Raw genomic sequence first — 72,089 nt, forward strand, 5'->3', positions numbered from 1 at the left:
GTCTGGGTGAATAAAACTCTCAGTGCCGCCCGTGTCAAACAGGCAGCTAGTCCTGTGCCCCTCCACCAGGAAGTCCATCATTGACCTTGTGAGCTAGTATGGAGCGCTTTGGTCGAGGGTCACGGAAGCCAGAGTTGAATCGCCGTATTGGTGCCTGGTAAGCACCCATGGGTTGGAGGCGGAGCGAGGTGGCACCGACAAAGATGACCGCCCCCATGCCTTGCAAGCGGTGGGCAGGCAAGATGGCGGCGACCAAGAGACGACCCCCATGCCTCGCACGCAGCGCTGCTCGACCCCGCTTGTGGTTTGGACTTACAGGCCTTGGCGAAGTGGCCCTTCTTTCCGCAGCTGGAGCAGATAGTTTCTCGTGCCGGGCAGCATTTTCGGGGGTGCTTTTCGAGTCTGCAGAAGTAACACAGTGCGGACTTGCGACGGCCAAGAGCCATGGTCGACTCGCCGGCGGGTTGTGGGGACTTCACGGACTGGCGACTGGCAGCAGCCGAGATTGACTCGCCAGCGGGTTGCGGGGACTTCACGGACTGGCAACTGGCAGCAGCCGAGGTCGATTTGCCAGCGGGTTGCGGGGACTTCACGGACTGGCAACTGGCAGCAGCCGAGGTCGATTTGCCAGCGGGTTGCGGGGACTTCACGGACTGGCGACTGGCAGCAGCCAAGATTGACTCGCCAGCGGGTTGCGGGGACTTCACTGACTGGCGACTGACAGCAGCCAAGGTCGATTTGCCGGCGGGTTGCGGGGACTTCACTGACTGGCGACTGGCAGCAGCCGTGGTCGACTCACCGGCGGGTTGTGGGGACTTCACGAACTGGCGATTGGCAGCAGCCAAGATTGACTCGCCAGCGGGTTGCAGGGACTGCAGCGTCCATGGGGCCGGCGGGAGATTGCATGCCTGGACAGCATCAACATCATGCAGAGCGGCCTCCAGTATGTTGGCCAACTCAATCGCTGAATGTAAGGTAAGATCGGCGTGTTCCAACAGCCGCTGGCACACGTACACTGACCTGATCCCCGTAACGAAGGCGTCTCGTACTAGCAGCTCCGCATGCTATTCCGCCTTCAGCCCCCTGCAGTCGCAGGCCCGCACAAGTGTCTGTAGGGCCCGAACAAACTCTGGCCCGCTGCTGCCGTGTTGTTAAGCGATGTCCTGCGTAGATGGTGTTCACCGGCCGCCGATATTGTCTTTTGAGGGCATCCATCGTATCCCGTTAGTCCGTTTGGTCTCTGATCATGGAGTAGACCCTTGCAGTGACTCTAGAGAGGAGAACCCTGCGCATCATGGCAGGGTCGGTCACATGAATCTCCTCCAGGTACGATTCGCAGCATGCTAGCCAGAGTTCGAAAGTGCCACCGGCTTCCTGGGATTGAGGGTGGAGATCCAACCTGTCGGGTCGTAAAATGCTCTCCATATTTTAAAATTGCTGCTAATAAAATCGATGCACCATCAATAACTCTCAGAGACTGGAAGTGAACGATAGGCTTTTATTAGCAGAAAAAATAGAGCACGACATCTCAGAGACTAAGGGAGGAGCAGTGCCCCCATCGCCTTTATACAGGTGTCTGTGGGAGGAGCCACAGGAGCAGTCAGCAGAGGGGTGTGTACAGACAGGTATATGTAGTTCACCACATTAACAAACTGCACTCTCCTTCTCGCTTTCTCCCTTCTTCGGTTTTGCAGCTGCTCCACACTCCTGAGCTTATCCAGCTGTTCCCATAGTTTGCTGGTTAGATCTTTGAGACCTCCTGTTTCATCAGGTGAACTATTTTTGAGTTGTTTGTTCAGGGTCTTTATCTCGCTTCTCAGGTGATGAATCTCCCTTTCCCTTCTGTTTGGTTGCCGTGATGGTTTCAGATCCACTTTCTTCTCCATTGCACTGAATCGCTCTTCAGCAAAGTTAAACACAACGGTTGTGAGAGAATTGATTTATCTGTAGATAGGTCCTACCAGTGTAGCTTCCAAGATGCAATCCAGGTTGTCATCAAACTGCTGTCAAGATACATTGCTTGATGATCCAGGCCATCTTTTCCACTCTTTCCTTCATGACTGGATTAGGGTGTCAGAGGGGTCACTCACTTGGTCTCTTCTTTGGCACTGGGGCAGTTCAGGTGTGTATTCAAAGTGGATTTGACTGGCTTGGTGTGAATTGTACTGCTACCTTGACTCATGAAGCTAGGTTCGTTTCGCTTCTTTGCCTCCTTGCACACAAACCTAGTGAAATACTTAAAGGGAGGAAATAGACAACCATTCTCTTCCTTATTTTCTAAGCCAACAGACATCCACCTCTCCTGCAGCCCAAATGGAAGTTTGTCCATGATTGGTCTAATTCCGTATGAAGTATCTAAATATGACAGGCCAGTTAAAAAGCCATCTTCTTTAGCGCCTTCAATCTCCATGTGTAGATCTTCGAGCTCTCTTAGCTTAGTGTGGTCCTTGGCTGACACCCTAGGAAAATTTTCCAGCCTTCGAAATAGTGCCATAGAGACTCCCGAAGTCTCTCCCATGCTTTGTGTAAGGCTAGCTTGGGGTTGTTCATTTACACTGAACGTATTCTCACCTGTTCGCATGATTCTGTTCCCAGCCATTTTGTCAAAAGATCCAACTCTTGGGTTGCTCCGAGCTGGACTCTGCCGGTAGCGTTGGCGAATGAGGAGTACCATGCACTGTAATTTTCAGGTTTATCGTCAAACTGGTATAGTCCTGAAGTGACGAGATCTCGTCGTGCTAAATATTGTGCCATGGGTTCAACTGTAAGTGGCACACTGGCTGGGGGAATATGTCGGCGGGCATATGACTGAGGGTGTACATTCGTTATGGGATTTGCTGTTCTGAATTCAGCCATTGCCTCTTCTCTCACCAAATCTGGTAAGTTTGGCATTGAGAATTATTTGTCTTCAGCCCTTTCATTCTCGATTTCATCGCAAAGTTGCAAGCGTGAATTGTCTTCCTCAGATGGATGCGATGCAATTGGACTTCTCTTTGACTCCTCATGAAATGGGACATTAGCAAATAAGTATGGAGAGGAAGAATGAATCTTTTAGTCCATTTCAGATCGGACATATTCGCTAGTGCGTTCCAATCTGGTCCTTTCTGAAGTAGATTTTACTTCATCTAGAATGTGCATTTCTTCAGCGCTTTCTAATATTTCTGCTTCCACCCTGGCAGCTTCGGCTTCTCGGCGTAGCTTCAGCACTTCTAACTCTGCTTCTATCCTTACCCTTTCCAACTGGTTTTTGGCTTCTCTGGCAGCCTCTTCCCTTTCCCTGGCAGCCGCTTCCCTTTGGTTTTCGGCTTCTCTGGCAGCCTTTTCCATTTTCAATTTTGCATCCTGTTCAGCGTACGACACTCGCACCTTGGCGGTTTTCTGCTTTAGCTCTTGTGTGGGCAGCCTTATTTGCTGATGCCCTACTGCTCCTGGTGCTGGATGGCAATGACTTGACACTTGATTGCGTGGCCATCGTACCACTTGTCGAAACACCTGGTAATGTCGCCTTTTCACTGTAGTGTTCTCATACAGGTGTAGGAACTTTGAACTAAACACCGAGATAAACTGTAGTCAATGAGGGCACGATCACAGTAAGATTAACAGTTTACTGTTCACCCTTCCACAGTAACGTATGGTGAAAAGGCTTTGCTTCTATGATGTTTCTTAGTGCGTAGAATGAAAACTTTCCTCGCGCTGATCCTGCGCACACAAGCCCCCTCCTTCCCGTTTCTCCAAACCGGTATTTTCCCACAAGATGCGGCGAAACCGGGTGTGACGTCATTGCATGCCACGATACATCACAGACAACAAATTTACTTTCAACAACCTTAACTTTAACTAGAAAATAATTACAAATGAATTACTAAAGCGAAAATGTAATAAAGCTAAACGAATGCCTTAAGGCAACACAAGCATTACATTAGCCATATAGCAACAGTACCGTGTCCACCGTCCTAGCAAAGTATTATAGATAACCTCAATTAGAAGCAAGATTCCTCTAATTCTTTTTGCCCCTTCATTTTATTGAAAAGATTTTTCATTTTCATTTAGATTTACCTCATAACTAATATTTCTCAAGTCTTATGTACGCTTATATCGCTAATATCTCAGTAATTCAAGCACATGAAAACCTGTTTTTTTATCAATGAGTAATAAAGTAGATAATCTTGCAAGAATAGTTGAATTACATAAAAAAGACTAAGTACTTTATGACTACATGGACGTCCACTTCCGAACCTCTCCTAACAACTTACACTAAGTATAATTCATATTGCAATGTGGAAAATGCAGCAGATCATTTAAGTACAGCAGGTTTCATGCCAACACATGCAGATTCCTTCCACAATCCATCCAGCTAATAGGAGTCACCTGCCAATCATTTCTAACTCATCACCTGCAGCCTATTTAAACCCAGCTCTCATTTATAGTCCTTAGCCTGCCTCATCCAGTCACTTCCAGCCTTCTGTTAACTTTTGCCTGTGAGTTTAAGGTCTGTTCTCTCTTGTTTTGGGCCCCTGGTGGCTTTTTTTAAATTTTGCAGTTGATTATTAAAGTAATTGTTCATTGTTGAATTGTCTTCAGTACTCTGCTTTTGGGGTTTGAGCCTCCTCTACATTTTCTGACAATATGAGTGAACTACTGATTGACTCAGCAAAGTATTCTTGCCTGAAGGAAGTTGTCTGTCGACATGAACAACGACCCAGAAGCAGCAGGGAATCACTGACCATGTGCTCGCCACTTCCTTCCAACTCTTGTCTCAATACAGCTCCAATGTGTCAGTCAAACTCCTCCTCCTGAGTCCTGGATACGAGATCCCCAAAATGATGCTGCAGGTTCCTATCCCATTGCATCGCACACTTACAGCTCAAGCTATCTCTGTATTCTACAGATAGAACCAAGATTGCCTTTGTCATGTCCCTCTTGACTGGGTGAGCTCTGACCTGGACCAACATTAACTGGGACAACAAAACCACCATTTGCAAGAAATAGGAGGAATTCAGTGCTGAGACATACCAGGTTTTTGACCATTTGGGAAGTAGTAGTGAGGCAGTAGACTGGGTACTTTGCCAGAGCTGAGTCTCATGCTTGGTGCTGGATTAAACTGTAGAGTTCCCTAGCGGGAGAGCACATTTGAAATGCAGAAGTGTTGCTTGCCCATTACCATCACAACCTCACAGAGTGCTTGAAAGACAAGCTTTCTACCTGGGAGAACCTCTAAAGCCTCATTACTCTGTCCCTCCGAATTGACAAGCATCCTATCGAATAACCCTCCGGATTCCCAGCCAGAAACCCAGTTCTGTTCCCAGAACCACTTCGGACCGCTGGATCCTCATTACCAATGCCTCCAGAATCTATGTAGCTAGGGAGAGCTCCCTTAATGCTGCAAGAGTACGAGCATCAGTGGTGAAACAACTTGTGTACTTACTATCGATCATCAAACGCTCACTCTTCCGGAAAAGGGCACCACCAGGTAGGGTCGAGCGGCCATCCACCTGGTAAACTCCCCCGGCCCCTCATTCCAGCTCCATAGCCCGAGCCATACTCTCTGTCCTCCTCCATACCCTGATGGCTGTATGCACACAAAAGTCTCTGGTGGATTAAAGGGCTGTAGGCAACTTTCTGGACTGGACAGTGTGTGTTCAGTTTGGTCTCCCTGCCAAGCCTACCTCTGAACCCCTCTCTTTTGTCCTGTCCACATTGAGACTCAGATTGTTGTTCTCCCACTATTTGACAAGACTCCCTATGCCAACCCATCACTGTTGCTGATGAGGCCAATCACTGTTTTACCATCAGCGAACTTGATGATGGGGTTTGAACTGAATCTGGCAGGGCAGCCGTGAGTCAACTCTGTGAGCAGCAGCAGGCTGAACACCTAATCCTGGGGGCCACCAGTGCTCAGCGTGATGGAGCTTGAGATGTTGCTGCCAGCTCGGAATAACTGAGGTCTTTCCATCAAGACCACCAAGATCCAGTTATAGAGAGCGTGTTGAGTCCCAGCAAGGACCACAATACTGTTATGTACCCCTAGGGTTCATGTTTTCTGTGGACTGTCACTTTAAAATGCTGGGAGAATGAGACTGACTTTTAGACACTGTTTGGGGGGGGAGAGGGAGGATGGGGTAAGAGAGGGGGGGAGAGGGGAGAGAGACAGAGATGGAGTTATTTGATGGACAATCGAATGTTATGGTTTCTCTGCAGCTCATCTGCTGGACGATGCTGAGGATGTTCTATGAGTCTGTGGTGGCCAGTGCTATCATGTTTGCTGTTGTGTGCTGGGGCAGCAGGCTGAGGGTAGCAGACACCAACATAATCAACAAACTCATTTGTCAGGCCAGTGATGTTGTGGGGCTGGAACAGGACTCTCTGATGGTGGTGTCGGTAAAGAGGATGCTGTCCAAGTTGCATGCCATCTTGGACAATGTCTCCCATCCACTCCCTAATGTACTGGTTAAGCACAGGAGTACATTCAGCCAGAGACTCATTCCACCGAGATGCAACACTGAGCGTCATAGGAAGTCATTCCTGCCTGTGGCCATCAAACTTTACAACTCCCCCCTCGGAGTGTCAGACACCCTGAGCCAATAGGCTGGTTCTGGACTTGGCTTAACTTACTTATCATTATTTAATTATTTATGGTTTTATATTGCTATATTTCTCCACCATCCTTGGTTGGTGCGACTGTAACAAAACCCAATTTCCCTCAGGATCAATAAAGTATGTCTGTCTGTTGATTTGAATATACAATGACACAGTTAGAGTCAAGACGGTTTTGGTCAACGAAAGACACCAGTGAGTCAGTCGCTGGTTTAAACTTTCAGTAGCCCAAAAGGGGTGAGCTGAGATTGATCCAGAGTATTGATAAATTACTCTGTCTAAGTAGCCTGTGAGGTTGAGTTTGTTTCCATTCGACTACTAAAGTGATTGTGCCACTTAGTTAATCCATAGGAGTGGTTCTCTGGTGAGGGGAAACCATTGTGAATACCACATGTGTATTTACCCTTTGTCTGGGTGTGGTAATTCACTGAAGAAAGGCACCCCTGTGGCAAATCACTGTTGGAGTTATTTCGTATGTCGTGGAACTGGATAAGCGGCTATCACGTTGTGTGATTGGGGTAACCTTGTGGAATCTACAGGTGTGTTGACCCTTGCCTGGGTGGTGGTTCCCTTGAAGATGCTCCCCTTTGTGATAAGCTGCTGTTGGTGATAATCCATACGTGGATTCTGTTTGAGAATCCTGTGGCCACCACTTTGAGATGTCCCGTAGCTGAATTTGGGTGTGGTACCACTTGTGTTGAAAGGATATTCGTTGAAGATCACTGTCGGTGATACTTCGTGTGTGGAGTGGAACAACTTCAGAGATAAAACCTACTGCTATTGTTATTTTGTATTGCTGTCATGGAATCTGTGGAATATCAACGTAATTGTCCTCTCACAACATTCGCCTTTGGATTACAAACATTTCTCAATAATTAACCTGAGCATTGAACTGAACTATCTTACATTCTATCATAAGACTGTTTCCAATTACCTCCTAAGCTTGAAGAAGCTTGGCTTTTATATATTTCCGCACTTATATATGCATGAACTTTGCTGACCTGTTTGATATATCTGAATTTATATTACTGTATTGCGTAGTTACTAATAAACGAGCTTTAGTAAATAGCAATACCAGACTCCAAAGTGTTCTCCATTTCTGCTGGTTCGTTAACCTGTTACGGGGTCTGTAACAGTATTCACCAGCTGCTGATGGATCATCATTTTATATGCTGAGCTGAAGTTGATGAATAATATAAGACCATAGACATGGGTGCAGAATTAGGCCACCTGGCCCATTGAGTCCGCTCTGCCAGTCAATCATGGCTGATCCTTTTTTTTCTCCTCCTCAATCCCAGTTCCCGGATTTCTCCCTGTAACCTTTGATGCCATGTCCAATCAAGAACCTATCAATCTCTGCCTTAAATACACCCAAAAACCTGGCCTCCACAGCTGCATGTGGCAACAAATTCCATAAATTCACCAACCTTTGGCTAAAGGAATACCTCCGCATCTCTGTTTTGAAAGGACACTCCTCTATTCTGAGGCTGTGCCCTCTTGTCCTAGACCAGGGGTCAGCAACCTTTACCACTGAAAGAGCCACTTGGACCCGTTTCCCACAGAAAAGAAAACACTGGGAGCCGCAAAACCCGTTTGACATTTAAAATGAAATAACACTGCATACAACGTTTTTTTTGCCTTTATGCTATGTATAAACAAACTATAATGTGTTGCATTTATGAAATTGATGAACTCCTGCAGAGAAAACGAAATTACATTTCTGCATGCAACAAAAACATTTTGAACTCCGAAAAAAAGACGTTGGGTTGAAAGTTACTTTTAAGTAAAATATTCAATGTCTATTTGAGTCCTTCTTGTATTTATGAAAAACGCCGAACTTAAATTTTCCGCCAGCAGCAAACCAAAAATAACGTCAGCCAGCTGTCATCCTGAAAAATGAAAGGACTATTTCACTGAACAATGAAAAAATATGAATATGAGTAAAATAATAGGCAATTAAAATATTTATCATACTTGGTTAATGGGATTTCTGCTCCTGGACCTCAGCGCACAGCGTCTGCACATCAGGGCTGTATGATGTCACCTTCATCTTTACACAGGATCGCAAGCTGTCATCTGTGAGGTTTTCAATATCACTCCATTTGTGTTTCTGAGCAAGAACGGCCTTCTGACGGGCAACATCTTCAAGGTCTGCTGTCAAGCGTCTAAACTTGGACACCCATATGTCTTTGTCGGCTATGTCGGCCAGTTCCATCTCAAGATCAGGTTGACTCACACCTGCCAATGCAGTCGTATTCAGTAGGGAAGGATCGATGCTTAAGGGAGTGACCGGGAAGGATAATGTGTTTTTTTCCTCTCTGAACTCACAGAAGCGTTTCCCAAACGATGTTTGCATTGCGATGATTGCAGAATGTAAATACTCCGAAATTATCATGTCGTGACCTTGTTTGAACTCTCTCAAATTGGGGAAGTGAGACAAAGTGCCTTTCTGTAAATCTCTGGCAAGCACTGTCAACTTGCGCTCGAATGCCAAAACATCCTCCAACATGTGCAGGGCTGTACGTCCTTTCCCCTGAAGAGCTGTGTTCAGCGTGTTCAGGTGCGCTGTCATGTCTACCATGAAGTGTAGCTTTTCCAGCCACTCTGGCTGTTCCAGCTCAGGAAAGGTGAGCCCTTTGCTGCCCAGGAAAGTTTTCACTTCTTCCAGACACGCGACAAAGCGTTTCAGCACCTTCCGTCTGGACAGCCAGCGATAAAAACACGTTGTAGCGGTGTCAGTAAACTGCAGTCAAAGATAGCTTTATTCGAACTAAACAGCCTTGCTTTTAAGCCTCCCTCAACCCAGCCCCCATGGACGCAGATGCTGCAAAAGACGCGTACTCACAAACCCCCGTAGGCTATCTCCCTTAGCCGGAATGCTGGCTAATTGTGAGCCGTTTCGGATGTGGCAGGAAATGTGTCGCTACACTTAGGTTGTACAAGATCACCATAATTACATTTCAAAAGCTAACAAACTAACATAAAATACATTTTAATTAAATACTGACCAATTATTTCCCAAAGCCACAGGGAGCCGCAGCACAGAGGTGAAAGAGCCACAAATGGCTCGGGAGCCGCAGGTTGCCGACCCCCGTCCTAGACTCTCCCACCATGGGAAACATCCTTTCCACATCTACTCTGTGTAGGCCTTTCAACATTCGAAAGATTTCAATGAGATTCTGCCCCCCCCCCCCACCAATCCTTCAGAATTCCATCGAGTACAGACCCAGAGCCATCATACGTTCCTCGTATGATAACCCTTTCATTCCTGGAATCTTCCTTGTGAATCTCCTCTGGACTCTCTACAATGCCAGCACATCTTTTCTAAGATGAGGGTCCCAAAATTGTTCACAATACTCAAGGTGAGGCCTTGCCAGTGCCCCATAAAGCCTCAGCATCACATCCTCGCTCTTGTATTCTCGAACTCTTGAAGTGAATGCTAACATGGCATTTGCCTTCCTCACCACCAACTCAACCTGCAAGTTAATCTTTAGGGTGTTCTGCACATAGACTCCCAAGTCCCTTTGCATCTCAGATTTTTGGATATTTTTCTGTTTGGGAAATAGTCCCCACATTTATTTCTACTATCAAAGTGCATGACCATGCTTTTTCCAACATTGTATTTCACCTGCCCATCCTCCAAATCTTTCTAAGTCCTTCTACATCCTAACTATTTCCTCAACACTACCTGCCCCTCCACCAATTTTCGTATCATCTGCAAACTTGGCAACAAAGCCATCTATTCCATTATCTAAATTATTTGTATACAGCATAAAAAGAAGTAGTCCCAACACCGACCCCTGTAGAACACCACTAGTCACTGGCAGCCAACCAGAAAAGGATCCTTTTATTCCCACTCACTGTCTCCTATCAATCAGCCAATGTTCTAACCATGTCAGTAACTTTCCTGTAATACCATGGGCTCTTAACTTGGTAAGCAAACTTATACGTGGCACCTGCTCAAAAGCCTTCTGAAAGTCCAATGCATCCCTTTTATCTATCCTACTTGTAATCTCTTCAAAGAATTCCAACAGGTTCATCAGGCAAGATTTTCCCTGAAGAAATACATGCTGACTTTGTACTATCTTGTCCTTTGTAACTAAGTACTCCATCACCTCATCTAATGACTCTGACACCTAACCACTGAGGTCAGGTCAGGCTAATTGGTCTATAACTTCCTTTCTGCTGCCTTCCTGCTTTCTTAAAGAGTGAAGTAACATTTGCTATTTTCCAGTCCTCTGGCACCATGCCAGAGTCCAATTATTTTTGAAAGATCATTTCTAATGCCATCACAATCTATAAAGCTACCTTTTTCAGTACCCTAGAGTGCAGTTCATCTGGTCCGTGTGACTTGAATTATGTACCTTTAGGTCTTTCAGCTTTTTGAGCATCTTCTCTCTTGTAATAGTAACTGCACCCACTTCTCTTCCTTCACACACTACAACATCAGGCATAATGCTAGTGTCTTCTACAGTGAAGACTGATCCGAAATACTCATTTAACTTCATCAGCCATCTCCTTGTTCCCCGTTATTACTGCTCCTGTCTCAGTTTCTAGCGATTCTGTATCCACTCTCATTCCCTTTTTATTTTTAACATACTTGAAAAATTTTTACTATCCACTTTGATATTATTTGCTAGCTTGCTTTCATATTTCCCTTCAAATGATTTTTTAGTTGTTCTCTGTAGGTTTTTAAAAACTTCCCAATCCTCTATCTTCCCACTAATTTTTGCTTTGTTGTATGGCCTTCCTTTTGTTTTTACAACAGCTTTGACTTCCCTTATCAGCCACGGTTGTACTATTTTACCATTTGAGTTCTTCTTCATTTTTGGAATACACATGTCCTGAATTTTCCTCATTTTTCCCTAGAAATGCACGCCATTGCTGCTCTGCTGACATCCCTGCCAGCATCTCCTTCCAATTTACTTTGGCCAAGTTCTCTCTCATACCACGGTAATTTCCCTTACTCAACTGAAACACTGTTACATCAGACTTTACTTTCTCCCTCTCAAATTTCAAGTTGAACTCAATCATATTGTGATTACTTGTTCCTAAGGGCTCTTTCACCTTAAGCTCCCTAAGTGCCTCTGGTTCATTACATAACACCCAATCCAATACAGCTGATCGCCTAGTAAGCTCAATGACAAACTGCTCTAAAAAGCCATCTCTTAGGCATTCAACAAACTCATTCTCTTGAGATCCATTACCAACCTGATTTTCGCAATCGACCTGCATGTTAAAATCTCCCATGACTACCACACCATTGCCCTTTTGACACGCCTTCCTTTTCTATCTCCTATTGTAATCTGTGGTCCACCTCCTAGCCACCTTTGGAAGGCCTGTATATAACTGCCATCGACGTCCTTTTACCTTGCACTTTAACTCAACCCATAAGGATTCAACATCTTCTGATCCTATGTCACATCTTTCTACTGATTTGATGCCTTTCATTACCGATAGAGCTCTTTGCCTACCTTCCTATCTCTCCTATATAACGTGTAACCTTGAACATTCAGCTCCTAACTACAACTGTCCTTCAGCCACAATTCAGTGATGGCCACAACATCATACCTGAACATTCCTGCATACAAGGCATCATTGTCTCAGTGGAACAGGATGGAGTGGAGGGCCAAGGCTATTGCATTATCAGTGGACTGGTTTGACTGGTAGCTGAACTGGAAGAGGTCCAATGTAGCTGGAAGGTGGGATTTTATATGATCCATTAGCAGCTGCTCAAACTGTTCCATAATTTTTGAAGTCAGTGCGCTGGGCGATTATTATTTAGGCCAGTTACCGTCGCTCTCTTGGGCACTGGAATGATGGTGGCTGCCTTGAAACCTGCAGTGACAGTGGTCTGTTTCAGAGAGATATTGAAGATGCCTGTTAACCCCTTCAGTTATCTGCATCACACAGACCTCAGCACCTGACCAGGTATGTTGTCCAGCCCTGCTGCTTTGTGTGAGTTCACCCTGGCTGGGGTCCTCCTGTCCTCGGTTGTGGCCAGACAGGAGGTCTGTTCCTCTGGAAGTCGAGGGGGCTTTCCTCAATGTTACATCCTTCAGAAGGTCAAATCGTACATAGAAATCATTCAGCCTATCAAGAAGGGAGGCTTCACTGTTGTTGATGCGCAGGGTGGACTTATAATCGGTTATGATTTGTATCTCTTGCCACATATGCCATATGCCCCTGGTGTCAAAAAGGTGTCTGTGGATTTTGTGTGCATTCTCACTTTGCCTTCCTGACGGCACAGTAGAGAGTGACTCTTGCTGACCTTAGAGTCGTCCTGTCCCCGATCTGAAGGCAAGGTCCTGATTCCTAAGCAGTGCACAAACCTCTGCAGTCAGTCATGGTTTCTGGTAGTGTAGAGTTGAATCATGGTAACATCCTCAATGCACTTTCCTCTGTGGCCATTTACCAATCCCACATATTTATCAATGGTGACATAGCCAGCTCCCTGAATACACTCCAGTCTGTAGGTTCACAAAGGACACTGCAGATGCTGGGGTCGAAGCAACAAGTACAACACGCTGCAGGAATTCAGCAGGTCGGGCAGCATCCGTGGAAACGAGCAGTCAATGTTTTGGACCGAGACCCTTCATCACGACTGTCAACTTCGGATGTCCTGACGAAGGGTCTCAGCCTGAAACGTTGACTGCTCGTTTCCACGGATGCTGCCCGACCTGCTGAGTTCCTCCAACATGTTTTACGTGTTGCTCCAGTCTGTATGTTGTCACCCCCGTGAATATACTCCAGCCTGTGCTTTCAAAGCAATCCTGTAGAGCTGAGGTGGCAGCTTTTGGCCATTTCCCAATCTTCCTGTAAACTAGTTTGACCCTTTTAACCAGTGGTTTGTATGCAGGGATTAGCAAAATAAGTATGTGGTCTGAGTATGAGATGAGGGCAGGAGATAGCCTTAAGGGCTTCGTGAACATTGGTATAAACAAGTCTAATATATTCTCCCCTCTGGTTGCAAAGTTGACATAGAGGTAGAACTTTGTTAGGACTGTTTTTAAGTTGGCATAATTGAAGTGACCGGCAATGATGAAGAAACCATTGGGGTGAGTGGCCTTGAGGATGCAGATTGCATCTTAAGAGCTCCTGCAGTGTTTCTCCAGCACTAGCACAGGGAGCAAAGTTAACAGCAATAATCAAAACTGCAGTTAACTCCCTCGATAAGTAGAAGAGTCTGCAATTCATTAAAAACTGTTGAGTACCATAACTTAACCATTGCCTTCAGTACCCTGCCACCTCACAGACCACACATCTGCACGATCTGCTGGGCATCACCCTTCCCCGAGTTTATCTCTTCTCCCTCTCCCCTTCTGAGACCCAAGCAATCGATGACTACAGTGCTGAATGACTACAGCACAGTTTCATTTGACCACCCCTTTCCCCAGCTGGGGCAAGCTTCTTCTTTATCAAAAAGAAAGATAAGGTTTTTTGACCCTGCATTGACTACTCTGGACTTAACAAAACCACCATTGAGAAACACTACCCTCTCTGCTTGATGGGTAATGCCTACAGAAATCTCCATTGTGCCCAGATCCCCATCAAACTGGATCTACAGAGCACATACAACCTGATCCACACCCGCCAGGGGGATGAGTGGAAGACTGCGTTCATAACGCACTGGCCAGTACAAATACTTGGTGATGCCTTTGAAACTTTCTAACAGACCAGCCATTTCCAAAGTCTTCATTAATGAGATCCTGCAAGACATTCTACACAGGTATGTGTTTAACTACCTCTTCTCATCTTCTCCAGGGACCACCAAGACAATGTCTATCATGTCCATTCAATCCTTCAACCTCTCCTCAGAACCAACTGTACTGCAGTTTAGAGAAATGCCAGTTCCACTTTCCAGAAATTTTCTTCCCGGGTCATATGCTTCCACCCACGGCATAACCATAGACCCAGAGAAAGTGCATGTCATTGTTGAATAGTGCTGACTGTACTCCCTCAAACAATTAGAGTGCTTCTTGGGCTTCTCCAACTTTTACCACCGTTTCATCAGAAACTACAAACAAACTGATGCTCCTTTTACCAATTAACACTTGTACCTCATGAGCAATCTGATCTGCTGCCACAGAACACACTTTCAAGGAGCTAAAAAGATGCTTTACCACTGCCCCATTCTCTGCCATCTGAACCCCTCCAGATTTTTTGTGGTAGAGGTAGACACATCCGACCTGTGCGCTGGGGTCATTCTTTCCTATCGAGGACCAGACAGACTCAAGCTTGTGCCTTCTTCTTGTGCAAATTTAACCCTACACAGCACCATTATGGAGTAGGAGATAGGGAGCTCCTGGCCATTAAATGGGCCTTGGAGGAATGGAGACACTGGTGATGGGGAACTCTGAGCTCTTTCTAATCTGGTCTAACAATCAGAACCCAATGTCCATTCCACAGACCCACCAACTCAACCCATGTCAGGCTCACTGGATGGACTCTGTTCTTCCAGCAACTTAACTTCACCATTTCTTCATAACCCAGTTCCAAGGACAAGGTGGACATCCTGTCACAACTGTTCAACACAGCTGAAATAGAGATTGACCCCCAGTCCAAGATCCCATCTTTTTAGATCCTCACCCTGTTCATCTGGGACCTGGAGAACCAGATCCACCCAGCCCTCCAGTACTGGTCCATCATTCCTGACAACCACACGAACATGCCGGCAGTCCTGTGCTCTGAAACACACCAGTGGGCTCACTCCTCACCCTCTCCAGCAGAGATACATCAGTTCATCTCACCCTGCCCTCAACGAGCCTAGTACAATTCCTCCAACCAGCAGCCCTCCGGGCTCGTGTTGTTTCTCTTTTCTGCTCCTAGTGGCACATCAGACGGCAATCTTGCTGTCTCTTTAGCATTTGCCTGTTTTTTTAATGAGCCTGGGCTGTTAGCTGGAGGATCAACCCAGCATGAGTGGAAAGCATGCAGGAGCCAGCTGGATTTGAACTTGGGACCCCCCCACCCTGAAGTCCGGTGTGGATACAACTACACCACCAGCCAGCTTCTAAACTCCAGTGGCTGCTGCTTGCAATAAGGCCTTCTCATCATTGGTAAGACCCATCATTAATTAAGGGACCTCTGCTCCATCCGCCACAACTGGGACTTCCCAGTGGCCAAACATTTTAATTCCCATTCCGCTGTTTCAGTCCATGGTCCCCTCTTGCATCTAGATGAGGCCACTCTCAGGGTGAAGGAGCAACACCCTATATTCTGTCTGGGTAGCCTCGAACCTGATGGCATAAATATTGATTTCTCCTACCAGTAAACAAATTCCACTCCCCCTTCCTCTATTCCCCACTCTGACCTTTTACCTTTCCACCTGCCGATTACTTCTCCGCCTCCTCCTTTCTTTTCTCCTACGGTTCTCTCCCCTTTCCTATCAGAGTCCTTCTTGTCCTTTCCCACGTACCTGGCTTCATCTATCACCTTCCAGCTAGCCTCCTTCCCCTCCCTGCACCTTTTATCTTCCCACTTCCTTCTCAGTCCTGAAGAAGAGTCTTTACCCGAAACAGCAATTATTTACTCTTTTCCACAGATGCTGCCTGACCTGTTGAGTTCCTCCATCATTTTGTTTGTGCTGCTTTGGGTTTCCGGCATCTACAGACTTACTCACATTTATGTCTATTTATTCATTTATTATTTGCAGTTTCTGTTCCTTTGCACATGGGTTTCTTTGCAAGTTGCTGTTTGTCAGTCTTTGTGTGTAGTTTTTCATTGATTCTATTGTATTCCACTGGTCTACTGTGAATGCCTGCAAAAACTGAATCTCAAGGTAGTATATGATGATATATGCTTACTTTGATAATAGATTTACTTTGTATTTTGAATGTATTTATAAGAAGATATAAGGATAAGTTTAAAGAACAGGAAAAAAGCTGAGAAATATAGGGGAATATTTAATATGAAATGCATTATAAAAAGCTACTGTGACAGTAGTGTAAAATAACATGAAAAGGACTTAAGCAATGAGCTATTAATGCAGTGGCCCCTCGTTTCTGCTAATTTCAGTGATTCATGAAAACAAAAAACCCTCTAATGTCTGCTTTTCTAGTGACTCTTTTACTGAGTGTCGTGAGAAAGGATATGAATTCTTATTGAATAATGCTCCAGGATAAAAATGTAATTATTAATTTCAAACAAATAGGCCTGTATTTTCCAGAGCGGCTGAAATCACAGGACTAGTGCTTTGACTTCGCACTTTCACCCTAGAAGCAGCTGTTTTTCACATGTGCTGATTACCCTTTTCACCTCTGGACCTGGAGCAACATTTCTCTCCTGAAAAAGAACCTGAAGCCCTCTTTTCTTGTCCGAATTGTTCATTTCATATAGGAAAGCAGAAGATTATCGTTTTAACAAAGTAGATCAAGTGCTCCTCCTGCCTTAGAAAGCAAATCCCAAGGGTGCTCTGGCAGGATGGAAATGTTGGGGAAATAAACATTGAAGTAAATATTTTTAACCAGGAACACAAAACTATAGCTTGAAAATCGAGAGTAAAACAGAAGGAAATTGGAATGTTAGAAATTAAATGTTAACCACGTAGATAAAAATCTGTGGCAGCAATATCATTAATTTCCAATAAGTAGAACAAGAATGTACATAAGCACAAGAGATCTTGCAGAAGCTGGAAATCCAGAGTAACAGATACAAAATGCTGGAGGAACTCAGCAGGTCAGGCAGCATCCATGGAAATGAAAAAAAAACAACTGAGTTTTCCGGTCAAGACCCTACCTCGGGGTTGGAAAGGAAGGAGGAAGAAGCTGGAGTAAGAGGGTGGGGGGAGGGGAAGGAGTACAAGCTAGAAGGTGATGAGTGAAGCCAGGTAGGTGTGGGAAGGGGGACAGAGTGAAGCTGGGAGGTGGTAGGTGGAAAAGGTAAAGAGCTGAAAAAGAAGGAACCTGATAGGAGAGGAGAGTGGACCATGAGAGAAAGGGAAGGGGGAGGGGCATCAGGCAGGCAAGGAGAAGAAATGGTGCCAGTAACCCAGCTTTGCCTCTTTTCCTGTCACTAGAAATGGTTCCACTGGGTTGAGTAGCTAAACCATATGTAGCATAACAGGCAGTAAGTAAGTAAGATTGGGTGAAGAGGAATGTTTTAGATAAACGGAGCACCATTACCTAGTTCGTAAAACGTCTATTGTTAACCTACTTTAGTCTGATTCTGCTGAAAGGTGATTGATGTTGAACATTACTATCTGACCTGCTGAATACTTCCAGCATTTCCTCCATTTATTTCACATTATCTGAGGAGACTGCTTTGTGCAATGTGAGCAGATCTGTAAGGATTTGGCATTTTTGTTTGATCCTGCAACAAAATGGAACTGGTGCAGTTCATGATAGCCTCCTAAATCTCCGGATTGCCTCCAAAATTCACTACAACACAGTGCTGAAGTGGCTGGGCAGGTCTTTATGGAATATGATTACTAATGAGGTGCCGTGAAAACATGGCTCTCTGCGAGAGGCCAATATTTCCAGGGCAGAACACATGATCTAATTCCTGCTTCAAATGATGCAAGTGAGTGTGGTATGACGGATGATGCAATTGGTAAATTGTCCTGTGATTAGGCTCGGGGGATTGTTGGTCGGCTCAGCTCAAAGGGCCAAAAGAGTCCATTCCTCTCTTTCCGTGTGTTCTCTGTGCCATATACATGGTATATGCTAGTGTGCATGCTTCGCAGGGATAGACGACCAAATTAGTATAAGTTCATCATGTGCAATTTTTAAAAAATCTTATTGAGATACTGCACAGAGTTGGGCCTTCCGGTCCTTTGTGTCATGCCACAAAGCAATCCCAATTTAACCTGAGCCTAACTATGGGACAATTTACAATGAACAATTAAGTGTGTCTTTGGACTGTGCACCCGGAGCAAACCCATGCAGTCACAGGGAGACCATACAACCTCCTTACAGGTAGTTCAATGTGTGCAAACCGAACCTGGGTCACCGGTACCGTAAGGCGTTCTGCTAACCACTACATCACCTTGCCGCTTGATATTGTATCACAATTCTAAGATGTACATGTAAAAACAACAAAAAATAATAATTTCAGTGGTTGAGGAAAACAGCTCTGTAAAACATCTTCATGCCACATAGAGAAGCCTGGAATTTTAGATGTCCTGTCCGAAACTCCACACCACATTGAATTAACCCAGCCTTTGATTACTTAAGATTCTGTGTCAATATTCCTGAGATTATTCTATTCCAGCAATTTAATTTTGCCTGATGTTTAGCAAAGCTTTTATTGAACTCATAAATAAATATTATACTTAAAGGACAGCCACAACTCTTCAAATATAGTCCTAGTGTTTGAGTTCTCTTTGTTCCTGACAACCAGTCACCACAAGGAAAAGATAATGAGACCCAAATGTATATTTGAATTAGGACCTGTCATGTTGATCAAAGGCTATGTGTGGTACCTTATATAAAGGGAAATATCATTCATGAACTAAAATTCTGGTTTGATAACTTTTGACATAATTTCCTTAATCAGACATTCAATGCGCTGTATTTAATTAATGCTGTTTGGATTCCCTATAGAGTAAAATTGGTTTTTGGTTGTGAAGCCCATTATTTTCCTCTGATCCCCTTCAGATCTGTGGTGATCTGTGCAATTGTTGAAGACCTTTGCTCCTTTAATCCCTTCAGGGGTAAAAGTAATTTGAAGCTTTGTTGGATCAAAAGACGGGTAGTTAGGATGAATTGCTTGTGAGAATTTTGTCCTTAGGTGAATTTGTTCTTTTGTGAAGTAACTTGTGAATCACCATTCAACTGTGTCAATTGCCATTCCATGGCCACACACAGTGGTCGGTTTAACAAGCATTTTCATGTGTCTGAACTGTGAAAATGAACAGAGATTTGAGTTTCAATTTTCTTTAATTAACACTTAAGAACGACGACTTTTTGTGGAAGATTTCTTTAATGAAGTATGGTGGAGGTGAGAAGCATGAACTCCTGCCAAACTGTTGAAAAAAATTCCAGAGTTCTGTAAAATATTTTGACAGTGGATGTATTCTAATATAACACTTGATAAGTTAGTTAACAAATTATCAACTGTTTATAATTGAATGTCCTAGACTCTTTCACCTATGAGTAAAGTATTCTTGGAGATAGTATTAATAATTATCTGGATAGACAGGATCTGATTAGGAGTAGCCAGCATGGATTTGTGCGTGGAAGGTCATGTTTGACAAACATTATTGAATTTTTTGAACAAGTTACGAGGAATGTTGACGAGGGTAAGGCAGTGGATGTAGTCTATATGGACTTCAGCAAGGCCTTTGACAAAGTTCCACATGGAAGGTTAGTTAAGAAGGTTCAGTCGTTAGATATTAATGCTGGAGTAATAAAATGGATTCAACAGTGGCTAGATGGGAGATGCCAGAGAGTAGTGGTGGATAATTGTTTATCGGGATGGAGGCCAGTGACTAGCGGGGTGCCTCGGGGATCTGTTTTGGGCCCAATGTTGTTTGTAATATACATAAATGATCTGGATGATGGGGTGGTAAATTGGATTAGTAAGTATGCCGATGATACTAAGGTAGGAGGTGTTGTGGATAATGAGGTGGGTTTTCAAAGCTTGCAGGGAGATTTATGCCGGTAAGAAGAATGGGCTGAACATTGGCAGATGGAGTTTAATGCTGAGAAGTGTGAGGTTCTACATTTTGGCAGGAATAATTCAAATAGAACATACAGGGTAAATGGTAGGGCATTGAGGAATGCAGTGGAACAGAGAGATCTAGGAATAACAGTGCATAGTTCCCTGAAGGTGGAGTCTCATGTAGATAGGGTGGTGAAGAAGGCTTTTGGAACGCTGGCCTTTATAAATCAGAGCATTGAGTACAGAAGTTGGGATGTAATGTTAAAATTGTACAAGGCATTGGTAAGGCCAAATTTGGAATATTGTGTACAGTTCTGGTCACCGAATTATAGGAAGAATATCAATAAATTAGAGAGAGTGCAGAGATGATTTACTAGGATGTTACCTGGGTTTCAGCACTTAAGTTACAGAGAAAGGTTGAACAAGTTAGGTCTCTATTCATTGGAGCGTAGAAGGTTGAGGGGGGATTTGATCGAGGTATTTAAAATTTTGAGAGGGAAAGATAGAGTTGATGTGAATAGGCTGTTTCCATTGAGAGTAGGGGAGATTCAAATGAGAGGACATGATTTGAGAGTTAGGGGGCAGAAGTTTAAGGGTAACACGAGGGGGTATTTCTTTACTCAGAGAGTGATAGCTGTGTGGAATGAGCTTCCGGTAGAAGTAGTAGAGGCCAGTTCAGTTGTGTCATTTAAGGTAAAATTGGATAGGTATATGGACAGGAAAGGAGTGGAGGGTTATGGGCTGAGTGTGGGTAGGTGGGACTAGGTGAGATTAAGAGTTCAGCATGGACGCGGAGGGCCGAGATGGCCTGTTTCGGTGCTGTGATTGTTATATGGTTATATGGTTATAAAGTAACATATATAACATTACATTGTGCAAATGTCAGACTCATGTTATGTTGCCAGATTACAATATGTTGCACTGTGTATAGTCAAGTCACTTTTGTTGTCATTTCGAATATGACTGCTGGTACAGCACATAGTAAAAATGAGACAACGTTTTTCAGGACCATGGTGTTACGTGACACAGTACAAAAACTAGACTGAACTACATAAAAAACAACACAGAGAAAGCTACACTAGACTATAGACCTACACAGGACTGCATAAAGTGCACAAAAACAGTGCAGGCTTGACAAGGAGAGACCCCGATGATCTTCTCAGCTGACCTCACTATCCGCTGCAGGGTCTTGCAATCTGAGATGGTGCAATTTCCAAACCAGGCAGTGATGCAGCTGCTCAGGATGCTCTCAATACAACCCCTGTAGAAAGTGATGAGGAGGGGGGTGGGAGATGGACTTTCCTCAGCCTTCGCAGAAAGTAGAGTCGCTGCTGGGCTTTCTTTGCTATGGAGCTGGTGTTGAGGGACCAGATGAGATTCTCCAGCAGGTGAACACCAAGAAATTTGGTGCTCTTAATGATCTCTACTGAGGAGCCGTCGATGTTCAGTGGGGAATGGTCGCTCCCTGAACAATATAGGAACAATAGGGCAGTGTGTATACACTTACCAGCCTGTTAAACTTTGCTATGAAGGCAGCACCGTGTATATCAGAGGTTCTTAACCATTTTTATTCCATGGATCCCTTTGGACCTCTTCTCAGGATAATGTATTTAAATATATAAAATAAAATACATAGGATTAGAAAATAAACCAATTATATTGAAATACAGTTATCAAAATATTTTTAAAATTTTGTTATATAGTAATATATGTGCTTCTAGCAACACACACAAAATGTTGGAGGAACTCAGCAGACCAGGCAGCATCTATGGCAAAGAATAAAGAGTCAACATTTGGGACGAAGACCCTTCATTGGGACTGGAGAAAAATGATGAGAAGTCAGAATAAGAAGGTGGGGGAAGAGGAGGAAGTACAAGGTGGTAGGTGATAGGTGAACCCAGGAGAGGGGGATGGGTGAAGAGAAGAGCTTGGAAGTCAATTGATGAAAGAGATAACTGGCTGGAGAAGGGGAAATCTGGATGGAGAGGGTAGAAGACCATGGAAGAAAGGGAAGAGGTGATGGGCAGGTAAGGAGATTAGGTGAGAGAGGGAAATGGGAATGGAGAATGCTGAAGGGGGGGCATTACCGGAAGCTTGAGTAATCAATGTTGGAGGCTCCCAACACAAAATATAAGGTGTTGCTACTCCACCCTGAGTCTGGTGTCATGGTGGCAGTAAATCTTGCAACTTTCCTGAACGTCCTTCAACTCTCTTCCAGCTAAATACCAAATCACCTTTCACAAGTAACTGCCTGATTAACATATCAGAAGCTTTCTCAGGTACATTGCTTACAAAAACTGTTGTGGTCAGACCCTGCTTTCATCAGTTTCATACTTCCTCTGAACAACATGATCCTTTCTGGTCCAAGGTACTTTCCAACCAGAGACAGAGGTTGGGCAATGGTTCATGGTGCCCAGTCATGGCATCCTTCAGAACCATTCTAAGTTTGCTTTCAATTGGTTTCATTGCAGGACATGTAGCATTCCAATTGTGGATGGACCTCCAATCAAATCATAGTTGTTGCAGCCAATCATGTCCTCACAATTCTGGTCCTTCTGTTCTTGCCACATACAAGTTCAATGTGGCTTGCTAGCTGTTGTATTTCCCAGTTATAGATGTCGTTCCCACAGGAGTTTCCTTTTCTCCAGTATAAGTTCTGAGTTGGATATCTGCAGGCTTCAACTCAGTATCTTTGAAATGCCAAACTCACTTTGTGGAACACCTAAAACAACTGAACCAGTTTCCAAACCCATCCTTGTTGCCACTGTTATGTTTTTAAACTTCAAAACAATAAATTAATTCAAAGAAGAGATGGCAGTCCCAAATGCAGGTGTAACTTCACCTTTTCGTTGAAGCGAGGCATATGGATGTATCACTTGGCAGCATGGTGTATGCAAATAACATATTTATACAGGTAGCCCTGTTACGTGGATCCAGCAGTAATGGATGTGAAACGGAGTCAGGGAATTATCGCAAAAGAACTAAGTTTATTAACACTCAAGCAGAAACACAGAAAATTAAACAAGCGACTAACTTAAAATGAAGTTAACAGCTCTATGCGTCTATAGCTCCCAAACGGTTAAACTTAGGAACAATTCTTAACAGAATCTTACTGGAGCACAGTCTCAGAATGTCAGTTCAGAAAGTTTCAAGGGATTCACGGGGGAATTGATAGGAGAGACTTTTAGTTTCAAAGTGTAACAAAGTGATGATCTTTAAGATGGAGATTCAAAATACAGCGAAGAAGCAAGTCTCGCAGAGATACGCCGAAACGGCCACCGTACGTTTCCGCAGGCGATTCAGCAGATAAACGGTACCTCGCGAGTACCGATCTCACGTAGCGGCCACCGTACCTTTACAGTGGAAGCGAGTTTATGATGCGGTCTGTTTCGAAGAGTCCACAAAAAGTGAGAATTTCACCACGTAACTGACAGGAGAAGTCCCTTTTCTAGGACTGGTCACCACACACCACAGACTTTGCAGGGGTCACCAAAGTGGGTGCCAAAAATCCACGTTTGAATTACAAAATGGCAGTCACCTCTGAAGAGCACAGCGTTATCAACTATCCACTCCCTTTTGGGTTCGATCGAAGCTTGCACTCTTCACTCTCACTAACAACTCTCTCCCAAAGTGTGTCTCTGGGGCAATCTTCGCTGCTGCTGTTATACCGCTGAGATAGGTCATCGCGTGACGCTACAAGAAACAAAGTCACAGATTTCCAGTACATCACGTACTGTTCCAAGAATGATACTGGGGTTCATAACACAGGTGTTTAAACTGGGGTTCATAACAGCTCAAAATTAATTATTTAAATGAACAAGAATGCTTAATTAAATACACACACACACACACACACACACACTCATTATTTTAATATTAATATTAAATGCACAACACCTTTGTCATACTCTCTCAGCACTATATATAATGTGAACAAGATTATTCTAGTAGATGATGGCCTGCAGAAAGTAAGCTCTGGGGTTGTCATTTATGCAAAAAGGTAGATTAAATAAAGAATTGTGGAATGCCAGAAAAGCACTTACAGATTTATTATCTACAGGTAGTGTCAATCTGGATTTTTCCACTCTAAGGTAGAAGTGTGTATTTTGAGCTCAAGACTTTTCTCCCAAGAACAAACTATAAACTAGTCAACTCAAAATTAAGTGTAAAGTGAGAACGAATAAAGGCAGAAATGACAGAGAAGCTAAGTATTGCCTGAACTTTGAATGAAAGCATGTAGCGAGACACCATTCATGGAAACATTGTTGTAAAGAAAGCAAATGCAGAAGCCTTGAGGTGTATGGGTGCTCTCATTCAGTGGAACTGATGAGTAGAGCATGATAGGAAGAGTGCCTGAGGAGATTCAGATTCATTGGAATATTGGTATATCACCTAGTCTGGGACAAATTCCAAGTCAGTCAACTATCTGTAACAAGATAGATTTGGTCTTGAAGATTAGCAGTAAATTTAATACCAATGGAAACACCCCGAATAAGGACTTTTGATTAATTACTTTACGCTGTCCTACTCCATTAAACAAGCATCTGTTTCCTTGTATTTCACAAAGCTTGTTGAAGTATGCATGCCCTGCAGGAACCAATAGCAGATCTGAAACATCAGCATAGAAAGCAGACCCACGGTGATGTCATTACTGAGATCTGCAAGTGTTACAGGTTTGTTCATGAATTATTTGTTCATGTGGAACTTGGGCAAGGAACACATTCTCTTTGTTAGAGCCCTCCTTCCAAATCATCTCCATCTCCTGTTCCCACCCCACCCCCCCAACACCACACTCCACATCCTTTGCTATCTTTACTTTCCTTTTTCTGCTCAGTGTCTTGTTTCACAACTGTCAGCAATAGCTTTTCTTCCATACTAGTCAGGATGTGCAGCAATGTTCAAGGTACATTAATCATCAAAGTATGTAAGTACTATACAACTTTGAAATTCATCTTCTTACAGGCAGCCACAAAACAGAGGAATCCCAAAAGGACCCATTAAAGCAATGACCAACCAGCCAGTGCGCAGACAAAAGAATTGTGCAAACAATAAAAGTAAGCAAATAGCACTCAGAACTGAAATTTTACAAAAGACACAAAGACAGGCATCACTGCAGCTGGAGCAGGCCACAGCACCAGTTCAGCAGAGCTGAGTCAATGCTGTGGGACACAGACGTGAAGACAGGCATCACTGCAGCTGGAGCAGGCCACAGCACCAGTTCAGCAGAGCTGAGCAGCAGAAATGGCCTGTCCCTCGCCTCCGGTACCGACACCCTGACATTTTCAATCTGGCTCGGCACTCAAGTCAAACAAACATTAGATCATTCCTCGCTCGTGGTCCACACTGTTCCTGGACATTTCCACTACAATTCAGCCTGCACCTGACCTTTCCCAATGCGGCCTGGCCTTAAATCGATCAGACATTGGGACTTCCCTCGCTCTCGCCTCCACCTCCTCTCACCTCGCCTCTCCATTGTTAGTGGTGATCATTATTAATGAAGAGTTACTCATAAGGTATTTAGCAGTTTTCTTTGTTTTGTATTTTGTCACTGGGTATCAATAGCACCATCTTAAACCGGTAACGTCACGCATAATGAATAATCGCCAGTCCTGCTAAGACAGTACAACACCAATAGAGTTATAAAGTCTGAGGGTCTCACATTAAAAACTTTGGCCCAACTCTTCCAGAGAGCTAGTCTTATCCATCTGTATACCCTTGAAACACCTGCTGTTCTGAGATACCTTTTAAACACCGCTAATGTGCCTGCCTCAACCACTATTTCCAGCAGCTCATTCCAAATACTCACCAGCTTTTGTGTGAAGAAGCTGCTTCTGATGCATCCTTTCAACCTCTCATCTCTGATCTTCAATTTATGCCCTCTTGTTTTTAGCACTTAGGGGAAAGATTACGTGCTTTTGGCTTGTCTACGCTCCTTATGATCTTCCATACATCTATCGGGATTACACAACAAGCTGATCCAGGTAGCAGAGCTTGCTTTTGCTTCGGGGACGCTCTCTCATTCTCGTGTCAACAAGACTCTGGCTGTTGTGCGTATATGCATGGATTCTGGATATACATTATCACTCAGTATTCCCCCTGGACACCCATCTCCATCCTTTTGTTTTAAAGATTTAAAGCTTTAACTTTGTCACATGTACATTGAAACATGCAGTGAAATATGTCAATTGAGTCAACGACTAACACAATCCAAAGTCATGGGTTAAGGATGAAAGGTGAGAAGTTTAAGGGGAACATGTGGAGAAACTTTTTCACTCAGAGGGTTGTGAGGCTGTGGATTGAGCTGCCAGCTCAAGTGGTGTATGTAGGTTGGATTTCAATGTTCCAGCAAAGTTTGGATATCTACATGGGTAGTAAGGGTGTGCAAGGCTATGGTCGATGGGGTAGGCAGATCAAAAAGTTTCAGCATGGACTAGATGGGCTGAAGGGCCTGTTTCCGTGTTGTACTTTTCTGTGACTCTGTGTGCTGGGGGCACTCCACAAATGTCACCATGCAACTGCCAACGTTGCAATTTACTAATTCTAACCCTTTAATATGTCTCTGGAAAGTGGAAGGAAATCAGAGCACCTGGAGGAAACCCACACCGTCACTGGGAGAACATACAAACTCCTCACAGTCAGCGGCAGAACTGCACCCGAGTCACTGGCACTGTGAAGTGTGACGCTGACCTCTACGCTATTGTCCTGTCCACCCAATTTTGCCATTGTACTGGCACAATGGGAATGATTTCCTACAGAATGAGTACTTGGCAATCACTGTCACGATTCTGGCTGTTCACTGGGAACTACCCACGGTGCACTGGGGTCACTCTCAGTTCATGGATAGATTCACAGGAAGCAGTGCCAAACCCAACCCCTTCCCCAACAAGTTCAGAAGGAAAAGAGGAAATGGGAAAGGTGGATAGAGAGTGTGGTCTGGCAAACATAGAATATAAGTGATAAGATAGAGAATGTGAGGGAATGAGAAGGGGAGGGGCTTGGGTGGAATAGAAGTATGGTTAAGAGAGAGAGCAAAGGTATCTCTGCCTTTTAGCCAGAAGATGGTGAATCTGTGGAATTCATTGCCACAGGCAGTTGGGGATGCCAAGCAATTGAGTACACTTAAAGTAGAGGTCAATAGATTCTTGATTAGTAAGGGCTTCAAAGATTATGAGGAGAGGATAAGAAAATGGAGTTGAGAGGGGTAATAAGACAGCCATGATCGAATGCAGGATCAGACTCAATTCTGATCCTACGTCTTCTGGTCTTCTGGTCAGTGTCAGTGGGACTTCCAGCTTCAGCTTACACTGACTGACTGGTAGAATATTGTCCCTGGATTATCAGTGGCATTGTTGCTCCTGTTTTCAAGTACCAGGTAGTCTCCCAGTTTAAGAATGGGGACCGGGATTTCTACCCTGCAGGAGCTGAAGGCCTAGCTCAGAAAACAGTACTGTTAGGTCATCAGTGACGTGGAATGGACATGTGCATACAATATGGTGACGATAATGTGCACCTCCACCCCCAAAAATTGTTCCTAATTATGCCCTAGGTTAAGCTTTTCTCTCACCTAAGCCCAGTAGATATTCTCAAAGTTGGGAAAATTATTGTTCTTAATACCGTAGAATCCTCCAAGAGGACCACAACCTTGTCGTAGGTTTTGGAGGCTTGCACGCCTCAGTGACACAGAGAGCCACATTATGTTGGGTAGAACCAGGGTCGCGTGCTTTGGCTCTTGGTAGGGTCACCCATGCCAAACAAGTCAAAGGGTAGAGGACGGACTAAGAGTGGCTCACTGGTCCTCCATGTTCGGAAATACAGCTCAGGGCCAACAACCTTTACTGGTCAAAAAAAAAATGTTATTGAAACAGCAATGAAGAATCCTTCTACATCTGTGTGTGGCAGTACGGACAGAGAGAGATAGAGGACCTTCATCGCTGCCCTAAACACCAACGGCATAATGGGCAAACTGCTGTAATACTATAGAATCAGTTACTTGGGGAGAGGGGAGAGTCAACAAAAAACATAGCACTAGATTGAACTCAACTGAGCTGAAACTAAACATTCCTGGACTGTTCTGTTGACTTTCTTGTTTGATGTTTTTATATTCTGTGTTTTTCACTCATAATTCTTTTTACCATTTGCGCGATTTGTTCTATTTTTGTGTGTTGGAGTTTGATGTTTGTCATTGAACAGGTTCCATGGTTTTTGTTTTGTGTCTCTGTGTGGGAAGACAAATCTTGGCAGTTTACTGCATACATACATTGAATCTTTGAAAGGTGATAATATTAGCAGCTTTTTGTGAAAAAACGTAACATTGACAAAACCCTTAAATGGAGCCACAGAGCTAGGCCAATATTGAACTGTGCCACTAAGTGATTTGGTTGTGGGTAGGTCCTTATCTAGTTTACATAATTAGTTCTCTCACATGTATATCAAAACATAGGAAAATGTGTTATTTGCATCAAATCAAGATGGTGGTGGTGAGACGTGATGTCATTTTAAGGGCAGCTTCATTGAACACAACAATGAGCTGATCGCTGAACACAACCAATGGTCTCACTTTCAACTTGTTCTCAGTACTGTCTATTTATTTATTTATTTATTTATTTAGTATTTGCACAGTTTGGCTTTTGCATGTTGGTTGACTGTCTTTGTGTGTAGTTTTTTTCATTGATTTTATAGTATTTCTTTGTTCTACTGTGAATGCCTGCAAGAAAATAAATCTCAGCGCAGTATTTAGTGGCATACAAGTACTTTGATAATAACTTTACTTTGAACTTTCAAATCAAATTAGTGAGATTTGTGTTGGGCAGCCCACAAGCTACGCTACTCTTCCTGAGTCGGCATAACATGCCCACAATGCATTAACTGCATAGCTACACTTGAGATAATAGTTATACCTTCTTTGGAATATGGGAGGAAACTAGAGCACCTGGAGAAAACCCATGCAGTTGTGGGGAAATTGTACAAGCTCCTTACAGGCAGTAACAGGGATTAAACCCCAATAAATGATCACTGGCACTGTGAAGCAATTGTGCTAATCATTACACTACCTTGCTTTAAATTTCAGTAGTACTCAATACTTTAGGCCTTACTGTATGTACTGCTGAATAATTAATGATGCAAGGGTGTAACGTTGAGTCTTTATAAGGTACTGGTGAGGCCTTGGAGTAATGTGAGCAGTTTTGGGCACCTTATCTAAGAAAGGATGTGCTGATATTTTAGAGCATTCAAAGGAGGCTCATGAAAATGATTCTGGGATTGAAAAGTTTGTCATGAGGATTGTTTGATGGCTCTGGGCCTCTACTCACAGGAATTCAGAAGAATGAGGGGTGACCTTATTGAAAATCCCAGGAGATCGGTAATTTCTGAGATACTCAAACCATCTTGTCTGGCACCAATGATCATTCCACAGTCAAAGTCACTGAGATCACAGTTTTCCCCCATTCTGATGTTTGGTCTGAACAACAACTGAACCTCTTGACTATGTCTGCATGCTTTTACGCATTAAGTTGCTGTCATATGATTGGCTAGTTATATATTTGCATTAAAGAGCAGGTATTGGGTGTACCTAATAAAGTGGTCACTATGTGTACCTGCAACACATCGTTAAAAGTACTCACACAAATGTATTCACTGATTGACATAAAAGTGTGTGAGTTGTGAACAATGAGACAAATGCCTAAGAATGCACCTATAAACTGTAAATTGACAGTCTAGAAAGCAGATGGTGAATCATTCTCAAGAAATTTTTTTTTTTGAATATATATATATATATATAATTATCAAGTGCAATTTTGACAGTAAGGAGTTAACTTCCTACCAGCATGCAGGATGTTCCTCAGATAAGTCTTCCCCTTAGATTGATTGCGAGAGGCTGCAATAGAAGAAAATCTTAGCAGAAAACACACTGGAACGACCAGGTGTTAATTATGTATGTTCCAGCTCCAATCTGTACAATGAAGTATTACTCTGTCCATACATCAGTGAACAGTCATCATGATTTAATGTAATGCTGAATGATATGGTCATTTGTTTCCATATAGGACTTCAAAGTGGTTTAGGTCGTATTTCAATGGGCAAGTTCGCCTGAGGAAGCAGGCAAGCATCAGTTATGTGTTAGGCAACCAACAGGCAGAACCAATTAAAGAGCAGGATTAGAAATGATCCTGTAGCACAAACCAGGAACTTTTTAAAAAGAAAATATGATATGCATAATTCTAAGTTTATTGCCCTTTCAATTGTTTTTGGCAAAATTAAACAGGTTAGTTTGAGTCCTTCTTTTGACATTGTTCCGATTCCAGGGTGTTCAGTTTTGAATTGCAGTAGTAGCCGAGGCTTCCAGTGTAATAAATAATTCAACCCAACTGAGCACATTCATAGAATAAAGTTCAAAGATCCAAGTAAACTTATGATCGAAGTACATATATGCCACCATATACTACCCTGAGATTGATTTTCCTGCAGACACTCAGAGCAAAACTGAGAAATACAACAGCATCAATGAAAAACTAAAGACTGACACACAGAAGACAACTGTGTAAATGTAATAAATTTTAAAAAATTGACAACAGTTGATGCAGAGTCCTTGAAAGTGCATCCATAGGCTATGAAATCAATTCAGAGTTGAAGTGAGTGACGTTATCCATGCTGGTTCAGGAGCCTGATAACCAAAGGGTACTAACTATCCCTCAACCTGACGGTGTGTGACCCAAGGCTCCTGTACCTCCTTCACAATGGCAGCAGCGACAAGAGAGCATGGCCTGGACGTGGGGGTCTTTGATGATGGATGCTGCTTTCCTGTAGATGTGCCCAATGCCTGTGACGGACTGGGCTGTATCCACTACTTTTTGTAGGCTTTTCCCAGAAAGCATCCAGTTTGACAATTTAGATGCATCAAGGGTTTTGAAATCAAATTGGCTATAAAGGGAACTATAAAATGAGTAAAAAAATCTATAACTCAGGCTTAGACTCAATACACCATTAAGCTTCTTGAAGAATATATTAAGAAACAAAGTAACATTAGAAATCCAGAGGGTAAAATTAAAACTGATATTCTAAAGCCTAAGTAAGTAAAAGTCACTATATCTGGACCGGGCAGTTTAATTCACTTCCTTGGGCAGTGTTTCTGCACATACAACTCTCAGTTACTCAGTTTTTTTCCATCAATTTCATCACTTACCTGGAATAGATTAAAAGTACAAATGAAATTCCAAACACCCAATCAGCATCGGGAGCAGAGCACTTCGAAGAGGTTACTCGCAGGTCAGCGAAGCGAGTATTAAAGGAGAGCTTCACGGGTGTTCTGACATTCCAGAGGTCCAATCGACATTGGGAGCAGAGCACTGCGAATTAAATAGAAATACAGAAGGGGCAAGCGAGGTGGCCGTTGTTGGGAGTGGGCCAGTGATGAGAGTAGGAGCGTCAGGCTTTGACTCAATAGGTTTGGACGAGTAGAGGCCGAGGACAAAAACAGGTTAGAAGATTTGGTCTTGGTTGCCCATTGTACAGTGCAGGCAGGATGACAGATATGGCTCCTCCTGTAGGATGTAGGAATTCATGGACCCTGATAGTCTCCTTGATGACTAAACCTGTGGGAACTGCAGCCAACTCTAGCTCATGAAAGACTGCATTAAAGAGCTGGAGTTGGATAAACTAATATCATCTGGGAGGTAGAGCAATTCATAGATATGACTTTTGAGCAGATGATTATACCCAGAGTGTAGAATTCGGGGAATAGATGGGTGAACACTGAGAGGGGTAAAGGGAGATGGAAGTCAGTGCAGGGTCCCTCTGTGGCCATTCCCCTCAGCAACAGGTATACCCCTTTGGATATTGCTGAGGGAGATGACCTACCTGGGCAAGGCAGCAGCAGCCAGACCAATAGCATTGTTTTTGTCTCTGAGCCTCAGAAGGATAGGGTGAAGTCAGGCGGAGCAATGTTCATAGGGGACTCGATAGTTAGGGGGACAGATAGGAGATTCTGTGGCAGCAAAAGAGACGCCAGAAGAGCAAGTTGCCTCCTGGGTGCTAGGGTCCAGGATGTCTCTGAGCGGTTACAGAATATTCTTGAGGGGGGGGGGGGGGTTAGCTGCTGGAGTTCGTGGTACATGCTGGTACCAGTGACAGGCAGGAGAGGGGTAGAGGTCCTGCGCAGTAAGTTCAAGGAGTTAGGAAGGAGGCTGAAGGGAGTTTGAGGAAACATAATCAGATGACAGAGTAAGAAGCACTCAGCCAGATGGTGTGAGATATGTCTATTTTAATGCAAAGTGTATCATAAGCACTTAGAGTGTGGATCAATATGCAGACCTATGATATGGCCATCATAGAGACTAGGATTACTCGAGCAGGAATGACTGCTAAGTGTGCCGGGCTATAGATGTTTCAAAAAGGACAGGGAGGGAGGCAAAAGAGGTTGGGGCATGGCATTGCTAATCAGGGATAGTATCACGGCTGCAGAAAAGGAGGAAGTCATGGAGGGATTGTCTACTGAGTCAGTGTGGGTGGAAGTCAGAAACAGGAAGGGGGCAATAACTCTACTGCATGTTTTTTATAGATCCCCAATAGCACCAGACTTATTGAGGAACAGATAGAGAGGCCATGAGAAGGCTTTGGCAAGCAGGATTAAGGAAAACCCCAAGGCATTATAAAAAAAATGTGAAGAGCAAGAGAATGAGCTGTGTGAGAATAGGACCAATCAGGGGCGAGAGTGGAAACATGTGCATTGAACTGCAGGAGGTAGTGGAGGAACTTAATGAATACTTTGCTTCAGTATTCACCTGTGAAAAGAACCTTGACAATTGTGGGGATGAGTTTAAGCGCACTGAAATGCTTGAGTCTATAGACATTAAGAAAGAGGATGTGCTGGAGCTTTTGAAAGGTATTAAGTTAGATAAATCACCGGTACAGGAAGAGATGTACTCCAGGGAAGCGAGGGAGGAGATTGCTGAGCTTCTGGTGATGATCTTCACATCATCAATCGGGACAGAAGAAATACCAGAGGATTAGAAGTTTGCAAATGTTGATCCCTTGTTCAAGAAAGGAAGCAGAGATAACCAAGGAAATTATAGACCAGTGATGGGCAAGTCATTGGAGAAGATCCTGAGAGGCAGGATTTATGAGCAATTGGAGAGACATAATCTCTTTAGGGATAGTCAGCATGGCTTTGTCAAGGGCAGGACATGCCTTACGAACCTGATGAGGATGTAACAAAACACACTGATGAAGGTAGAGCAGTGGATTAGTACATATGGATTTCAGCAAGGCATACATTAAGGCTCATTCAGAAAGACATGGGATCCAAGGAGACCTTTCTTTGTGGATCCAGAATTAGCTTGCCCACAGACAGCAAAGGGTGGTTGTGAATGGTCCGCATTCTCCATGGAGGATGACTTGTGGTCTTCCGCAGGAATTTGTTCTTGGACCCCTCTCCTTTGTGATCTTTATAAATGACCTGGATGAGGAAGTAGAAGGGCGTGTTAGTAAGTTTGCTGATGACACAAAAGTTCTGAACATTGTGGGTAGTCAGAGGTTACAGCGTGACATCGATAGGATGCAGAAGTGGGCTGAGAAGTGGCAGATGGAGTAAAACCCAGATAAGTGTGAAGTGGATCATTTTGGTAGGCCGAATTTGAAGACAGAATATAATATTTATGGCAAGACTCTTGACAGTGTGCTGGATCAGTGAAATCTTGAGGTCCATGTCCATAGGACACTCAAAGCTGCTGCGCAGGTTGACAGTGCTGTTAAGAAGGCATATGGTGTGTTGGCCTTCATCAACCGTGGGATTGAATTCAAAAACCATGAGGTAATGTTACAGCTATACAAGACCTTGGTAAGTCCCCATATAGAGTACTCTGTTCCGTTCTGGTCACCTCATTACAGGAAGGATGTGGATACTATAGAGAGCATGCAGAGGAGATTTACAAGGACGTTGCCTGGACTGGAGAGTGTGCCTATGAAAATAGGTTGAGTGAACTTGGCTTTTTCTTCTTGAAGCCACAGAGGATGAGGCGTGACCTGATGATCCATGTAGAAAAAGAAGTTGATTGTGTGGATAGTCAGAGGCTTTTTCCCAGGGCTGAAATGGCTATCACAAGGGGGCATGGTTTTAAAGTGCTTTGAAGTAGGTACAAGGGAGATGTCAGTGTTAAGTTTTTCCACGCAGAGGGTGGTGGGAGTGTAGCGTGCACTACCAGTTAAGGTGATAGAGGCAGATACAATGGGGTCTTTTAAGATATTTTTAGATAGGTACATGGAGCTTAGAAAAATAGAAGGCTATGTGGGAGGGAAATTCTAGGCAATTTCTAGAGTAGGTTACAAGGTCAACACAACATTGTGGGCTGAAGGGCCTGTAATATGCTATAGATTTCTTTGAAATAGGTCCATAAAATAAAATATTTTGATTTAATATTTATAATATTAAATACTTATATTATTAAATGTATGAATATATAATATTTATATTTCATATTAAAATAAGACAAAAAGAGACTCGACACATAAATTAACCTTCTGGGAGTCTTGCATGAGGGCTCCCAAGTCCCTCTGCACCACTGATGTTTGAACTTTCTCCCCATTTGGATAATAATTCACACTATTGTTCCTTTTACCATAACGTATTATCGTACATTTCCCAACACTGTATTCCATCTGCCACTTTTTTGCCCATTCTTTCAATTTGTCTAAGTCTTGCTTCCTCAACACTACCTACCCCTCCACCTATCTTCATATCATCTGTAAACTTTGCCACAAAGCCATTAATTCCATTATCCAAATCACTGACAATGTGAAAAGTAGTGGTCCCAATAGTGACCCCTGAGGAACACCACTAGTCACTGGTAGCCAACCAGAAAAGGCCATTTTTATTTCCACAAGTCTCCTGCTTGTCTATCTATGCCAGTATCTTTCCTTTAATGTCATAGGATTTTATCCTGTTAAGCATGTGTGGCACCTTATCAAATGCCATCTGAAAATCCAAGTAAATGACATCCACTGCCTTTCCATTGTCCACCCTGCTTGTTACTTCCTCAAAGATCTCTAACAGATTTGTCTGGCAAGATTTCCCTTTACAGAAATCATGCTGACTTTGACCTTTGGCTTATTTTATCATCAGTCTCCAAGTACTCCAAAACCTCATCCTTAATAATAGACTTCAATGCTCTTCAATGCTTTCCCAACCACTGAGGTTAGACTAACTGGCCTATAATTGGCCTATAAACTGGCCTATGACTAGTGGGGTACCGCAAGGCTCAGTGCTGGGACCCCAGTTGTTTACAATATATATTAATGATTTAGACGAGGGAATTAAATGCAGCATCTCCAAGTTTGCAGATGACACAAAGCTGGGCGGCGGTGTTAGCTGTGAGGAGGAGGCTAACAGGATGCAGGGTAACTTGGATAGGTTAGGTGAGTGGGCAAGTTCATGGCAGATGCAATTTAATGTGGATAAATGTGAGGTTATCCACTTTGGTTGCAAGAACAGGAAAACAGATTATTATCTGAATGGTGGCCGATTAGGAAAAGGGGAGATGCAACGAGACCTCGGTGTCATTGTACACTGAGTCATTGAAGGTGGGCATGCAGGTACAGCAGGTGGTGAAAAAGGCAAATGGTATGTTGGCATTCACAGCAAAAGGTTTGAGTACAGGAGCAGGGAGGTTCTAGTGCAGTTGTACAAGGCCTTGGTGAGACTACACTTAGAATATTGTGTGCAGTTTTGGTCCCCTAATCTGAGGAAAGACATTCTTGCCATAGAGGGAGTACAGAGAAGGTTCACCAGATTGATTCCTGGGATGGCAGGACTTTCATATGAAGAAAGACTGGATCTTCTAGGCTTATACTTACTGGAATTGAGAAGATTGAGGGGGGATCTTATTGAAACATATACAATTCTAAAGGGATTGGACAGGCTAGATGCAGGAAGATTGTTTCCGATGTTGGGGAAGTCCAGAACGAGGGGTCAGAGTAAAAGGAAGCCTTTTAGGACTGAGATGAGGAGAAACTTCTTCACACAGAGAGTGGTGAATCTGTGGAATTCTCTGCCACAGGAAACAGTTGAGGCCAGTTCATTGGCTATATTTAAGAGGAAGTTAGATATGGCCCTTGTGGCTAAAGGAATCAGGGGGTATGGAGAGAAAGCAGGTACAAGGTTTTGAGTTGGATGATCAGCCATGATCATACAATGGTGGTGCAGGCTCGAAGGGCCGAATGGCCTACTCCTGCACCTATTTTCTATGTTTCTATGTTTCCTTTCCTTTGCCTTCCTCCCTTCTTAAAGAGTGGAGTGACATTTGCAATCTTCCAGTTCTTCAGGACCATGCCAGAATTAAGTGATTATTGAAAGATCATGATCAATGCATCTGTTATCTCTTCAGCAACCTCTCTTAGGAATTTGGGATGTAGTCCATCTGGTCCAGGTGACTTACCCACCTTTAGACCTTGGAATTTGCCTGATACTTTTTCCTTTGTAATAGCAATGGCACTCACTCCTGCTCCCTGATACCCTCTGACCACTGGTACACTGCTAGTGTCTTCCACACTGAAGACAGATGGAAAGTACCCATTAAGTTCATCTGCCATTTCTTTGTCCCCCATTACTACCTCACCAGCATCATTTTCCAGTGGTCTAATATAAACTCCCACCTCTCTTTATATTCTGTTTTATATTATTACTACAATATGGTGTAAAAGTCTTAGGCACCTTATGTAAGTGCTTGATACTTTTAAACAGCACTGTAACTCCTGGGAGACATTTAAATTGGTCCTTGCTGGTTCCCATAAAATCACATAATTGCAAAAGCTGAATAGATAGTTTTTACTGTCTCAGTTGTCATTGTGGTTAGCCAAGGGTAAAACTATTTGCTTAAATTGGCCATGTTTCCCTTTATCGCCTGCTAATAGGCTCATTGCTCTGCAGGCCACTTCCCCAGAAACTAAAATCCTTCCACAATGATGGAAGCATATGGGAATAAGTTTGGATACAAGCCAAATTTCAGAATAAACGGCACCCAAAATTGCACAGAATTTGGAAAATGTTTTCTCTTATTATTATGGCAATCTTAAACAGTGGAGCTAATGTTTTCTAAAGCAGTTGACACTCATTAAATCATACCTTCAACCCTTGAGTGCAACTTCGATTGACTACAAATGTGTGTACATTCTGAACATTCAGTGCTACATTCCAGCTTGAAACATGGTTTCCAATAATGTCATCTTCAAAACACACAACTGTATTTGTTGAACCTCCTTCCCTGATCATTCATCTCCAAGCCAAAGCATTGCCGGATGTGAGATGTCAAAGCAGAAAATGTTGGAAATACTCAGCAGGTCAGGCATCAGCAGTAGAAATCAGTATCATCGGCAAATGTGGTGAAATTTGTCTTTTTCAGCAGCAGTACAATGCAATACACAAATAGAAAAAAAAATGAATTGCAGTACGTATGTATACTGTATATTAAATAGTTTAATTAAATGAGTGAACAAAACTCGAAATAAAAAGTAGTGAGATAGCATTCATGGGTCCATTCAGGAATCGGATGGCAGAGTGGAAGAAGCTGTTCCTGAGTCCATGAGCGTGTGCCTTCAGGCTTCTGTATCTCCTCCCTGATGGTAGCAATGAGAACAAGGCATGATCTGGGTGATGGGAGTCCTTAATTATGGATGTCACCTTTGACGCAAACATTTTGAGAAGGGCAGGGGTAGGTGGAATGTCTGATAATAGTGTAAGAGGTTTCCTCTTTTATGTTTCTGCTAAGGCTAATAAAACGGCTTCTTTGTTAAGTTAAAAATAAAAATGGCTTCTTTCTTATGTCAACTGCTGAGAAAGTGCTTCTCTCTCTCAGCTTGTTTGGATTATAATTACTGATAATGAGAATTGTATTCATTTGCTAACCCATTGGGATAGATGTTATTCTTTCTTGTGTGGCTGTAAACTATTGTTTTGTGAGCTTTGGGGTGAAGGTGCAATGGGGACAGAGAGAGAGAGGATGCGATGTTGTAAGTTGGGCGACGGAACGCACCCGGAGCAGGAGTCTGAGGCCCAGGGTCTTCGGCGAGGAGAGGAGACGAGGACCGATTTGTGTGGAGTGTCGGGTCGACCACCGTGGTTGATGCCAGGCGGCGGGTCGAGGAGGTCAGAGGGGATTGAATGGTGGAAAGAAGACTTCGTTAACTGAGCTCCAATGGTTGTGCACGAAGTGGTTGAACTTTGATAAGATTGGCACCTTTTACTTTTTCCTTTTATATTGTATCTCTATTAAGTACATAGTTCCAGTAAGATCTATAAAGTGTAATCATTTAATCGCATATGGTGTACTGTCTGTTATTTGGCGGGTTGGGGACATCACACAGCATCGACACAAGCTGATTATCCAGTTTGGCGGGGCTGAAGGCTGTCTCTCCTAGACGTAAGCGGGCTGAGTGAGCCTGAGGCTTGCTGGGTGCTACAATAGAAAGTGACTGGTTGAATTTGCCATGTAATTCAAAACAACCTGCAAATACTAGCTACTGCAACTCCACTCCATGGTAAGTCAATTTTCCTGAAATTAATGGAGAATATGGCCAAATTTCTAGACTGTGATCAATTCCCCATAATTCTGCATTACTCTATGGTCAGACATGGAATATTTTACTAATGAGTTAGTAGAGCAAAGAATGAGAAAAACAAGGTTCCTGCAAACCCAGGGTCCAGACCACTGTGTCATGTAATAACTATAATTTGAAGGGCAATAAAGACTAAGTTTTTTATGCTATGGACCACTGAGACTGTGGACACCAGTTTGGGAACCGCCTGGTCTAAGTGTAAAGGTCATGTGAAGTTTCATCTCAGAATCTACACATTCAGGGAGAAAATACCACTTGTGATTTATGTAGACACTTGGGTACAAACTATGGGTTGATGTTTCATTTGTGCAATCTCTCATTCTCTCTGCTTCTGAGAAGGGACTTTTGCTTAGGTGGAGAGCATTAGTGAACTCAAGAATGCAATATTGTGATGCAAGTATGACATTAATCTGCTACTGTTGTTTGGACTGATCTGGACGTACCAATTCAAGAATATTTCACTGAGCTAACAGCCAGATTTAAAGCACTGTTATGCTTTCAAGCCCATAATGTCAAGATTCAAGATCTAATGACATTTCCTGTGCACCAGTGTAAAAGGGAACAAAATAATTGTTACTTCAAATATGAAGCATCACGAAAAAGAACACAAGAGATAAATAACACAATAATAAAAAACACAATTTTTCTAGCTTGAGGAAAAATACACACGCAGGAAACAAATACTTTTTTGGGTCTTTCATTTCTTTATCTGTTTTAGATGTTTTAATGCAGAAAGAGGGTATCAAAATAAAAATGACGAAATGAATTTTAAAAAACAGTTCCCATTGTTACAATTTTGTACTAATTTCGGACCACACGCTTGATACGTATGCAGTATGGAAATAACTAAAAACTATACAAAACCAATATGGTAGTGGCAATTCTAAAAAAAATACAAACAATGCCAGAATACTACCAACCCTGTGCCTTATACATATCATCAAAAATATGAATAAACACATCTCATCTGAACTAAGAGATATTTGCACGCACGTGCTTAACTTCCAAACGTGTATAGAGTGGACCCTGAAATGAGTTCTTCTCGATCACACTACGTGAATAGAGATGAACACATTCACATTACTCCATTATATTCACATTTGGTCATGAAACAATAAAGAAAGAGAAAAATAAACTTTTACAATATATTGAATTCTAGTTGAATTATTGAAATGCCTAACCTAGTAGGCTGATAAGGGACAACCACGCTATTCCAGTGCTGACACCTAACTCGCTAAAATCTAAAGCATCCACATGTCAAATTACTGATATCCTAGATTAATGAACAAGTACAAACAAATTTACACAGATATTATTCACCTTGCCTCACCAAACCTGGGAGGAGCACTCGAACATCATTCTCTATAGAACACTGCAGCTCTTCACTCTACTCCACCTGCATAAAATGACATCACCGGTTTCTCTTAAAGGCACAGGCAGGTATTTTAGCATTATCAAGGTGAATACGGTCAGTGCACTTGAACAATTAAAAAATGATATTCAACAGTCACCTGGTTACACAATAAATATAAATACATAAGATAGCCAGTGTACATAGATTGATTGTATGTACATTAGCTGACTGACAGGAAATAATTAAGTACTGGTGGTTAGTGGGTGGAGGTGTTGATCAGCCTTATTGCTTGGGGAATAACTGATTTTGAATCTGGTGGTCCTGGTGTGGATGCTACATAGCCTCCTCCCTGATGGAAATGGGACAAACAATCTATGAGCAGTGTGGGTGAGATTCCTCATATTACTGGCCCTTTTCTGGGAATTTTCTGTGTGTCTGTCCTGGTGCCACTGAAGCGTTGGGCAGTTTTGACTACCCGTTGTGGAGCCTTCCTGTCTGCCACAGGGCAGCTTTCGTACCGAGCAATGATGCAGCTTGTCAGGCTGCTCTCTATTGAGCAATGTAGAATGAAGTAGGTGTGGCTGTGCAAAGTCCAGCCGTCTTCAGCCTCCTCAGAAAATAAAGTTGTGGTGAGGTTTCTTGACTGTGTAGGATGGGTTCTGGGACGATGAAAGGTTGTGTGTGGTGTGCACTCCCAGGAGTTTGAAACTGCTTGCAGTGTCCACTCCTGTGCTGCCACTGTAAAGGTACGAGTTCTCCTGAAGTCAGTAACCATCCTCTTTGTCTTGTTGGCATCGAGGAAAAGGTTTTTGCCTGATATCAGGCCTCAAGCTCTCTGTAGGCCGTCTCATCATTGTTGGTGGTGAGCCCCATCACTATGGCGTCAAACTTGCCGACGTCGTTACTCAGGTGTTTGGCGATATGGTCATGCAGCAGCAGAGTGAACAGCGGTGGGCTCGGGACACAGCCGTGGGGGGCACCCATTCTGAAGGTGATGGGGAGGTTGTGCATACTGAATATCCAAGGTCTGTTCATTAGGAAGTGGAACATCTTGTTTCACAGTGGTGTATTTAGACCGAGGAGTAGGGGTTCACCAAGATCTGTGGTACAACAGTGTTGAATACCAAAATGAATTCCAGAGGCAGCACTCTGACATGAGTGTCCTTGCTTTCTGGGTGTAATAGGGCCAGGTGTATAGTAGATGCAATGGCATCTGTCGAAGAGTGGTTCTGTCAGTAAGCATATCGGTGAGAGTCCAGTGTGGCAGGAATGGAGTTTTTGATATGTGCCATAATTACCTCGTGATGTTTGGCAGCAGTGCCACCGGGCTGTAGTCATTTAGTTCTGAAGGTGTAGAATGCACTTGTACAGGGGTGATGGTGGCTGATTTGAAGCGTGTGGAGATGGTCGTCTGGATGAGTGAAGTGTTGAAGTTGTCTGTGAAGACATCAATGAGCTGGTGTACACACTTGGCCTGGAATATTTTGCCCAGCTGCTTTATGGTGGTTGGCTCTCTGCAGAGTCCTTTTCACATCTGTTGCTGTTACAGATAATGGCTAATCACCTGGGAAGGGGGCAGCTTTCATCGCTGGCATTGTCTTGCGTGCCTCAAAACATGCATGAAAGTTGTTTAGAGTGCCAATGAAGCATCCCTGTCACGGCCGACATTGCTTTTCCTTGTGTAGTCGGTAATGCCTTTGATGCCCAGCCACATACATCAGAGATCATTACCAGAACGGCGTTCCTGAATGCCTTTGTGTGTGTAGATGGCCTTTGCCCTGTTGATGTTCCTCCTGGCTGCTCTGAGGGCTATCCATTCAACCACTGAGCCTATTTATCTGCCTCTACCACCTTCGCTGGCAGTGCATTCCATGCTCCCACCACTCTCTGTGTGGAAAAACTTAACTCTGACATCTGCCAATTAGTCCATTCGAGACCGTCATGGAGCATCGAGTTTGCTCAGTAGGCCATACAGTGTCGGTCCTCTTAAATGCTTTCTCCATTGTCAGCAGTGGTCAGTAGGCTGGGATACCATTATGAGGATGTGGTCAGAGGAGCTGTTACGAATGTGGAGCAACTCTGAGGGGCCAAAGGGTAAAAAGACGCCCCCCTCCTTTTTGAGAATTGCAAGATCACTATTATTTCGGGTCTGAGACCCAGGAAATGAGAGAGAGACACAGAATACACAACCAGATGGAATGTCTCCTGACTTAAGTGGAACGGAACCACTGATTACTGCCATTGTCTCTTGGAGAAGGAATTGTGTATTGAGTACAATACTATTCATTTAAACCCCTCAGGGGACAACCAGAGTGGTCTGGTTGAGGGATTGCATCAGCCCAGCCTGATTGACATCTGAGACCCCGTGAGTAAGGATAAAAGAGGGGTCTGAGGAACACCCCTTTAGACGCACCAGGAGAAACACTAGAAATCCAGTGACAGCGTTTTATAGCAAAGTCGGTGGGAGCTTGTGTGCGTCCTCCCTTGCCTGGGTGGCGAGCTCACCACGGAAGAATGGTTTAGCTAAAGGAGAGGTCACACTTGAATGGCCATGACAACGAGACACCTGACGGATCGAAATCATAAAGGAAAGCCGGCAAGTTTTTCTCTTTCTCTCTCTCTCTCCAACAATTGCAACCCAGCGACAACCAAAAAGACGGCAGCTTGTGTGAACTGCAGTGAACTTTATATTTCCATCGGGCAATGCATTATCCCCTAGACAATGACAGAGCTTATTTCTTATTGATTATTATTATACCCACACTTTTAGGTTTAGTAGTGATGACGTATATTATCTGTATATTTACATTGATATTATTTTTGTGTATTTTTACTAATAAATACTGTTAAAAATTGTATCATCAGACTTCCACGGACGTCTCTATCTTTGCTGGTAAGTCACCCAGTTGCGGGGTTTGTAAAAGGGCCAAGATGAGGTTGTGGGATGACTTTATAAGTAATGTGACTCTGTGTGTTTGTTTCCCTAGTGGCCACAGCGATGTACTGGTGGGAATATGAGTAAAACATCTTGCAGATTAACATGATTGAATTTGCAATAGTTATATTTTTATTCTTTGCTCAAATAATTTCTTTTCTGCACACCAGGAATATTTCCATTCTGTGTTTCACAGCCTGAAGGGAGAATGACCTCTGGTAGGAGACTTATTTCCAGGCATCCATCAGTAATTGACCATGGGGAGGTCTACAAACATTTCCCCCCTCCCCGCACACTAGTTTCTGAACTTATTCTTTCTGAACCTGTGCAGACACACAATGCTTCTGTTCAGTGTTCTGCAGGAGCTCTCCAGGCATATTGCTTTTGGAACACGCCCTACAAAGGCCAATCAAATGTGATATGCACTTCACGTGGTTACCAGATTGCACTACCACAAGGCTTCCATTTCACATCTGGATGGAATTAAGTTTAACATAAATTTCCATTGCAATGTTCCTTTCATTCCAATTTTTAAATCTTATCCAGATATGCACTGCAACAATATTAAACTAAAAGAAAGAGCTCTGCTGAATCTCTTCAGCTTGAAAGAGGAGAGAGGGAAAAATGTCTCCATTACTTCACCGCTGTCTTCAGGTCTGAGATGTAGAGCAAAGAGTGGCCTTCATAATCTGTTCCTTTTACTTGCACAATGCTGCACGGGATCATGGAAAGTAGTTTCTGCTGGCAGATCTTGCCTGGTGATCTTGCTTACTTCACTGTCATCTTGAACAGGGAGCTCTAGTGCCTTCTTCACTCCTCGCACTGTGCTATGAGAACATTCACCAGCTAAACAATTGGAATTATAGCTGTTTATACTCATTGGCCACTTTATTAGGTATAATAAACCTTTTGTTAATGCAAGTATCTCATTGGCCAATCATGCAGCAGCAACTTAATGCATACAAGCATGCAGACAAGGTTAAGAGGTTCAGTTGTTGTTCAGATCAAACGTCAGAATGGGGAAGAAATGTAATCTAAGTGACTTTGACCACTGAATGATTGTTGATGCCAGAAGGGGTGGTTCGAGTATCTCAGAAACTGCTGATCTCCTGGGATTTTCACGCAGAACAGTCTCTATAGTTTACAGAGAATGGTGCAAAAACAGAAAAAAACATCCAGTGAGCAATTGGTTTGTGGGTGAAAATGCCTTTTTAATAAGAGAGGTCAGAGGAGAATGGCCAGACAGGTTCATGCTGAAAGGAAGGTGAAAATAATTCAAATAGCAATGTGTTACAACTGTGGTGTACAGAAGAGGATCTGTGAATGCACAACACATTGAACCATGAAGTGCATGAGCTACAGCAGCAGAAGATCACAAATGTGCATTCCGCGGCCCCTTTATCAGTTACAGGAGGTACCTAACAAAACGGCCACTGGGTGTACTTGCAGAATACAGGACATACATGCTACAATGGTAACAGAACAGTGTTGGATCTTGGTGTTAATGTTTCTTTAGATAAATTACAGTGAAAAAGTTGGCAGGGCATTGATTTAATTCAGTGACAACCAATTCTAGTTGCCTGTTTAGCCTCCAGGTAGATGATGTGCCCAGGTAGATCATTATCATTGTACCTTTCTGGTTTTGAATCCTGATGGTCCAGTGGAATGTTTTCTGTGGGAGCGGCATGATGGAACAGCTGGTACAGTTATGCCATCATCGATACGGTCACCCAGGTTTAATCCTGACTTCTGGTGCTGTCAGTTTTCCCTGTGACTGCATGCTGCTCTAGTTTCTTCTCATATCCCAGACAAGGGCAAGTCAGTTGGTCAATTGGACATTGTACATTGTATGTAGGTGAATTTAAACTCTGAGAAGAACTTGTGGGGGTGGCAAGTGAAGAGAATAAAGAGAAACTTGTGTAGGATTAGTTAAAATTAGTGCCTGATGATTGCTGTGGACTTGGAAGTTTGAACGACCTGTTTCCATATTGAATGAGTTCGAGGCCTAGTTTTCAGGGTCCTGGTATCAGCAAGATGGGAGCTTGAAGTCTAATTTTTAGGATTCCATCATCAGCAAGTCCAGCATTTAATACCCTGGAGTTCAGGCTCTCATTTGGCATCATCTGTGAGTCCTGGGTCAATACCAAAGATCAAAGGCTGCAAGTTAATCAGAAGTCCAGATCAAAGTCCAGAGGCCAATCAGAGGTCCAGATTGAAGACTGAAGGTGGACTGGAGGTCTGGATTGAAGCCCGAAGACAGATCAGATGTTCAGTTGAGTCTGAATGGCTAGAGCCCCAAGTCTGTGAATCTCTGAGTCTGCTGAGGAAGTCGGGGCCCCGCGTCTGCAGGTTCATGAGTCTGATGGCCTGTGCTGGGGTTTGAGGATTTCGTATGTATGTGCTTGGGTGGGTGGGAAGGAAGAATAGGACCTGTGTCACTGTTTTTGCTTGGTATGTTCTGTTCTGTTGTGTTCTGTGTTCTGTCATTGTGGGGATGTTATGTTGGTGTTGGAATATGCGGTGACACTTGCAGGCTACCCCTAGCAAACCCTTGTGTGTGTTGGTTGTTATTGCTAATGACACATTTCACTGTACGTTTCAATGTACTGTACACGTGATAATGAATCTGAACCTGAATTTAGAATGGCTCTGTAATGAAGTAAATTTATCAAAAAAGTAAAAGGGAAACAGCTGCAAAAGGAATGAAAAAAACAAACTTTTGTATTTATGTGAAACCTTTCATAACTTCAGGGCATTTTGAGGTATTTGTTTTGAAGTTGTTTTTACCCAAATAAATAGAGGTCAAGTGTGATCATTGCTACAATATAGAAACATAATAGCTGACATGAGTTATTGATGAATTCATGCTTTGTAACTGTTATTTGAAGCAGAAATGTTGAGCAAGAGCGTCGAACAATGCAGCAAAAAAAAATCAGACCTGTTGGCTGAAGATTTTGTGATGATATTTTAACCTACTCCAAGATCAATCTAACCCTTCCCTCCTATTTAACCCTCTACTTACTTACCATCCTAAGCCTATCCTAAGAGCTTCTTAAATGCCCCAAATGTTTCTGCCTCGACCAACACCCATGGCAATGTGTTTCATGCCATCACTGACATGCACCCTACACTTCCCTCCAAACATCGTAAAATTATGTCCTCTAGTATTAGCCATTACCCCCTGAGAAAAAGGCACTGGCCGTCTACTCTGTCTTACCATCCTATACACCTCAATCAAGTTGCCTCTCATCCTCTTTTGCTTCAAAAAGAAAAGCCCTAGTTCACTCCATCTCTTCTTATTAGACACATTAACCCAGGCAGCATCTTGGTAAATCTCCTCTACACATTATTTGAAGCTTCCACATCCTTTCTGTAATGAGGTGACCAGAACCGAACTCAATATTCTAAGTGTGGTCTAACCAGGAATTTATCGAGCAGCAATGTTACCTCACAGCTCGTGAGCTCAGTCCCTGACTGATAAAAACAAGAAGGCGAGACAATCTCTTTCTGGCTCCTGCCCCCTTCCTTTCCAGTCCGGATGAAGGATCTCACCTGAAACTGCTTATTCCCCTCCATAGATGCTGCATGACTTGCTGAGTTCCTCCAGCAATTTGTATCTGTTGCTCAGGATTTCCAGCATTTGCAAAATCTTTTGTGTTTATAATACCTGACAGTTCTGCACCCTACTCTAGGTTTTGTGCCAAGTTTCTGAAATGGTATTTAAACTTGCAACGACATGACTTAAAAAAAAGAGAATATTGACATGGATAAAATCTTTTACACTACACTAAGTCAGGAAGATGCCATTTACACCTTTCTTTGTGTTTAGCTGAGCTGGGTTTGGCAATCCCAACACAGTATTTTGGGTGTGTGCTTTTTGTGTTCATTTCCACTGACTTGTAATGGCAGAGAATTTTGCCTTTCAAAATGGGTGATATCTTTACATTACACTGAAGGCAGAGTTAACATGTAAAACCCAGCTATCTTTCTCACTGGACACGTCAAGTGTGGACATCTGAACTGTACCTCTGGAATGAGTGGCCTCCTCCAAAGGTGGAATCGTTGTTATTCTGTACCATTTCGTTTGGAGCAGCTGAAGATGCTATGAAAGATTAAGCACATAAATTAGAACCTACAAGGTAAAAAAACAATAATTTAGTCATTATGCAGATGATAATTTTTCTCTAGCTGCTCAATATGAGTCCATATGGATGAGTATTGTAGGCAATATTGCTGGATTAGGACCATAAGACCACAAGCCAGTCAGCCCATCATGTCTGTGCTGCCATTCCATCATGACAGATTTACTATCCCTCTCAACCCTATTCTCCTGCCTTCTCCCTGTAACCTTTGATGCCATTACTAATCAAGAACCTATCAGTCTCCGCTTTAAATATACCCAATGACTTGGCCTCCATAGCTGTCTGTGGCAATGAATTCCACAGATTCATCACCGTCTAGCTAAAGAAATTCACCCTCATCTTAGTTGTAAAAGAGTGCCCTTGTATTCTGAGGCTGTGCTCTCTGGACTTAGAATCTCCCACTACAGGAAACATCCTCCCTACATCCACTCTATCTATGCCTTTCAATATTCAATAGGTTACAAAGAGAGCTCCTCTCATTCTTGTAAACTCCATTTGGTACAGAGCATAGGTAGGGTCTAGTCACCAAGTCCAAGGTATCTAGCTTCCCAGTTCATTCCTGTGCCATCCAAGGCTACATCATCTCCCGAAGAATGGGATTGATGAAGGAGGATTCTCTCTGTTTCTTTCCATCTCCTTGCTATTCTATGCTCCCTTATTTACAGGTGAGGCTTGAAGAGAATGCTATTAGGGTCATGGCATGCATTAACTGGGTGGAAGAGAAGTTTAGGTTGTCTATGACACTGTTCCAAGGTTTAATCAGCACGGTTTGTGGACCGGACTCTGTAGTTCATGTTACGGTGTGTTTCTGGTTTCTGGACACTCCTTTTTTTGTGATCTAATGTAGGTGATTTTGAATCAGGGCAGCCTGCAGATAACAAATACTGAATATGCCTGGACACATTTCAACTTTGTGCTTTAAATTCGGTATTTTTCACTCAATTTTTTTGTTACTATTTGCACGATTTGATTTTTGTATGGTGGGAGGGGGTAGTTAGTGTTTTTTTTAATGGGTTCCATGGTGTTCTTTGTTTTGTGTCTGGCTGTAGGGAAGGTAAATCTCAGGATTGTTTACTGTATACATAATACAATAATAAGTTAACTTTGAACTTTGAACATTGCATGGTGATTAAATTGATAGATGGTCAACTAAGAATGTGAGGAAATAGGCAGACAGAGAAGGATGGAATGTATCAACTAGACAAATTAATACAGCAAGGGACATACTTAAGGGGGATTGAGGAAATAGGTGCAACATGTGATAAATAAATCTGGATTTGAAAATTTGAAATCCTCCATTCTACATTGCACACAAGCATGGAAAGCATGCAGAGCATGCAGACTGCACGCCAGTCAATTTACAATAAGTGGCTGACAACTTTCTATGAGTTTGAATCATGTATATGAAATTAACACTCTGTGTGGGGTACTCATAAGAATTCTGTTTTGAACAGCAGCTGTAGGTACCTGCGTTACATAAAGGAAGCATTATTGTTACAGCTTTGGAGTCGAGCTGCATGACATTAAAAAGAATTTGGATTTAAGAGCCTTTTTAGAAGTGAGGCAGTGCAAATCTCTTGAATAAGATGGCTGCTTCTGCTCTTCTGGCAGGGACAAGTGTGGAAGACAAGGGGACAAAGATGAAGTAGGTGAGAAGAGTCTAGGTGGGCTGGTCACCTTGAGAAGCAAAGGACACCACACTGGTGTAGATGTCAGTGCAATGCGACTATGTCGGAGTTCTGAGTTCAATTCCACTGCCATCTATAAAGAGCTTGTATGATCGCCCTGTGTCTGCAAATGTTTCCTCTGAGTGTTCCAGTTTTTTTCCCTCAGTTCAAAGATGTACAGGCTAGTAGGTTAACTGGTCGTTGTAAATTGTCCTGTGATTAGGCTAGGGTTAAATAGGTGGGTTGCTAGGCTGTGCAACTTGTTGGGCCGGAAGGGCCTGTTCTATGCTGTATCTCTAAATAAAATAATAACTAAGCAGATTTAGTTTTTAAGTTCATTTGTTTGAAGAGTAATTGAACTAGAGGCTAAAGTTTACAAAGGCAAAAAGGTAGATGGCTGCCACCTTCAACACCAGAACTCAAACCTCCTGCGTTTGTCCAGATTGCCTATAGAGGTGAAACTCGTTCCTATCCTGAATTTGCCAACTCTGCTTGATCTGGGTGCCAGCAGCTGTCACTTCTCCTGCCTCCAGCACAGTTCTACACATAAGAGATTATGTATGTCTCTCTACATGATGAAAATGAAGCCCATCTTTTCTTGAAATAGAGAGGATTAGGATACAGTGTGGAGATCTCCTCACCATGTCCTAATCCCGTCTATTTCAAGAAAAGATGGACTTCACTTTCATCATGTACAGTTTAACCTGTGCCTTTGGCAGCCAGGATTTCTCATCAATATGTGTCTTTCTTGAAGGGAGGTATAGCCTGAAGGTATAGACACCTCTCCCTGAGATAGCCTACTAATTCTCATTATACTGCAGTACAATCAGCACAGTAACAAATGAATTTGTGAGGCGAGGAAGGGCCCAAGTGCTGGAGTACCTAGGACTAGAATAGAGACACGATTTTGAGGCTGAGACAAGAACAAGGTTCTTGACTAGATGCTAGATGAGAACCTGACGAGACCAGACAAGAATCCAAAAGCGACAAAAATCCTAAACGTCATCACAGACTGAACCAAAGTTGGGCTGATGACTGAATATTGAACCTGAGTTCAGGTGTTCTTGAAATATGCAAATCTTGTGCCTAAAACATGGCCACCAATTAGTGAAGTAGGCCAGAATCTTTAAAGGGACTGTGCCAGCTATCTGTACTCTGGAGAGTTGGAGCATCTAAAACCCAGAGGCTGGCACGGTGGGGTGCATACTGTAGCAGGATAGTTCTTTAAGGACAAAGGCTATCTCCTCTATCTGCTGCCGATCTCTATCTTTCAAGTTTCTGGAAGAGCTGCTTTAAAAAAGCTTCCTTGAAGATATAACAGAGGGGTCTAAAATTATGAATACACAGATTGCTGAAACATTCAGGAAAAAGAGAGAAAAACCAAGAGGAAGGTGAGTCTATTTCACAGTATGTGGGGGTGCTGAAGCGATCGTCTGAACATTGATTTTAGGCTTTCACTGAATAACATGATACATGATAGACTCATATGCTATCTGTGTATTAGGGCAATTTGGAAACATTTGTTTTCAGAAGACAGATAAACATTACAGAAGGTATTTGAGATTAGTACGTCTATGGAAATAGCGGCTAAAGAAGCACAGCTATTAAGCATATCTTCCCAAGTTCATAAAATTTCTAATGAGTTAAGGTTAACACACCCATTGACAATCAATATTACTACTGTGGCAAAACTGAGCATTCAGTAAAAGAATGCGGATATAAGGAAACATGAGGAAATATGCAGATGCTGGAAATTCAAGCAACTTACACAAAATGCTGGTGGAACACAGCAGGCCAGGCAGTATCTATAGGGAGAAGCAATGTTGATGTTTCAGGCCGAGACCCTTCGTCAGTCCTAATGAAGGGTCTTGTCCCGAAACGTCAACATTGCTTCTTCTTATAGATGCTGCCTGGCCTGTTGCATTCCACCAGCATTTTGTGTGTGTTACTGATATAAGGATTTAGATTGCTGAAGCTGTGGCAAAAAGGGACATATTGAACACGCCTGTAAAATTAAGATTACATATATTGACCAAAAACACTATAATAAAGAAAAATGACTTTTAGAAAAACAAAAAGAAATGTGAACAAGATGGAGCATACTGAGGAGAGACTGAGTGACTCTCATTCTGTGGTTGATGCAGCTTTGCATGTTTTATCTGCTTCAGGACACAAAGACGGCTATTGGGTGACCCTGTGGTTGGATGTGGCCTCAGTGAGGATGCAGGTGGACACGGGTGTTGCTGTATCACCGGTGTAAGAGACAGGAGAAACTGCAGCATCTCACCCCAGAAGGGTCATCCTTACACTGGTGAGGTTGTTCCAGTGAGGGGAGTAATATATGTTACAGTGGAGATTAATGAATAGAGAAAGAAGCTTCCATTGCACATTGTTAAAGGTCATTATCCAGCACTTCTAGGATGCTCATGGTTGGAGCACCTCAAACTCAACTGGCACAAAGTGCTCTTGATTAGTGGCAGTGCTGGCCTACAAGAGCTATTGAAGAAACACATAGAAGTAGTCAATGGAGAACTGGGCAGTATGAAAGGAATTGCTGATAATGTAGCTGTTAAGCCCAACACAACACCCAAATGCCAGAAGGTAAGACCTGTTTCATATGCCCTCAAACCAAAGATAGAGGCTGAATTTGAAAGACTGATGCTGAGTAAGTTATTGGAACCAGTGTGCATAAGTAAATGGGCACACTCCAGTGGTTCCTGTCCTAAAAAGGGATGGATCTTTAAGGCTTTGTGGAGACTTCAGGGTAATCATTAACCCAGTTCTTACAGCTGAACAATATCCTCTTCCCCTCATTGATGTCCTTTTCGCAGGATAGACCAGAGGAGAGATATTTAGCAAGGCTGACTTGTGTCAAATGTACTTGCGTATGCAGGTGGAGCCAGGGTCACAGGAACTGTTGACCATACTGATGCACAAAGGAATGTTCAAATACTGAAGGCTTCCATTTTGTATCATCTCATCTCCTGCACTTAGTCAGCAGGCCAGGGATCAGATCCTGGGTGGGTTGACAGGCATGAGTGTTACTTGGATGTCTTACTCACTATTGGGAAAAGTGAGTGTGAGCATTTGCAAAACTTGATGCTACATTACTAAGATTCAAGGAATATAGGCTAAGAGCCTGGAAGGACAAGTTCTTTTGGCTTTGAATTGAATACTTTGGCCATGTGGTTGACAACTCAGGGCACCATGAAGGGCGAAGATAATTGTGGAGGCTCCATCACCACACAATGATCTTTCTTAGGACTACTAACATATTATGCAAACCACTTTACCAGCTTTAAATAATTCAACATATTGGCAGTGGACAGATCACTGTGAAGAGGCTTTTAAAAAGCCCAAAGCAGCTTTGTCACCATCTGAAGCACTCACACACTTCAACCCATCATTGCCCATACAGTTGGCCTACGATGCATCATCCTGTGGTGTAGGGAGTTGGAGTTGGGTGAATAGGGAGGAGGAGCACCAAAGGGAGGCAATGGGAAGACAAGGAGATAAGGTGAGGGGGGAAAAGGGGATGATTACCTGGTCCATTTTTGACACCTCCCTCCCTTTTCTCGATCTCTCTGTCTCTATCTCTTGAGACAGCTTATCTACTGATATATATTACAAACCCACGGACTCTCACAGCTACCTGGACTACACCTCCTCCCACCTTGTTACTTGCACAAATATCATCCCCCTCTCGCAATTCCTCCATCTGTGCCACATCAGCTCTCAGGATGAGGCTTTTCTTTCCGGAATGAAGGCGATGTCCTCCTTTTTCAAAGAAAGGAGCTTCCCTACTTCCACCATCAATGCTGCCCTTCTCATGCTCGTCTGCTCCCACCACCCTACCAGGGATAGGGTAACTCTTGTTCTTGCCTACCACCCCACCAGCCTCTTGTGTCCAGCACATAATTCTCTGCAACTTCAGCTATCTCTAACGGGATCCCACCACCATCTCCCCCCCCCCCCCCATTTTCTGCTCTCCGCAGGGGATCACTCCCAACACATCTCCCTTGTCCATTTGTCCCTTCCCACTGATCTCCCTCCTGGCACTTACTCTTGCAAGTAGAACAAGTGTTACACTTGCCCGCTACATCTCCTCCCTCAATACTATTCAGGACTATACCAAACAGTCCTTCCGGGTGAGGCGACACATCACCTGTGAATCCGTTGGGGTCATTTACTGTGTCTGGTGCTCCCGGTGTGGCCACCTGTATATTATGAGACCTGATGTAGATTGGAAGACCCAATTTGCCAAGTACCTATGCTCTGTCAGAAAAAGTGGGATCTCCCAGTGTGGCCCAATTTAATTCCACTTACCATTCCCATTCCAATATGACTATCCATGGCTTCCTTCGACAGTGAATGTCATGAGGCCACACTCAGGTTGGAGGAACAATACCTTATATTCTGTCAGGGCATGAACATCAATTTCTCAAACTTCTGGTAAAGGCCACCCCACCCACCCTTCACTATTCCCTATCCTCTTTTCCCTCTCTCATGTTATCTCCTTGCCTGCCCACCACCTCCCTCTGGTGCTACTCCCCTTTTTCTTTTTTCTTCCTTCCATGGCCTTCTGTTTTGTCCTATCAGACTCGCCCTTCTCCAGCCCTGTTTCTCTTTCACCAATCAACTTCCCAGCTTTTTACTTCACCTCTCCCCCTCCCAGTTCCCTTCCCCCACTCCCCCACCTTTTATCTCTGCTCCCTGTCTGTTTTTCTCCAGTCCTGCTGAAGGGCCTCGGCCCAAAACATCGACTCTTTACTCTTTTCCATAGATGCAGCCTGGCCTGCTGAGTTCTTCCAGCATTTTGTGTGTGTTAGTTGAACGCAATGTTGGGCTCTGTTACTATCTGCACATCAGTATGACATAAAGTACAAGAGGTCCAAGCACCATTCAAATGCTAATGGATAATTGAGAGCATCCTGAGCAACTGCATCACTCCAGAGCCATCCCCGAAAGAGATCCAGAAAGTACAGCTCTGATATCTGCAGTACAAGTCCAGAAGCATACACGACCCTATTCTGTCTAAGCTGGTGGATATTAGAACTCATGAATGGAAAAGAGTGCCAGCCAGAGAGAAGCCAGGCTTGATGGAAGGAGCTCACAATCGAAGCAGGATGCTTACTATGAGGTTATCACGTTGTTATTCTTCCAGTATTAAGAACACAAATGCTTGACAAGTTACTGAGCAAGAAAGAAGTCACATGCGACTACTTCTAGTGGCCAGGATTGGATGTAACCATTGAAAAGAAGGCCAAAGCGTGCCCAAATTGAGAGTGAGTGAGAAATGTTCCTCAACTTGCTCCTTTGCATCCATGGGAATGGTCTGAAGAACCGTGGCAGAGGATTCACATAGATTTTGCAGGACCAGTAGAAGGTCACGTGTTCTTGGACACGCACAGCAAATAGTCTGATGATGCCATCATGAGGAGCACTCCATCTTCAGCGTTTTGGACTTCCAGTACAGTTTGTAAGTGACAATAGCTCGAAACTCCAGTTTGAAGAGTTCAGGGCATTTATGGGAGCAAACGGAATTCGGCACATCAAGTCAGCACCATATCACCAGCCACTCGTGGCTTTGCTGAACGATTCATACAAACATTGAAAAAAGTCCTCAACCAGGGTCTTTGCACTTTCTTACTGACATATCATAACACAGCTCATGCTACAAACAAAATGGCTCCTGCCACTGGACTAAGGAAAAGACTGCTTTGTACATGGCTTAACTTGCTTTGACCCCAAACAGAAAATGCACTGTGCTAAATAAATGGAAAAGCAAAGCAGGGAGATTTTCAAAGTGTATTATAGATGTTTCATGAAAGGAGAGACAGTAATTGCCTGGAGCTACATCTCTGGAACAAAGTGGATACCTGCAACGATGGTGGTACAAACTGGTAATGTGTCATACACAGTGGAAACTAGTAACCACAACATCTGGAGAAGACAATTTGATCAGCTGTTGCCACTGCTGAGGCTACTGAAAATCAACACAAACTGACCAATCCAGAACCAGCTGTAGAAATGGGACAGGATTCTGAGACACCCACTGAAACACTTCTGTTAAGATCAAATATCACAGACAATCCTCCTCCATTACCTGTGCTTTTTCAGGTTCTCCCCTATTGACAATGCAGTACCCAAGTCAAGATCTATACATACACCACCAGGAGAGACAATGACTTTGGCGTCATTGCACAGTTGTCGGTTCCCTCACAGGAATAGACATCCTCCAAATAGATTGAATCTCTAATTTAGTGGCTAACTCTCAGCATATAGGGCAGAATAATCCCTAAGGTTATGTCTGGGAATAGAGCTGGTCTACCCTCTTTCCATGGTTTAGAAAAGTATTTTTTTCATTGAATTACTTCATTGAACGTTAATAGTTCGGCACCTGGTCTGTGTATGGGAAGGGGAAGAAACCTTTAAAATAAGAAGGCGGTGTTGCCATCAAGCTTCCTTTTGTGTTACGCATTGACCGTAACGTGAGAGGGCATTCTGGGTAGACAACTTACAAGGAAAGTAAACAGCAGCTCATTTGTTCCTCACCTCTCCATCTCTCACGTGTGTTATTCATGGCCACCCAGCTTCCTGGTACCACAGACATAGCACTTTCTTACTAGTGAACTCAGCTATTTGTACATCTTGAAGTTTTGAGCCTAATGAATCAGCACGAGCATCATTTTTATACATCCCATCAAGATCAATTAATACAATTGCAGGCTGGTCGCTCCCTCAGAGTAAGCCTTCCCATCTCCTCACTCCGTCCTAATGTTTTTCTGCAGTCTTAGCACATAAAGGATGCCATACAAGTGCCAGATGTTTTTGTAACAATTCTTCACACAATTCATTGCCCCTTCTTATATTTTAACAACAAATATACAGATGATACTAAGATAGGTGGCGTTGTGGATAATGAAGTAGGTTTTCCAAACTTGCAGATAGATTTAGGCCAGTTAGAAGAGTGGGCTGAAAGATGGCAGATGGAGTTTAATGCTGATAAGTGTGAGGTGCTACATTTTGGTAGGACTAATCAAAATAGTACATACATGGTAAATGGTAAGGCATTGAAGAATGCAATAGAACAGAGTGATCTAGGAATAACGGTGCATAGCTCCCTGAAGGTGGAATCTCATGTGGATAGGGTGGTGAGGAAAGCTTTTGGAATGCTGGCCTTTATAAATCAGAGCATTGAATATAGGAGTTGGGATGTAATGTTAAAATTGTACAAGGCATTGGTGAGGCCAAATTTGGAGTATTGTGCACAGTTCTGGTCACTGAATTATAGGAAAGATGTCAACAAAATAGAGAGAGTACAGAGGAGATTTGCCAGAACGTTACCTGGGTTTCAGCACCTAAGTTGCAGAGAAATGTTGAACAAGTTAGGTTTTTGTTCTTTGGAGTGTAGAAGGTTGAGGGGGGACTTGATAGAGGTATTTAAAATTATGAGGGGGATAGATTTGATGTGGATAGGCTTTTTCCATTGAGAGTAGGGGAGATTCAAACACGAGGACTTGAGTTGAGAGTTAAGGGGCAAAAGTTTAGGGGTAACACGAGGGGGAACTTCTTAACTCAGAGAGTGGTAGCTGTGTGGAACGAGCTTCCAATAGAAGTGGTAGAGGCAGGTTTGATTTTGTAATTTAAAAAAAAATTGGATAGGTATATGGACAGGAAAGGAATGGAGGGTTTTGGGCTGAGTGCAGGTTGGTGGGACTAGGTGAGGTTAAGCATTCGGCACGGACTAGAAGGGCCAAGATGGCCTGTTTCCATACTGTAATTGTTATATGGTTATAAATAATGCAACAAATTTAGGATCAATAGGCAGCCTTTCTCAGAATCCAAACTCAGCCTTTAATAATCTCTGCCCTGCAATGGCACACAATTTCTATAGTGTCAAGATTATTTCTAACACCTGGGTTCTCAGAAAGAAGAAACAAATGCTCTTGCAATTTCCTGTTTTTAATGTTGCCCTTTTAAAGTATTAGCCTGTCTCCAGCCCATGGAAGCATTTCAAGACTGCTTTATGCTGTCTTGAATTTGGCAAATTCCCTGGATGACAGGAACAGCCTGGGTAATGGAAACACCCAATTTTATTTATATTTCCTGCTGTTGTTGAAAGTTTTCCTTCTATTTTTCCACCTTTTGGAATCAAATTCAAAGTAGAAGATTAAGAAGAGTATTATTAGTAGATAATCATTTATTCCAAAACAGTTTGAGTGCCAATTTGAAATCTTTTCTGGCAGAGATAGATCAGCAAGTCTGTGAGTCCACACTTGAAAGGCTAGAAGTCTGCTGCAAAAGAAAGTCCAAACTGAACATTTAATCAGAGCTCTTTGGTTATTGCTGTTGTATAAGACTGTTGTTTATTACGGCAAAAACCTGCAATACTAACTAAGTGGAGAGCAATTAATTAATAGATGAATAATGGGTTTAAAATTTTGTTTAGTTGCTGTGAATGATTTTAAAAAATGTATTTGCACATAGTGGAAATCCACCATCAGAGACCCCTGCTACCCAGGTCATGCTCTCCTCTCACTCGCTGCTGTACCATAAAAGGTACAAGTGTTTCAGCACTGGCACCACTAGGTTGAAGAATAGTTACTTCCCCTCAACCATCAGGGTCTTGAACAAAAAAGGATAACTATACTCACTTCCCCATCCATTGAGATGTTCCCACAACCAATGATCTCACTTTCAAGGACACTTTATCCCATTATCTCATTTCTCATTATTTTATTGCAAGTTATTTATATTTGTATTTGCACAGTTTGTTGTCTTCTGCACTGTGGTTGATCTTTCATTGATCCTGTTATAGTTCCTATTCTGTAGACTTACTGAGTATTCCCACAAGGAAATGAATCTCAGGGTTGTATATGGTGACATATCTGCACTTCGTTAATAACATTTATTTTGAACTTTGAACATTGCAGCAATGTGTAAACAGGGTTTCTTCTTTTTCTTTGTTACGGTGTTTGTTAATCAAAATGGCTTCTTTGTTTTGTTAAAAGTAGGAATGCTTCTTTGTTGCGAGAGAGTGCTGGAAGCTTGTTTGGGTTAAAATTTACTGATAACGAGAATTGTATTCCTTTGTTAACCAATTGGGATAAATGTTGTTCTTTCTTCTGGGTCTGTAAGCTATTGTTGGCGGGCTTTTGGGGAGATCGGCGCGAGGGGTGAGAGAGAGAGAGGACGCGATGCTGTAAACTGGGCAAGGAATGGACCCCAAGCGGGGGTCCGAGGCCAGGAGGTACCCCGAGGAGTGGAGACGAAGATAGATGTGCTTGGTTGACCACTTCAGGTGGTCCTGAGCTGAGAGTCGAGGAGTTCGGAGGGGATCGAATGGTGGCCAGAAGACTTCAGTAATTGAGCTCCAACGGTTGTGCACCAAGTGGCTTGGATTTTGATAAGTTTGGCGCCTTTTCTTTATTTTATTTTCCTTCATATATACTGTATGGTTATTAATCGCTTAGTTATAGTAATCTTTATAAATTGTAATCATTTAATCGCATATGGTGTACTGTCTGTTTTTGGGCGAGGCGGGGACATCACACAGCATCCACACCAGCTGATTACCCAGTTTGGCGAGGCCGAAGGCTGCTCCCCCTAGACGAGAACAAGCTGAGCGAGCCTGAGGTGACCCGGGGGTTACAAATGAAATGTGGTCCATGCCTGCAATTTTTAATATAGGGGATATATTTTCTCAGCATATTGAAGTTTATGAATATCTCAGTTGCAGATTGGATCCAGATCCAAATATAATTAATCTCCATGCTTTCCCATTTATTCAACATCTTTCACTCCCTCTGAGATTCTGAGTAAGGATCCCCACTGATTTGATTCCTGTGCTCTCCTAGTATATCTAATAAAGTTCACTGCAAATGAATCCCCACTGGGAATTAATCTCAACAAGCACTCAAGATTCAGAATCAGATTTAATATCACCTGCATATGTCATGTAATTTGTTAAATCAACAGCAGCAGTACAATGAAGTGCATAATAAATCAATATAGAGAAAAAGACCGAGTTACATTAAGTATAGAATATTGGACATAGAAATCTACAGCACATTACAGGCCCTTCAACCCACAATGCTGTGCCGACCATGTAACTTACTCTAGAAACTGCTTAGAATTATCCTACTGCATAGCCCTCTATTTTTCTAAGCTGCATGTACCTAAGAGTGTCTTAAAAGACCCTATCGTATCTGCCTCCACCATCATCACTGGCTGTACATTCCATGCACCCACCACTCTCTGTGTGAAAAACTTACTCCTGACATCCCCTCTGTACCTACTTCCAAACACATTAAAACTCTGCCCTCTCGCGCTGGCCACTTCAGCCATGGGAAAAAGCTTTCAGCTATCTACACGGTCAATGCCTCTCATCATCTTATACACTTCTATCATGTCATCTCTCACCCTCCGTCACTCCAGGGAGAAAAGGCCAAGTTCACTCAACCTATTCTCATAAGACATGTTCTCCAATCCAGGCAACTTCCTTGTAAATCTCCTCTGCTCTCTCTCTAGAGTATCCACATCCTTCCTGTAGTGAGGGAACCAGAAATGAACACAGTACAGTATTCCAAGCAGGGTCTAACTAAGGTCTTATATAGCTGTAACATTACCTCAAGGATCTTGAACTCAATCCCATGGTTAATAATATCAACACACAATGTGCCTTCCTAACAACACTGTCAACTTGCTCAGCTTTGAATGTCCTATGGACAAAGATCCCAAGATCTTTCTAATCCTCCACACTGCCAAAAGTCTTACTATTAATACTATATTCCATCTTCAATTTGACTTACCAAAATTAACCACTTCACACTTACCTGAGTTGAACACCATCTGCCTGACTCAGCCCAGTTTTTCATCCTATCAAAGTCCCACTGCAGCCTTAGACAACCCTCCAGATTATCCACAACACTCTCAACATTTGTGTCATCAGCAAACTTACTAACCCATCCTTTACTTCTTCATGCTGGTCATTTATAAAAATCACAAGGAGTAGGCATCCCAGAACAGATTCCTGTGGAACACCACTGGTCACCAGCATCCAAGCAGGATGAACCATTTACAACTACCCTTTGCATTATGAATGCACAGGGCAAGGTTTCCCTCGATCTCATGCCTTCTTAATTTCTGAATGAGCCTTGCATGGGGAACCTTATCAAATGCCTTACTGCAATCCATATACACTCTATCCATTGCTCTACCTTCACCCATGTGTTCATTAATATATATATATTTGTCTGGTTAATTTAAAATAAGTATTTTGAAAATCAGAAATAAAAAGTAGTGAGGTAGTGATCATGTCGATTTAGAAATCAGATGGCAGAGGGGAAGAAGCTGTTTCTAAATCACTGAGTGTGTGCTGTTAGGTTTCTGTACCACCTTCCTGATGGTAATTGTGTGAAGAGGACATGTCCTGGGTGGTGAGGATCCTTAATAATGGACACTAACTTCTTCAGGCACCACTCCTTGAAGATCTCTTGGATACAACAGAGACTATTACCCATGATGGATTTTACAAGTTTCTGCAACTTACTTTGACCTTGTGCAGAAGCCGCCCCATTCCAGACGGTGATGCAGCCAGGCAGAATGCTCTCCTCCATACATTTGTAGAAGTTTTCAAACCAAATCTGGTCAAATTCCTAATGAAATATAGCTGTTGTCTCGTCTTCTTTATAGATGTATTGATACGTTGAATCCAGGTTAGGTTGTAAGAGATGCAGGAACTTGAAAATTCTTACTCTCTCCACTTCTGATCCCTCTAAGAGGATTGGTTTGTGTTCCCTCATCTTACCGTTCCTGAAGTCCACAATTGGTTTTGCTGACATTAAGTGCAAGGTTGTCGCTGTGACACCACTCAACTAGCTGATTATATCTTGCTCCTGTATGCCCGTTCATCACAATCTGAAATTGTATTAATGGTTGTATCATCAGCAAATTTACGGATGCAATTTGAGCTATACTGAGCAGACAGTCATGGGTGTAATAAGGGTAGAGCAGGGGTTAAGCACACATTCCTGTGGAGTGACAGTGTTGATTGTCAGCAAGGTGGAGATATTATTTCCATGATGCACAGAATATGGTCTTCCAGCTAGGAAGTCAAAATCCAGTTGCATGAGGAGGTACAGAGGCTTAGGTTCTGCAGCTTTTCAATCAGAGATGTTGTGTCAAATTTCAAAGTAGATAAGTATATACTGTATATGTCATATACTACCCTCTGATTTCTTTTCCTGCTGACATTCACAGTAGTATAAGGAAATGCAATAGAATCAACGAAAAACTACACACAAGCAAAGACTGAAAGACAATATGCACAAGAAGACAAACTGCAAAAGCAAAATAAGTAAATAATACTGAGTCCCTTTCTCTCGATCTCACTCACTGCTCCCAGAGGAAGGTGCCTGCGTTCGATTGGTCTCTCACCCTCTGGCTTGTTGCTGAAAGAGTCCCAGGTCCTGGGCAAGGTTTAATCAATGCAATTTGTGTATTGGATTCAGTAGTTCATGATATGTGTATCTGGTTTCTGGTCGCTGCTTTTTTGCTGTTATTTTTGTAAGTAGCCTGCAGTCTATGAAAAATGCAGCACTTGATTGAAACTGAACATTCCTGGACTGCTTATTGACTTTGTGGTTTGATGGTTTATATTCTGTGTTTTTCACTGATTTCCTTTTGCTGTTTGCATGATTTGTTTTTTTGAATGGGATTTTATGTTTTCCTTTGAATGGTTTCCAGGGGTTCTTTGTTTCATGGCAAGTCTCAGGGTTGTATACCACATACATACTTTTATAATCAATGTACTCTGTATCTTTGAACATGAGTTGTAGAGTCCTTGAAAGTAAACCTATTGGCTGTGAAATCAGTTCAGTGTTGTGGTTAGTGAAATTATCCAGGAGCCTGATGGGTGTAGGATAATTACTGTTCCTGAACCTGGTGATGGGGGACCTAAAGCTCCTGTACCTCCTTCCCAATGGCAGCAGTGAGAAGAGAGCATGGCCTGGATGCTGCTTTCTTGTGGCATTACTCCTTGTAGATGTGCTCAATGGTGATTCAGTTCTGAAAAGTAATCCAATTCTGATGTGGGAGTTTATAGTTTGAAGGGAAAGTCAAATACTTTGCTGAAACACTCATTCTAAAATATCACTGCTTTTCAATAGAATGACAGGCAATGACAGGATAATAAAGGCTAAGCTGAAATACAGCCTTTTATAATTCAATTGTACCAACAAATTGAGATTTTAAGGAGATTAGTTGGCTGCAAGACTTGACAAACCTGAAAGTGGTAGAGTTCTGAACTTTGCATTTTTCCTAAAGAATACCTCAATTATAATTATTTTGTAATTCTTATCTCATCTTGTAGCTTGAAAATGTCCATCAGCAAATTCTTTTGGCTGCCATTCTATTATGAAGTCTCTAAAATAGTGATCTCTATGGACATTTTCTTTGACCTCCTTTTCAAAGTTCAAAGGTCAAAATAAATTTAATATTCCGGTATGTATCTGTCCCCATATACTACCCTAAAATTCATTTTCTTGTGGGCACTCACAGTACATACAAAGAAATATAATAGAAATGATAAGAAACTACACTCAAACAAAAATGGACAAACAGCCAATTTGCAAATACAAACAAACAAGGAGGAATACTGCATGGCAGCTTGTGAGTGTCAATCTGTATCACTCTATACTTGTATACCAATGGACCATGAAACATAACATGTCATTAATGCAATAAAGCAATTGTTCAGACCCCATTCTGCCTACAATGAAGCAGAGGTATCAAGATTGTTGTCTTAACACAGGAGTATCATTTCCCAAAGAAATCATTGAACACACTAAATAATGTTAAACTAAGGGAAAAAATAGCCAGAACATACTATTCAAAGTAATGGTAAATTTGTTATCAAAGTACACATAAGTTACGATATTCTACCTTGAGATTCATTTTCCTGCAGGCATTTATAGGAAAAGAACTTTATTTTCTTTGTTATTTATTTAATGATGCTGTGCAGAGTAACCCTTTCTGCCCTTTGAGCTGTGCTGCCCCAGCACTGTCCCACAAACCCAATTAACCCTAACCTAATCACAGAACCACTTGCAATGTCCAATGAGCTTGCACGGTATGTCTTTGAACTGTGGGAGGAAACCAGAGGACCCAAGGAAAACCCACACATTGCACGGGGCAGATGTACAGAACACTTACTTACGGAACAGTGCTGGAATTGATCTCTGAACTCCAGGACTGTAATAGTGTCACACTAAGTACTATGTTACAATGGTGCCCACTGAAAAGCTCTACCTAAAGAAGAAACATTGTGCACATGTATAAAAATAGTACTGAGACGTGAGTTATAGAGTCCTTGAAAGTGAGTCTTTAGATTGTGGTATCTGTTCAGAGTTGAGGTGAATGAAGTTATCCTCATGAGTATAGAGCTACCTTTTTTCCCTAACTGTTCTGTTTACAGAGGCAATGGTTCAGTTATAATGTTTAGTAGGTTTTCCAGACGTTCATTGTCATTCTACCTTAAGTTTCCTGCTGGACAAAGCAACATCCTTTATTTAAATGGAGAAGGATTGTACAACACTTGTAGTAATTGGGAGCAGAACTTGACTTATAGGTCTCACCTAATTTAATATCAAAATAAGTAATGGCTTTAGCAGGACTTCTCTGCAATATAACCACATTATTAACACTTCAAGCAACAATACTCAATGCATTCCACGCATGTTGGAATAAAATGAGCCTCTTAAAGAATTTTATTGCACGAGACCAATGTACTGAACTGAACAGTTGTAAAACTTCACTTTTTTGATTTAGTAGAATAATTATGGGTTGTGGGTTATAAATCTGGCTTGATTTCAATGCAAAAAAAAATGGTGGAATGCAAAGCAGGTAAATTAGTCCTAAAAGCTGTTCTGCATCATTACATTGTTGAAGTTCCAGAAATGACAGTCCATTGTTTGAGATGATAGTTCAGTAATCATGTTTCAAAATCATATTCCTGCAATCAGATCACAATTTCTCAATACTTTTAACTAATTATGGACTGCAGTGTGTTTTATATTATTTATTTTGCCTTCATATTGAATAGTGAAGAAAATCAATAATTTATAGTGCAGCTGAGGTCCAATAGTAAGATAGGAACAGTACAGGAATACTGTATGTTCTTCTTCATGAAAAATGGACAAGTAGCGAGAAAGCCTTATGAATGTGAAGTAATTGATGAATATCAGTATGCTAAAACCCTGAAGGCTGCTGCCAAATTAATCAAAATCTGTTGGCTACAATAAAATAACCAAACGGGCAAAGCTTGGTGATTAATCAAAATGGCAATGTTTTATATGTCCCATGACAGATTATTTCCAGATTTTCTTTTGATCATGAATTATGTGAGAATGAAACTTTTGTTGATCTCACACGGTAACGTCATTGGAAGACCCAACGCCTTGAAAGGTGGAATGGTGTAAAAATCAGTGTGCATCATTCATACTGTTTTTCAAAGGGTTCCAACTGCCTGAAGTTGAAGTGGGAGATTCAGGGGATCGCAATGGGAAATTTCAAGGATCCCAGAATTCTTTCTGTAGACATCTGGGGCTACTCAATAGTCAGGAAAGACGGACACAAACATCAATGTGGGTTACGTACAGACCTCAAAACAGTGGCGATGATATCAAGGATAGTTTTAAACAGGAAGTTAGAGACACACTCAATAATGATAGAAGTACAGCTGTGACTATTCATGATCTTAATCTTCATATAGACGTGTCACACCAATTGAGTAATAATAATGTAACAGGAGGAATTTCTGGAATGCACGTGTTTGCATTTGGACCAATCTATTAAAAACAATAAAGAAATGACTTTCTAGGCAGGGATTTTGTAAATGAAAATGGACTGTCTTATCAAGAAGCATCCCTTGATGGGAAAGATGGATTCGGAGCTGGCTATTGCGAAGAAGACTAAGGATAGTGGTTGAAGGAATTCGTAAGAGCTGGAGGTCCGTAATTAGTGGTGTTCTGTGGGGATTTGTGCTGGGATCTCTGCAGTTTGTGATGTATATAAATGACCTAGATGAAAGTGTAGATGGGTGGGTCAATAAGTTTGTGGATGACACCAAGATTGGTGGAGTTGTGGATAGTGTAGAAGACTGGCAAAGAATGCAGCATGATATAGATCAATTGCCGATACAGGCAGAAAAATGGCAGATGGTGCTTAACCCAGATAAATGTGAAGTGTTACAGCTTGGTAGGGCAAATATAAGGGGATAGTACACTCTTAAGGACAAGACCCTTAACGGTGTTGCTGAGCAGAGAGATCTTGGGCTCCAAATTTATAGCTGCATGAAAGTGGCTACATAGGTCGATAAGGCGATTAAGATGGCTAATAAAATGCTTGCTTTTATTAATTGAGGCATTGAGTTCAAAAGTCAAGAAGTTATGTTACAACTTTATAGAACTCTAATTAGGCTATCTGGAGTGTTGCATACCATTCTGGTCGTCCCACTGTAGGAAGGCTATTGAGGCTTTGGAAAGGGCATGTGCTATCATGAGAGGTTGAATAAACTCAGGTTGTTTTCTTTGGACCGGCAAAGGCTGAGAGGAGACCTGAAAGAGGTTTATAAGATTATGAGAGGCATAGATAGAGTAGACTGGGAGTATCTTTTTCCCAGGGTAGAAATGTCTAATACCAGGGAGTGTGCATTGAAGGTGAGAGGGAGTAGATTCAAAGGGATGTGAGGGATAAGTTTTTTACTCAGAGAGTGGTGAATGCCTGGAATATGCTGCCTGGTGTAGTGGTAAAGGCGGGTACATTAGAGGCTTTTAAGAGATGTTTAGATAGGCACATGATTATGAGGAATATGGAGGGATATGGACATTGTGTAAGTAGGAGGGATTAGTTTTGGTGGGGTTTTCGATTTAATTTTTGGCTGATTTGGCTCAACATTGTGGATTGAAGGACCTGTTCCTATGCTGTACCATTCCTTTCTTCATTGAGATGGATAGTGAAAAAGTTGATTATGAGGCATGTCTTCAATTTAAATAGAGGAAGCTACGGGAGGAAAGAGGTGCCAGTGGACAGTGAAAGACTGGGGAATGTTACTTACAGCAGCAAATGTTTAAAGAGTACTTGGATGAATTATAATTGTTCAATCTGGTGTGGAGAAAAAAGATCCTTCTGTTCTTTGGTCAGCTCACACACTGAGCAAAGACATTAACACTAATTTTTACTTTTATTTTTATTTAGAGATACTGCATGATAACAGGCCCTTCTGGCTCAATGAACCCATGCTGCTGAATTAAACCCATGTGACCAATTACCCTATGAACATGCTTGTCTTTGGAATGTGGGAGGTAACTGGAGCATCCAGAGAAAATGCATGTGGTCACAGGGAGAACATACAGACAGTGGTGGGAATTGAACCTGGGTCGCCCACACTGTAATAGCTTTATGCTAACAGCTACGCTAGCATGCTGTCCCTCCTTTATTTTCGATCAGTTGCCTATTCAAAATGGTCATTCAGTAAGTCCCAGCATAGACAGAGATATTACGTGAATGAAGAGCAATTGGACAGGTTCACTCTAGGCTTTGCTGTTCTTCTCCGAGCTCCAAACGTGGGATCCTTCATTCTGAAATTGTTGTTCCTGGGCTAGTTGCTGATTCCAATGCTGAGCCGTCTTCCTTTTTGCAATGAACATGTCATTTGGAATCTGAGCTCCCTCTAACATCACTGCAGACTTTATTATCTTTGTTCTCAGGAACAGCCTTGCCTCACCTCATTCTCACATTTACTTCAGAAGTTATCTGTGTCTCTTTATTGGCTGCACTTGACTTTTGGGCTGTTGGTTTTAAAAAGCATCTTTTCATCTTTGTGACTGAGAAATATGGAATATCTCCTAACACCACAATAGATTTGTGCTCATCTTCTGTTTACCTCTTCTTGCAGAAGTTCAGTAGCTAGCCTTGAGGCTATGTCAAAAACTGGGAAGATGATGTAGTGGGTGAGAAGATGAACATGAAGATACAGAGATGCAATACTACGACTACAACAGGCTGAAGGAGTGAGTTGGTACACAGCAGATGAAGCATTATATGAATAATGCAAGTTTTCCACTTTGGTGGCAATACTAAGAAGGTAGATCTGTCCTGGGACCAGCGTGTACAGCAAGAACCATTTCAAAGAAGGCACAGCACCACTTCTACTCTCTTAGAAGTTTGTACAGATTCAGCACATCATCTAAACCTTTGACAAACTTTTATAGATGCACGGTGGAGAGCAGCCTGGCTGGATACATCATGGTTGCATTAGTCTGTGTGCAGTTTTTATATCGATTGTATTTCTTTGTTCTACTGTGAATGCCTGCAAGTAAATGATAGCATTGGGTAGCATATATATACTTCCATAATAAACTTATTGTGAACTTAGATTATTATTTGAATTCAACAGATTAAAAAGGGGGGAGGTGAACCATTTGCTGAAAGTAAGCATGTGAGTACAATAAATTGGTGTGTGGTGCTGCAATTGTACAGGATCTTGTTGAAGCAGCACCTCAAATATTATGCAATGTTTCAGTCACCTCGACCAAGGAAAGCAGCTTTTGCTACGGAGGGATGGTTCACCATGCTGAATACTTTGCTGGCAGGACCGATGGATGGAGAGACACAGGGTCATTTGGGCTTGATGTACATCCACTAGATCTTAGAAGAATGAGAGAGGACCTTAATAAAATCTGCAGCATTCTATCAGAACTGGATACACTAGATGCAGGAAGGATGTTCCAGATGACAGAGGAGCTGAAGACTAGAAACCAAGTTATTAAATGTATTCAAAAAAAGAGATAATATGTTCTTAGGGGAAAGAGATCGAGCAATATTGCGATTAAGCTGGAACACGGCATTGAATGTCAAGCATCTTCGTTCCATCTGCAAAAAGCGGGATTTTGATGGCTAACCATTTAAATTCCGGTCCCCATTCCCAATCCAATGTGTTGTTCCATGGCATCCTTTACTGTCACAAAAAGGCCACTGTCAGGTTGGAGGGGCAACACCTCATTTTTAATCTGCACGAATATTGATTTTTCTAACTTCTCATAATTTCTTCCTGCCCCCCCCCCCCACCTTTTTCCATTCTCTATTCTGGCGCTCCTCTTACCCCTCATCTTCTCTTCTCCTGCCTATCACCTCCTGATGGCTCCCTTCCTCCCACAGTCTACTCTCCTCAAATATCATGTTCTGTCTTGTTCAGCCTTTTAACTTTTCCACCTATCACCTCCAGCTTCTTACTTCAATCCCCCCTCAGCTGGTTTCTCCTACCACATTGCAGCTTGTAATCCTTCCTCTCCCTCCACCTTCTTATTCTGGCTTCTTCCCATTACTGTTCCAGTCCTGATGAAGGGTCTTGGTCTGAAATGTTGACTCTCCATTCCTTTCCATAGATGCTGCCTGACCTGCTAAGTTTCTCTAGCACTTTGTGTGTGTTACTAAGAATGTGATGACTGGCTGTGCTCTTATTAAATAATGGAACAGGCTTGACTGGTCAAATGGCCTACTTCTGCTCCAATTTGCCGCTTTTCCTCAAGGCCAGCCCCGTACTGCAAGCGGATTGGAGGAGCAAAAATTGTTGAGACCGGTTGCCTCAAATTGAACAGCATTGCACCTGCAACCTGTGGTTCTGTGCCATTCTTATAGATAGAAAAAGGATGCCTCGATGCACTTTCTATTTTGTAAGAATGATGCAGTTGAAGCAAATGATTTGGAAGAAGTAGAGTTGGCAAAGTGTCATCGACCAGTGATAATTTTGAGATTATAGGAAATAGCCATGTCCTATGTACCATGGAGCCCTGTGTTGATTTCCTCTATCTCTAACTTCACATTGTGAATGCGGTGAATGCTTCATGTACACAAAATGCAGAATTCAAAACTTACAGTGAAATGAGACATTTGTATTAATAACCGACAGACCCAAAGGTGTGCTGGGGGCAGCGGGCAAGTGTGGCTGCACATTCCGGTTCCCATAATGCCCGGCAGAACAGCACTGAACACAGGAAGCAACCAAACGGGAACAGCAGATCAAGCCCCCGTTCCTCCCTCCCACTTACAGTACTCTAAGCCGAAGACAGTCTGTATTCTTCAGCTTCCAGCCCCCAGTGGACCTGGATACAGGCGTTGTGCCTTTGATTTCCCCAGCAGACTCGCAGCCCTGGAGCACCGACCATCCGGCCTCGACATCCAACTTCCATTCTACTGAATCAGGTATGAGAATTCTGATTCACATGTCGCAGTATTCAGCTCTCCATTATTCCCTAGGCTATTCTATCAGAATGCAAAATTGAAGCAGGAGCCCTCTATTCTCACAAGTACCTCCCTCACCTTGACTCAGTTCCATTGCCATTTCTAGTTGCCATCTCAGACTGAGGGAGGAATTACAATAGGACTTTCTCCCTTGCTTGGGCAGTACATTGCTGAGTTCAATGCACATAGAACACCCGTCATGAGAGCAAAAACCTGCATTACTGAATGTTAATATAATGCAAATTCCTTCATTTACTCTCCTCCCAAACTGCTGCTATTTCCATATCTGTCCACTTCCCCATCATTCTGATTTGCTGCCCTCCTCCCTCTCCAACTGTCCTTTCTGCTGAGAAACGATCATCTGTACAGTACTTCTATGAGTGTGTCACTGACTTCTTCAATCCTTTCTGAAGTGATCTTATGCCTGTTTGGCGACAGGCCATTGACTCAAAGCACATAAAACCCTCTGTCCTTCCTGGGATTTCGAGGTCTTTTGTTGGTGAGAGATGAAGAGAGAAGACGCAGATGGAGAGAATAGATAGACCACCGGATGGAGTGGATTAGGAACGAGGGTCCGAAGGTCAGTGATGCTCGGAGGAGGTCGATGGGGGAACAACGGGACATATCCGTGAGCTCCAGTGTGCACATTAGACTATTTCATTAAAAAGGGCCCATTTTCTTTTTATTTTTTTTACTAACCCTGTAGTCAGAGTAAGATTTATAAAGTTCAATTATTAAGTTGCATATGGTGCACTGTCTGATATTTTGCTGTTTGGATTTGTAACCAGGCAATACATCACACAGTATCCACACAAATGAGATTTTTCCGGTTTGGCTGGGCCAGACACTGCCTAGACAAACACATGCTGGCCAAACCAGAGGGTTACATACATTATCCACAACATCATCAATCTTAATATCATCTGCAAACCCACCCATCTACATTTTCATCCAGGTCATATATACTTCACAAACAGCAGAGGTCCCAGCACAGATCTCTGTGGAACAGCACTAGTTACAGGCCTCCAGCTAGAATAAGTCCTTTTGACCACTACCCCCTGTCTTCTATGGAATTCGGAATCCAAATAGCCAATTCACCATGGATCCCATGTAATTTCATCTTCTGGATGAGGCCCCCAAGAGGCGTTTTATCAAAAACCTTCCTAAAATCCATGTAGACAACATCAACAGCCTTACCTTCATCAATCTCCCTCATCATCTCACTACAGCACTCAATCAAGTTAATTAGACATGACTTACACCACATAAAGCCATGCCAGCTCTCCCTAATTAGGTCATGTTTTCCAAATGTTCATCAATCCTATCCCTAATAATCTTCCCCAGTAACTTCCCTACCAATGACATGAGACTCACCGGTTTATAGTTTCCAAGATTATTCCTGGTTCCCTTTGTGAATGATCAGACAACTTTGAACTACTTGCTAGTTCTCCAAGACTGCACCTGTGGCAAGAAAGGACACAAAGATGCTGACCAAGGCTCCAGCAATTTCTTCACTTGCCTCTCTCAATAATCTAGGGTATATCCCATCAGGCCCTTCAGTTAATGAAGACTACCTCCTCATTTATTTTGAAAAGCCCTAGCTTATTAATTCTCTCAGCACTGATCTTCCTATCCTCCACATCCTTCTCCTTGGTAAATTTTGATGTGAATTCCTCATTAAAGACCTCACTACATCCTTTGTATGCAAGCAAATGTTCCCACCTTTATCCTTGAGTGGTCCTACCCTCTCCCTAGTTCCTCTATTGCTCCTGATGTAGGGATAGAATGCCTTAGGATTCCCTTTAATGTAATTAGCTGAGGACTTTTCATGGCTTGGCTTTCCTAATTCTTTTCTTGAATTCTTTTCTGGCTTTTCTGGCTTCCTTATAATCCTTCAGGGCTCTGTTTGATTCTAGCTTCCTTAGCTTTATCTTCTCTCGATATCCAAGGTTTTCCCTACCTTGCCATCCATGCCTTTCCTTCTGACTGGAACAAACCTGTCCTGTACTCTTTGCAGATGGTCTTTAAACACTCTCTACAATGTGGATGAAAACATGGCCAAAAACAACTGGTCCCAATTAACTTTCCCTAGTTCTGCCTAATGCTCCTGTATTGGCCCTGCTCCAATTTAATACTTACCTGCAAGTTCCATACTTATCTTTATCTATAGATAGCTTAAATCTTAAGGAGTTGTGGTCGCTATTCCCTAACTGCTCACCCACTGGAAGGTCGGTCATCTGGCCAGGACCCAACACCAGATCCAGTACAGCCCCCGTTCTTGTTGAACTATCTACATATTGATTTAAGAAACCCTCTTGGAGGCACCTGACAAATTCTGCCCCATCTAAATTACTTGCATTCTTATATTAAGGAATTTGAAGACCCCCCCCCCCGGACAATAACCTTTTACCCCTTTCCTTACTCTGTTTACATATCTGTTCCTCAATGTCCCAGTGGCTATTGGATGGTCTGTAGTACAATCTCATCAGAGTGATTGCACCGTTCCTATTTTTGACTTCTACCCATATAGACTCAATGGATGAGCTCTCTATTATATCCCTTCTGAGTGATATTTACCCCGACTAGTGGTGCAACTCCCCCCCCACTTTTACTTCCCTCTATCATCTTTTCTAAAACATTAAAACACTGGAACATTGAGCATCAATTCCTGTCCCCCCTTAACCAAGTCTCTGTAATGGCAATAGCATCATAATTCCATGTACTGATCCATGCTGTAACTTTGTCACATTTACACATAATACTCCCAACATTAAAATACACACTTCAAACTATCCATCCTATTGTATTCATTAGTTTGCCCCTACCTGTTTTTACTGGTCCTGGCATCTACCTTCCTCCACATCTCTCCACGTTCTAACCTCATGCTTCGG

General features: G+C 42.7%; 1 protein-coding gene across 1 annotated transcript; it reads right to left on the reverse strand.

Moving 5' to 3' along the window:
• Nucleotides 1–8,181: 8,181 nt before the first annotated feature.
• LOC132401255 (general transcription factor II-I repeat domain-containing protein 2-like) lies at nt 8,182–9,328 on the reverse strand. The gene is made up of 2 exons (XM_059983317.1): nt 8,569–9,328; nt 8,182–8,483 (listed from the first exon to the last, which is right to left on the reverse strand). Exon 1 carries the CDS (start codon nt 9,173–9,175, stop codon nt 8,573–8,575), a length of 603 nt encoding a protein of 200 aa, XP_059839300.1. The 5' UTR covers nt 9,176–9,328; the 3' UTR covers nt 8,182–8,483; nt 8,569–8,572.
• Between the last annotated feature and the right edge of the window lie 62,761 nt (nt 9,329–72,089).

This window comes from Hypanus sabinus, chromosome 1 (genome assembly GCF_030144855.1).
Source record: "Hypanus sabinus isolate sHypSab1 chromosome 1, sHypSab1.hap1, whole genome shotgun sequence".
Lineage (NCBI taxonomy): Eukaryota > Metazoa > Chordata > Chondrichthyes > Myliobatiformes > Dasyatidae > Hypanus > Hypanus sabinus.

Excerpts from the sequence above, each read along its gene's own strand:
- LOC132401255 (XM_059983317.1), bottom strand. The coding sequence starts at position 9,175 with ATGGTAGACATGACAGCGCACCTGAACACGCTGAACACAGCTCTTCAG.